At 36.2% G+C, this 72,089-nt stretch overlaps 1 pseudogene; it reads left to right on the forward strand.

Annotated features, from left to right (window-relative positions):
• Positions 1-9,254: 9,254 nt before the first annotated feature.
• LOC114207464 (peptidyl-prolyl cis-trans isomerase D pseudogene) lies at positions 9,255-27,961 on the forward strand (annotated as a pseudogene).
• Positions 27,962-72,089: the final 44,128 nt, after the last annotated feature.

Genomic DNA, 72,089 nt, shown 5'->3' on the forward strand with positions numbered 1-72,089 from the left:
GCATTATAGATGTTTCTCCATCTCCTCACTTTCAATATGCTAGTGTCTTTAGGTCTAAAATGAAACTTTTGTAGGCAGTATATACATGGGTGTTGCTTTTGTTGTTTTAATTCTGTCTGTCACCCTATGTCTTTTGATTGGAATGTTTAGTCCATTTATATTCAAAGTAATTATTGACAGATATGTTTTTATTGTCATTTTATTTTATTTTTTTGTCATTGTTCTGAAGATTTTCTCTAATCTTTTCTTGCCTTTCATGTTTTGCTGAATTTCTTTAGTGATATTTTTATATTTCTTTCTCTTTATCTTTTAGTATTTGTGTTTTTTGATATATGGTTACCATTGGGTTTGTATATAACCTGTTCTTCATTTAGCAGTCTATATTACATTGATGGTTAAGTTTTAACCCATTCTTTTTTCCTCTCTTCCCTACATTTTAGGTTTATGTTGTTATATTTTATCCTTTTATTTTGTGAGTTTCTTGACTGATTTGTTACAGAAATATTCATTTTTACTGCTTTTGTGTTTCCTACCTTTGTATTGTTACTTTTGGTCTCTCCTTTCCACTCAAAGTGTCCCTTTAAATACTTCTTGCCGGGCTGGTTTAACTATCACAAACTCCTTTTGTTTTTGTTTGTCTGGGGAACTCTTATCTCTCCTATTCTAAATTTAGCCTTGCTAGATAGAGCACTGTTGGCTGCAGATTTTTCTCATTCACCACTTTGAATACATCATGCCACCCCCTTCTGGCTTGAAGTTTTCTGGTGAAAAATCCTCTGCTATTCTTATGGGGTTTCCCTTGTATGTTACTGTCTTCTTTGCCTTGCCGTTTTTAAACTTTTTTCTTTATCACTATATTTTGCCAGGTTAATTGGTGTGTATCTCCTTTGTTGATTTTGTTGGAGGTGATTTGTGTCTCCTGGATCTGGATATCTGCTTCCTTCCCCACGTTAGAGAAATTTTCAGCTATTATTTCTTCAAATACATTTTCTTCCCACTTTTCTCTCTCTTCTTCTGGGACTCCTCTAATACGAATGTTATTCGTACTGATGGGAGTCACTGAGTTCTCTAAATCTATTCTCATTTTGCATTTTCTCTTTTCTTCATCTTGATTATTTTCCATTACTTTATCTTCTAGGTCATTAATTTGCTCCCCTCTTTCTTCCAGCTTGCTGTTTATTGCATGAAGCATTTTACCAATGTCATTTATTGCATCCTTCATCTCCGATTGGCTCTTTTTTAATCTGTTAAAGGCCTCACTGATGTCTACTGCTCTTTTCTCAACCCAGTGAATAGCCTTATAATGAGTACTTTAAATATTCCATCAGACATGTTACTTATATTTGTTTCACTTAGATCTCTGTCTGTGACCTTGTCCTGTTCTTTCATTTGGGATAAATTTCTCTGTCTTCTAATTTTGTTTCATTTTCCCTGTTTCCTGTTAAGAAAGTCAGCTATGTCTCCTGTTCTTGAGGACAATGGCCTTATGAAGAAGAGATCCTGTAGTTCCCTGGCATGTAGTGCCCTTGTTCTCCAGGGCCTGGCACTTCAACCAGTATCTCCAATGTGTGCTGTTGCACTGCTGTTTTATCCTGGCTGTTTTATCTTTTAGTCCAGTCATCTCCAGAGGCTCTCTTTGCCTGTTTTGGGCAGTGTTTGGTCCCCAGCTTGAGTGTGGTACATTTTAACTAGGTATGCTGTGGTCTGCTTGTGAAATGAGTCTTGTCACCACTAGTGCCAGAACCAAAGCTCTCCCATATTCCTAAATCAGAAGATGTGGTGTGAGCAGATGTTTGTTTCTGGGAAATGGGTCCTGCCATGCAGGATTGAGTCTTGGAAGGGGAGTTCCACCTATGTGCAGAGTGGAAGGTGAAACTTTGTGTAAACAAGTTAGGTAACAAGCGTCAGTGCTTCTCTTGTTCCTACAGGTGGCCCTGTGCTCCATGTTGAGTGGTGAGGAAGGGAAATGGTACCAGCCAGTTTCTTTGTTCCCAGAGGGTTCTCTCCCTGAATGCCACCTCTTTGGGACATACTCTGAGATGAGCAAATAACCTTCTATTGCATGTTCCAGGCACTCTTTTGGTCACTGTATCCACATTGTATGACCATAAGTTGTTTGCCTGCCTTCTTTCCAAGAGCAGTGCAATACCCTCTGGACTCTATCCCAGCCAATACTGCTCACCTTCAAACTCCATGCTTTGAGCCCCATTGATTGCCAGAAGTCACCCAATTTGGCCCCTCTTGCTTTCTAAGCCAATGCTATGGTAATTTGTTTTCCCTGTGTACTCCTCTGTGTGTTACTCTGTCTCTTGCCCTTCTCTGGACTGGACTGGTTCCCTCCCTCCCCACTGCAGCAGACACAGTTTGTTTCTCTTCCAAACCATATCTCCACACTTCCTACCTTCTTTGATGTAGCCTCTTGTCTATCTTTAATCTCAGAGTTTGTTCTGCCAGTCTTCAGATCAATTGCTGGGGTATTTGTGATGTTTTGATAGTTATCTAGTTGTATTTGTGGGACAAAGTGAGCCTAGGGTCTGCCTACTTTACGACCATCTTCCAAGTCCTAAGATCATCACTTACTTTTATTTACTTGTTAGTCTTATGTGTTGTATTAACTTCCTAAAGTCTTATCTCCTGCTATCTAGAGAGATGGTCCTGTGATCTTATTCCTTGCAGTCATCCATCTAACCCTGCCAGCTCTTCTTTGCTTCATACTTTTACTAACTACCTTCTTAACATCAACCTTACCTATCCAGTACTTATTCCACTCAGAATCCTACTGAGTGCTAGAATGATAAATAAATCTATGATTTGACATTAATGATTGAAACAGGTTATTATGTTATCCTTTTTGGTAATTCATATTGTGTCTCATCTTAAATTTCAGGCTCCATGTCTGCGTTAGCTGGGAAGACAGATATGTTTGTCTAGTGTTCCTAACATGGCACCATGTAGGTAACTTACAATACTCTGCTGCTCTTATGCCATTTATCCTTTGGTTTGTTATAAAGTTATAATTATCTTTTTCCCGGCCTGTCATTGCTGTGGCTCATCCTCTGTTAGCCTCACAGATTTTGTGAAGCCTTTGTTCAAAATGAGTCATCTCAAATTGCAGCACACCAGTAGGTCTCCTGTGTTATTTTTTAGTGGTCCATAGTTCTTATGGTCTTAGAATGATTATTTTTGAAAACAAAACAAAACGATACTATATGGCCCTCTGTTCTAAATTCTTTACATACACTTTCCTTATTAATCTAACAGATAGAAAGGTAAACAAATTAGCAATAATATAAAATGTTCTTGATTACCTTATCAGACAGCATTGAATGGATGACGGACGTTTCTCTTTGACATTTGTTCAATAGATAAAAATGACATCCAAAAACTTTTTTTTAATTAAAATGCAAAAACAATTCATCCCTTAATGAAATATGTTCTTGGTCTTAAAAATTTATAGATGATATTGGCAAAGATAGAAAATTCTTGTTTAGTTATTTTTTTTTCTATGCCTTTTTCTATTCAATTATCTGGAAATCATCTTTTTTCCTGAACTTTGGTGACATTAATATGCTCATTCTGTAAGGGTCATTATAGTGAAAGATATTTCTTTTTTTAAAGATTTTATTTGTTTATTTGACGAGAGAGAGAGAGCACAAGCAGGGGGAGCAGCAGGTAAAGGGAGAAGGAGAAGCAGGCTTCCTGCTTGGGGGCTCAATCCCAGGGTTTCTGGATCACAACTTGAGCCAAAGGCAGACACTTAACTGACTGAGCCACCCAGGCACTCTGTGAAAGTTATTTCTAATCCTTTATTTCCTAATTTGAATATGTTCTGCTCTTTTAGAAGCATAATTGTGTACAATCCAAGACAGAAAGTGTACTTCTCCATGTTGTTTATTATTGGTTTTATTTTTACTATATTCTGACTCTTAACATTAGAGGGTTTGTCTTCCAATAATATTTATACTTTTCTGGGATTCTTGTCTGTTATTATTATTTATTTAGATAATTATGGTAGTATCATCTTGCAAACTTTAAGGTTCTTTTGCAAATTAATTTTCATTTTAATTAAAGACTTTCTATCCTCAATTAAAAGTAGTATGTAAGGATCTCAGACTCTGTGATAGAGCATTTTGTGGCCCAGATTACTATTGGCCTCCAATATGTATGACCCACTGTATCCAGATTAAGCATTGTTTCCAGGAATCTCTTGCAGTTATGTATGGTTAAGTGACTAACATTTGATCAATTAGATTTATGTACAAATTTTGTGTGAGTGTTTTGGAAAGTCTCTTTAAATAAGAGGGTGAGGCTTAGTTGGTTAAGCATCTGCCTTTGGTTCAGGTTGTGATCCCAGGGTCCTGGGATCAAGTCCCACATCGGGTTTCTTGCTCAACGGGGAGCCTGCTTCTCCCTCTGCTTGCTGCTCCCCCTGCTTATGCTAGCTCTCACTCTCTTTGACAAATAAATAAATAAAATCTTTAAAATAAATAAATAAATAAATAAACAAGAGGGTGAGACTTGTACTTCTTTTTATCATTCTTGATGCAAATGTAATTTAGGGCTGCTAAAAACTTTCACATCATTTTATAGAAGCATACACCTACTCTAACCTGGATAGGGTTTGTTTATTGTGACAGATTTAAAAAATGAATTCTTATTATAGTTCACTTTGTCATGGAGCAGGCTACCAGTATTTTTCTCTTCTAGTTAGGCATTTTACTCCACCATAAAATGATGACAAGTCACTTGCTATTTTTGAGACAACAGATCCATAATAAAATATCTGGGACCCAAGTTATCAAATTAATCCCTTTTTTATATCCAGTGGGGTTCCAATTAGGGTATGTACTTAGCATTACTGCATAATACACATAAACATATCACTAAGAACCATGTTAGGCAAACATTGATGTTGTCTAGGCTAGTGCCCAATATCTATATGCCAACCCTTGGCTTGTTGGGACACTTTGCAATTAGTTTTCTGCCCTTTACCCTTCATGTCAAACTTCCCCTTTCTTCTATTCTCTCAGGTGCCTGATAGCTAATTTGATAAACTGAATCAATGTGAGATTTTAATGGTTAATAATGGCTTAATGAGCAACTCTTCTCAGACAATATTTCTCTTTTAATAAAGCACTCAGTGTTTTTACTTAAAAGAACAAATAATATGAGGACTTTAGCAGGACTAGAGAGGAAGATATAATCATAGAATATTACACCTGGAATGAACCTTAAAGATCTTCTTATGAAAATGTCTTATTTCAAAACTGAGTAAACTAAGGAGAAACTAAGAGAAAAGTAAGGAGAAAAAATAACTTGTCCATGGCATAAGTGCTCGTTAGTGGAAAAACAAAGACTAAATGCCAGATCTACTAATTTTCAGTACAGAGCTCTTTCCACCTCACCACATTGGAGAAGGAAAGTGTTTTGGTAAATCACCATCTAGAAGGGCGTTAATTCTATAAGCCTGCTTGCTTTAACAATTTTCAAAGTATTTTGCAGTCATTTCTACTATCTAATCATAGAAAAATTTATAAAACAATGATTCAAAAATTTTAAACACAAATCCCATTTACTAAAAACAAATCTCATATATTCCTTTAATGCTATTTGAAATTAAAAATAAATTAAGATTACCTCTAAAAGAAAATCAAAGTAATTTTAATTTTAGAATATACTTTTTTCTAAGAATACATGTTCTCTTGTTCAAGTTAATGGCATGAACACCTAAGGGATTTAGACTTCCTAATAAAAAGTCTTCTTTTCTACAGTATGCATTTACAATGCGGTCATGATATTATGTATGAGGAAACTAGGCATATTATCTGACCCTTATGTGTTCTCAAAACCTACACCTATTTAATGACACATGTGACTTTTTAATTTAATAGTCTTATTTCTCCAAAGATAAACTCTCTCATTTTCAGAAATAGTATGATAAGGCTGATATTGAGGTAATTTTTTTTTTCACAGATACTACTTTTATCTCTGATCTTTCCTGAGAACTTTTTGGCTAGTTTATAAATGTAAATAATGAATTTCCCAATAGACACAAGTAGATATCTTTATTTAGCAGTCTTTTGCCATTTGGCATGAAAAAAAAAGATTATATATGACTGGTAAAGGTAATTTAAGCCATAGGCGTGATGTTACTTCACCTGTATAACCATGAATAATTACAGATTTGTCATTTTAACATCAATGTCTACTTTTAAGGTTTTTCTATGACTATTTTAGGCCATGTATATCTCATTTACAAAATATTTGTCCCCAAGACAGCTACTGTTGTCCAACACTGGGGCACTGAAGTTCCTTTGTTTCCACAAAAACTACTGATTTGAATATATTTTTAGTTTTAAAAGTTCAAAATCCTAAGACAGTAAACCTTAAAAAATAAATATCATTAAATTATTGTTTGAGTTTATGGAGATAACAGTGAAGTAAAATGTTGTGTATATATTATATTTATTTTACCATAGTTATCCATGTCTGTGTAACAACTACTCCTAAATTTAGTGGCTTAAAACAACACATCTTTTATTATATCTAAAATTTTCGTGTGTCAAAAATTCAGACAAGGTATAATTGTTTAAATAATTTTGTTTTACCCCTTGGCTTAAATAAGATCATTCATTAATACTCATCTAGTGGCTCAACTCATCTGGAAGGTCCAAGGGAGCTTTGATCACAGGTCTGGCACACTGATGGGGCAGGTGAGCTTAGCTGGGCTTTTCTCTCTCTCAGTGTAGTATTTTGGTCCCTTCCTGGTCTCTAACATTGTAGTAAGAATATTGCATAACTCAGGGCTCCAAGTGTGAGTGTTCTAAGAAATAGAAATGGAAACTATTAGTGTCAAGGTGATACTAATTTCATTACCAGTAGCCTTTTCTGCAGTATCTCAGTGCACACATGGAAACTTATCTTTTAATGAAAGCTATTGAATAGTTTAGTCATGTCCCCTTTGTCCTTCAATCACAAAGATTTGGTTGTCACTCAACCATTGATCTTTTTTTTATTTCATTTTTTCCTATGTAGGATAACTTTGATACATCATAAAGATAACAAGTATTTCTTTGTTTGGCATAATTATGAAGTAGAAACTGCTAAGATTTTATTTAAAATATTAGACTCAAAACTTGATTAAGACAGTCATAATAGATGCTGTGCTGTCTTAAATATAAATATATTTATTTGTATTTTTTCTGACATTTAGGTGGTCAGTTGTGGAGTTAATATACAATGAGGCAGAGAAGGAGAATTTATACCCTAGAAGCCACCAACTGGTTGAGAGACAGAGTGAATGTTTTATAACAAAATTAGGCTTGTAGTTTATCCTAATATTGCCTTTAGCAAATGAAATTCAGTCTAATACATAGTTTATGTGTGCTCTTAAAACACTGTCTAAATAAATAAAATATTTAAAGAAAAAGGGGGGGCATGGGTGGCTCAGTCAGTCAGAGGTCTGCCTTTGGCTCAAGTCATAACCCCAGGATCCTGAGATGAGCCCAGCCTCAGGCTTCCTGCTCAGTGGGGAGGCTGCTTCTCCCTCTCCTTCTGCCCCTCCTCCACTGCTCTTTCACTCCTTCTCTCTCAAATAAACAAATATAATCTTAAAAAAAAAAACACTGACTGTTATTTGGGGATTTTCTTTTTTTTTATATTCACCTTATTTTATAATAATAACCTTAACCTGTGGGATCTGATACTTACTGCAGGTAAACACGGTCAGAACGGAGTTCAAGTGCAGGATACCCAGCGAGCATCTGAGTCAGTTTATGGAAGAAAGCCCCACACATCAGGTGTCAGAGTGTTCTGGACGTAGTTTGAGGGAAAAGAAAAATGGGAGTTCTTCCTTTTCAACACCCTTAAGTACAACCCCTTTTTCCCACCCATGTTTTCAACCAACAAAGGCAAAGAAGTAGGTCTAAGAGAGGTCCAAATAACTTTGTTACTATAAAGGTAAAATTGGAGAATTCTGGTCTCCTATTTACAGGAAGGCAAACATCCTCATCTGAACCCCAGATTTGGGCAAGCTAACAACAAGCTAGCAACAGTCCCAGACAACACTGGAGATGTAAATGTACAATGACATACCATTTTGCACCCATCAGACTGGTAAAAATTGCACAGTCTGGCGCCAAGCGTTGCCAAGGACACAGAGCCACCAGAACACCTCCACATTGACGGTGGGGGCATAAACCTGTACAACCACTTTGGAAAAGAGTTTGGCACCACCTAGTCAAGTTGAAGATGCACTGAACTCAGCAATTCTAGACACAGAGCCAAGAGAAGGTACGCACGTGTGCATCAGGATACACCCACAAAAATGTTCAGAGCAGCATTGTTCATCAGAGCAAAAAGCAAGAGACAATCCAAATGTCTGCCAGCAGAAAAATGGACAAATTGTGATACGTTACTGCAGTGGACTAGTATACAGCCATAGACATGGAGGGATTGCCACCACACACAGCAACACGGCTCAGTCTCCCAAGTGCAAGTCTTAGTGTGAAAGAGAAGTGACACGAAGGAGGCTTACAAAGATAGCAGACATATAATCTCTCATCCAAACCCGAACATGCTTTTGAGAGTGAAGAGGAATATAATTAAGGATTTTGCTAAGACAAGAAAAAGCTGGGACTGTCTGGGGATGTCAAGACATATTGTCATCCTTTGCATGTCACGCATTTACCCTATGTGGTAGGTACATGTGTGTCCATTGTATGGTTATATTTCTTAAAATTATTTTATATGTGTTCAAGTGCATTAAGAAATACACACACACATGTACACACAAACTGGCATCAAGAACACCTTCCCAAATATTCTATGGCAGAAAGCATCTCCTGATGAAGTCGTTAGTGACCCTTCTGACCCTCAGCATCTGGCTGCATTTGAGCTAAGAGTGACATTCAAATGCAAACAGATGAGCCACACTCTGTTCAGAACACTCTGGAAATAGAAATGCCAACATCTGTAGCAGGGACGGGTAATGACCCGCCAGGCAAGGCCATGACGTTAAATTAATCCTTAATGTGTTTGAGGGCTTTTTACCTTTCATTGGGTCATTTAATAATGCGGGGAATGACTTCTTCCCTCAGCCTTCAGCTCCCCCCATCGCCATGGAGACGATTGTGAATCAGCCATCATAAATAAAAATAATCCAACTGCACACACCCCCGCCACAAGCCGCTGGGATGTGGTACCAGCTCGATTTTATTTTTTTCATGCCCAGAACTCACGGGAGCTCAAGTAACATGGGACGCTTCCAGAGGAACGGGGATGCTATTTGGTGCCTGTTTAAAGACAGGTGTAGGTCCACTGGGCAGGCTTCCTCTCACCAACCACTGGACCAAAGGGGGAACTATTTGCCTGAATGGGAATATCCAACTGGGGAGCAGCGAAGCCTGATTCATCAATAAGTGTGCTTTGAAATAAACTGCTCCCGTGCCCCCACACAAGCCCCCCAAAGTATCCAGGAAGACTGCCCGCCAACACACCACTCCCTTCTGGCTTGGCATCCAACGTCCTCCCAAGCCTGCCTTCACCAGCCCTTACCAAGGCCGCTCCACTGGTGTAGAGGGCTGTTTACCAAATGTTTTCAGCAACAGGGAATCCCACAATTAGAAAGCTACTCCCTTCCTAATTCTGCAATCCTTCTCCTAAGGAAAACCTCAGTTTTGTGCCAATGAATCTCTAACACTTGGCTTATCCACCCTTGTTAACCAAGAGACAGCATGCTTCTGTCTGAAAGCTTTTGGCAAGCAACAGTATCTAGCTGGAATTTAAGACCATTGTTTTGTTTTCATTGTCTTTATTTTGAAGGTTTTCATCTATTTCCGGCAAGTGATGCTCCTCTTGGCTTGTGACAGTGATAGACACTGCTTTTAAGATACACATATTTAAGTAAAATTGAGTCCATTTTAAAATTACATATTAAATAAAAAAAATAGCACAGGAACACCCCAGATGTGACAACAACAAATCACAAAGGTCATACATCAAAGATCCAAGTCTGGGAAACATGGCCTCATCAGTGCACCCTCTGTCCTTCTCCCCGTCCCCGTGCTGGCTGCGTGCATTGTGGCTCTACAGTTCAAGACCGCTGACAACACAGAGCAGGGCCAGAGACATTAGGAAACAGAAGCACAGCTCGGGAGAAGCGGAGTCCAACTCCAGAAGGGTCTCTTACCACTTCACTCTGACCCATTTTTTTAAACTTCCTTCACTCACAGCTGATGAGTTGTGAGTGGCTGCCCAGGGCTAGGGGTCAGGGATAGCAGCCTCTCAACACCAATCCTTCCCACACAGCCACACCTGTGGCAGACATCGCCAATCAGTCATTGAGTGCCTGCCCGCCTCAATCACCCCCCCACAGCAATATGTATGTGAATATTTCTAACACTTGCAAATGTTCTAATAAAATGTGAAGTGAAAACTTGAAAAACAATAATTATTATTATTACTCTTACTTGATTTTGTTATATTTGGGGTAAGTTAGTCTTCATTGATACAACTCTTCATATTTAACAGGTTGATGATGTGTGTATGGAGGAGTATGGGTGGGAATTTGACAAAAGTACTTAAAAGTTTCACAGCAATGTAAGAGCATTTTTTCTATTCTTTTGCATTTTATAATTTGTAACACTTGAACATGGTTCTTTAGTTCTTTACAACTTCAGGATATGGAGAAATTGAGAGAAGAAATCAATGAATTGTCTTTTATCAAGATGCTGTACACACTCAAATTTATTCTTAATGAAATCTATAAAACACCACTATTTTTCCCTCTCCCTATATGTAGATGAGAAAATTCAGGTATATTAACAGAGAAACACTGTTTTTAATTCTCCATCCCAGGATCCTAAATTTACTATCTGACTGATGAGAGCCAGACAAATTTAACAATGCAATTCAGAGCCAAAACTTTTGTGGGAGACAGCAAGATGTAGTAACAAGAACAAGATTTTGGACTCATAAAACTCGAATTCAAATTCTAATTCTTTGCTACATATTAGTTGACCTTTAAGAAGTCATTTGCATTGTGCTATGTCTTAGTTTCCTTATTTTCAAATGGGTAGAAAACTGATGCCTACATCAACAATGCGTCTGTAATGTCACATAAAATGGTGGGCATAAAAACACTTTTTAAAATTGTGACTGACCACTCCTAAGCTACGCTGCCAGATTTGAGTGTTCAAAGATCAAAGAACTAGAACAATTACCTCCAATCTTTTCATCAAGACCTATTAATTTGTTGCAAAATTCTTTTGCTTGAAAAAGAAAATCTATCAAAATATTTTGGTCAGGAACTTAAAGCCAAAATGCTATATATCATTTAGAACATGAGAAAGCTAAGCAGAGTTTACTAATGAGATGATTAGTCAACAGTAACTTTTTCAAAAAGCATTTTGAGATGAATTTTTGTAGAAATACCTCTTTATGAAGCATTAAAAAAACCTACAAAGATCAGAAGAAAGATTAAATAATAATAAAGAAATAGCTGGATTTCCCACCTTCTTCTTGACCAGAACAAAATCATTGTTGTCTGCTATATAGCCTAATGAATCAGCCATACTGGCTGGACATTGTAAGACTGAAGTGCTGACAATATAACAGAGGTCCTTGCATCCCCAGCAAGTATGTTTTCCACAAGTAAATTACGAGCAAGGGAGTAATTATAGGAAAAACGATTATACTAAAAAGACAGTATTTGGAATAAATGGGCAAGTATAAAAGGGTAGTTTAGTTAAAAGTAACTTGTTTGTATCCACAGTGACCAATTAAGTAACAAAATATCAACACAACCAAAACAAGAATAAAATCCCTCAAACATCACATTTACCAATATATCCTAAATGAAGACAAAAGTAACACATCTAATTACCACAAATTTTTATCTCAAAGCTGGCTCTATATTTTGTTCTTTTTCCTATTTTGAAAAATATAATGTGAAGAAGGCATTAAAAAAGGAATGGATTCATTTATTTGTAGGGGGAATGCCTGGGTGGCTCAGTTGATTAAGCGTCTGCCTTTGGCTCAGGTCATAATACCAGGGTCCGGGGACCGAGTCTCACATTGGGGTCCTTGTTCAGCTGGGAGCCTGCTTCTCCCTTTGCCTGCCACTCCTCCTGCTTGTGCCCTTTCTCTCTCTCTCTCTCTCTCTCTCTCTCACACACACACACACACAAACACACACAAATAAATAAAATCTTTAAATAAAATAAATTATTTTATTTTATTTTTAAAAGAAAGCCTCTCAGGTTGAGCTGCAGGGTGTCCATGAGGTTCTCTGAGTCTGCTCCCAAGCACATCTGCAATTTAAATGTCACACCTGTCCTCCAGACTAAGTCCTCTGACCACAGTCCTCTGAGTCTTATTTGACATGGACATCAGAAGGGAGTGAGTTGGTTGAATTGCCTTAGAATTATTTGCAGATATTGTATCCAAAACTGCAGAAAATTTTCATGCCTAGAGTACAGGAGAAAAAGGCATTGGACCCACCACTGGTAAACCTCTCCATTTCAAAGAATGCCCTTTCCAATGAATTATTAAGAAATTTATGGTTCAGGGTGGAGACTTCTCAAATCAAAATGGGACTGGTGGAGAAAGTATTTATGGTCAAAAATTTGAAGATAAAAATTTCTATTATAAGCTTGATCAAGAAGGTTTATTGAGCATGACAAATGCAAGTTGCAATACAAATGCTTCTCAGTACTTTATCAACAGTTCCAACTCCTCATTTGGATGGGAAACATATGGTATTTGGCCAAGTAATTAAAGGAATGGGTGTGGCAAAGATATTGGAAAATGTAGAAGTGAAAGGTGAAAAACCTGCCAAAATATGTGTTATTGCAGAATGCAGAGAATTGAAAGAGGGAGATCATTGGGGCATATTCCTAAAAGATGGTTCTGGTGAGTCACTCAGATCTCCCTGAAGATGCAGATATAGATTTAAAATATGTAGATAAAATTTTACTAATAAGAGAAGACTTTAAAAAAATGGAAATTTTTTTTTTCAAATCCCAGAACTGGGAGATAGCCATTAAGAAAATATACAAAATTTTAAGATATGTGGGAAGTTGAAAGGCTGTTACTGAGAAAGCAGATAGACTGAAACTACAACCTATAGCTTTAAGGTGTGTGCTGAATATTGGTGCTTATTAACAGGAGATGTCAAATTGGCAGGCAGCAATTGACAGTTGTAGGAGGCTCTTGAAATAGATCCACCAAATAACCAAAACGTTGTACCATACAGCTCAAAGATGGCAAGGATTAAAATAGGATCATGATTTTTTAAAATTATTCTTTAATTTCCTGGTTGGTCCATTCATTCTTTAGTAGGATGCTCTTTAGCCTCCATGTATTTGAGTGCTTTCCAACTTTCCTCTTGTGATTGAGTTCCAGTTTCAAAGCATTGTGGTCCAAAAATATGCAGAGAATGATCCCAATCTTTTGGTATGGGTTTAGACCTGATTTGTGACCCAAGATGTGATCTATTCTGGAGAATGTTCCATGTGCACTCGAGAAGAATGTGTATTCTATTGTTTTGGGATGGAATGTTCTGAAAATATCTGTGAAGTCCATCTGGTCCAGTGTGTCATTCAAAGCCCTTATTTCCTTGTTGGTCTTCTGTTTAGATGATCTTTCCACTGCAGTGAGGAGGGTGTTAAAGTTATCGATGTGTTTCTTTGATTTTGTTATTAATTGGCTTGTATAATTGGATGCTCCCATGTTAGGGGCATTAATATTTACAATTGTTAGATCTTCTTGTTGGATAGGCCCTTTAATTAATTATGATATAGTGTCTTTCCTCATCTCTTATTACAGTCTTTGGTTTAAAATCTAATTTGTCTGATATAAGGATTGCCATCCCAGCTTTCTTTTGATGTCCATTATCATGATAAATGGTTTTCCATCCCCTCATTTTAAATCTGGGGGTGTCTTTGTGTCTAAAATGAGCCTCTTACAGGCAGAATATGGATTGGTCTTGCTTTTTTATCCAAACTGATACCCTGTGTCTTTTGATTGGGGCATTTAGCCCATTTACATTCAGGGTAACTTTTGAAAGATATGAATTTAGTATCATTGTATTGCCTGTAAGGTGACTGTTACTGTATATTGTCTCTGTTCCTTTCTGATCTATGTTACTTTTGGGTTCTCTCTTTGTTTAGAAGACCCCTTTCAATATTTCTTGTAGGGCTGGTTCTGTGATCACAATTTATTTTAGTTCCTGTTTGTCCTGGAAGCTTTTTATCACTCCTATTTTGAATGACATCCTAGCTGGATAAAGTATTCTTGGCTGCATATTTTTCTCCTTTAGTGCCCTGAATATATCATGCCAGTCTTTTCTGGCCTGCCAGGTCTCTGTGGATAGGTCTGCTGCCAGTCTAACATTTCTACCTTTGTAGGTTACAGACCTCTTGTCCTGAGCTGTTTTCAGGATTTTCTGTCTATGAGATTTGTAAGTTTCACTATTAGATGTCGGTATATTGACCTGTTTTTATTGATTTTGAGGGAATTCTCTGTGCCTCCTGGATTCTGATACCTGTTTGCTTCCCCAGATTAGGGAAGTTCTCTGCTATAATTTGCTCCATTATACCTTCTATCCCCTTCTCTCTTTCCTCTTCTTCTGGGACCCTAATTATTCTTATATTGTTTTACTTTATAGAATCACTTATCTCTCAAATTCTCCCCTCATGATTCAGTATTTCTTTATCTCTCTTTTTCTCAGCTTCTTTGTTCTCTACTATTTGGTCTTCTGTACCCCTAATTCTCTCTTCTGCTTCATTTCTCTTAGCAGTTAGAGCCTCCATTTTTTTATTGCATCTCATTAATAACCTTTTTTATTTCGAGTTAGTTAGATTTTAGTTCCTTTATTTCTCCAAAAAGGGATTCTCTAGTGTCTTCTATGCTTTTATCAACCCCAGCTAGTATCTTTATAATTGTTATTCTGAACTCTAGTTCCGACATCTTACTAATATCCATATTGATTAAGTCCCTGGCAGTCAGTACTGCCTCTTGTTCTTTTTTTTTTTTTTTGAGGTGAGTTTTTCCATCTTGTCATTCTGTACAGAGAAAGATAGATTAACAAGAGAACAAAATACTAAAGGGGCAACAACGACCCCAGAGAAATATACACTAAAAATCAGAAGAGACCCGAAACTGGGGGGGGGGGTAATATAATCAGACAGGTGACCAGAATAGAGCAATACACTAGGTTCTGTGTGCATTTTGGTCTGTTTTTTAGAAAACTAGATCCCAAAACTGTAAAGAAGGAAAAACTAGTATATGTACAAAAATAAAATTCAATACAAAGAAATGATAGAATGTAACTGTAAAAATTGAAATTAAAAACAAAAACAACAACAACAACAACAAAAAGGAAGGGAAATAAACAGGTGAACAGAACAGAGCAATACACTATCTCCTGAGTGTATTTTGGTCAGTTTGTTAGAGGGAAATACATCTCAAAATTGTAAAGAAAGAAGAACTTATATATACAAAAATAAAATTAAATACATTGAGAGGCTAGAATGTTACTGTAAAGGTGAAAATTAAAAAAGACTTTAACAAAAAAAAAAAGAAGAAAAGGAGAAAAAAATAAAGAATATGATCAGGCGGGTGAATAGGACAGAACCATATACTAGATTTTGAATGTATTCTGGTCTGTTAGAAGAAACTAAATCCCAACATTTTAAAGAAAGAAAAACAAATATATGTACAAAAGTAAGGTTAAATACAATGAAGAGAAATAATATGACTCTAAAAATGAAAATGAAAGATTTTAAAAAAGGAATTCATAAGATAAGAAGATGGTTGAAAAAGGAAAGAAGAAAAATTTTTTTAAAAATTAAAAGAAAATTTAAAAAATTAAAAGAAAGTAAAATTTAAAAATTAAAGTTGAAAGACTAAAGAATCATGGGAAGAAAGCCATGAATTCTATGTGCTGTATTCCCTTAATGCTAGAGTTTTGCAGTTCTTATTGATTGGTAAACTTGGTCTTGGCTGGATATTCTTCCTGATCTTCTGGGGGAGAGGCCTGTTGCATTGATTCTTAAATGTCTTTGTCCTAGATGGAATTGCACTGCCCTTGCCGGGGACCAGGCTATTAATATGTTCTGGTTTACTCTGTAGCTTTTGTTCCCTGAAGGTTTTCCACACAGCTTTAGAGAATGAGAATGAAAGTGGCGGCCTCCCAATGTCTGGCCCCAAAGGCAAAAGCTCAGGGCCCCACTTTTCAATGAGCCCTCACAGAAAAGCAGTCTATCACTGCTGTCTCCCTAGTCTCAAGCTGCACTCTGTGCTCACCAGCCTGTGACCAAGTGTTTCTATCTCAGGCACACGACCTCATTTGGAGCCATCAAACCCAGAAGACTCCTGCAGTGCGTTCCCATGCTGCTCCTCCCCGAGGAAGGAAGGGGACTCTCCCTAGTTCTGCCACTTGTTGGGCCACTGCTCAAAGATCAGAGTCCCAAATGTGCTGCGGATCATGGTTTATGGCAACCGCAAGCTGAGAGCCCACTCCTGGGCTCACTTTTTGCAGACAGCTTCCCTGCTCTAATACCTGGGAGCTCTGCTACACTCAAACACCCCCAGTCTTCCTGTGACCCTGAGGATCTTGAGACCACATTGCCCCTGCTTAGCCACCTGAGTGATATCCCTCACCAGAGCAGACTTCTAAAACTTCCAATTTTGTGCTCTGCTTCTCTATCACTTTCCGGTAGCTGGCTGATGGTGGCTCCCTACCCCATGCAGTCTGTATTCCTATTTATCACCTCAGATTCACTTCTCCACACCTCCTACCTTGCAGAAAGTGGTTGCTTTTTTATTTGAAAAGTTGCAGCTATTATTTTCCTTGATCTCTGGTTGAGTTTGCAGGTATGCAGAATGGTTTGATAGCTATCTAGCTGAAATCATTGGACGACACAAAATTAAGGTCTCCTAATACTCCGCTATCTTGGACTGCCCAAACAGTTCTCTTCAATTCATGGAAACAAATGAAAATGAAAACACAACTGTTCAAAATCTTTGAGATGCAGCAAAGGCGGTCCTAAGAGGGATGGACGTATATAGCAACACAAGCCTTTCTCAAGAAACAAGAAAGATGTCAAATACAAAACCTAAGCCTACACCTAACCCTGGAGAAAGAACAGCAAATAAAGCCTAAACCCAGCAAGAGAAGAGAAATAATAAAGATTAGAGCAGAAATCAGTGAAATAGAAACCAAAAGAACAGTAGAACAGATCAACAAAACTAGAAGCTGGTTCTTTGAAAGAATTAATAAGATCGATAAACCCCTGGCCAAATTCATCAAAAAGAAAAGAGAAAGGACTCAAATAAATAAGATCATGAATGAAAGAGGAGAGATAACAACCAACACCAAAGAAATACAAACAATTAAAAGAACATACTATGAGGGGGCAGAGCAAGATGGTGGAGGAGTAGGAGACCTAGATTTCATCTGGTCTCAGGAATTCAGCTGAATAGGGATCAAACCATTCTGAACACCTACGAACTCAACAGGAGATCGAAGAGGAGAGTAGCAACAACTCTCTGAACAGAGAAGCGACCACTTACTGGAAGGTAGGACGTGTGGAGAAGTGAATCCGAGGCGATATTCGGGAGGATAGATGGCGGGGGAGGGGGCCTCCGTTGGCTGCTTCTGGCAAGTGATAGAGCCGCAGAGCACAAAATTGGACCTTTTAGAAGTTGGCTCAGGGACGTTGCTGCAGTGGCTAAGTGAGGGGTGGAATCCTCCCGGGACAGTGTGGTCTCAGGACCTTTGGGGTCACAGAAAGACCAGGGGTGCCTGAGTGCGGCAGAGCTCCCAGGTATCGGAGCAGGGAAGCTGGCTGCAGAGACAGAGCCGAGGCGCGGGCTCTCAGCTCGGGATTGCCATAAACTGTGATCCGCGGCCCAGTCGGGCCACTGCACCTCCAGCAGGGACCCAACAAATGGCAGAGCCGGGGAGACTCCCCTTTCTCCCCTGGGAGGAGTGGTGCAGGAATGCACCGCAGGGATCTGCTGGGTTTGGAGACTCCACATGGGGTCGGGTGCCAGAGGTACAAATGCTCCGTCACAGACCGGGTGAGCATGGAGTGCGGCCAGAGACCAGGGAGACGGGAGTGACTGCTTTTCTCTGCGGGTGCACTGAGGAGCGGGGCCCCGAGTTCTCAGCTTCTTCCGGTGGAGATTGGGAGGTCAGCATTTTCGCCCTGGTCCTCCAAAGCTGTACCGAGAGCTTGCAGGGAACAAAAGCTCCTGAGAGCAAACCCGAGCAGCTTGCTTAGCCCAGACAGACAAGGGCGGGGCAACTCAGCCTCCGGCAAAGACGTTTGGAAACCACAGCCACAGGCCCCTCCCCCAGAAGATTAGCACGAACAGCCAGCAAGCCAAGACCAAGTTTACTGATCAAGGAGAACGGGAGAACTCCAGCGCTAGGGGAATACTGCACATAGAATTCATGGCTTTTTTTTACCATGATTCATTAGTTCATCAAAGTTAATATTTTTTACTGTTTTTTTTTAATTTATTTTTTTCCCTTTTTCAACCAACATCTTATCAATCCCTTGTTTAAGAAAACATTTTTTATTTTTCATTTTTAGAGTCATATTTTATCCCTTCATAGTAGTTACCCTTATTTTTGGCATATATATATATAAGTTGTTTTCTCTTTAAAATTTTGAGATACAGTTTCTTCTAACAGATCAAAATATACCCTAAATCACTAGTATATGGCTTTGTTCTAGTCTCCTGCCTGATCACATTCTCTCCCTTTTCTCTTTTTTTTTAATCTTCTTTCTTTTTTCAAACAACTTATCTATCAATTCCTTTTATAAAATCTTTTATAATTTTCTTCGTTACAGTGATCTTCCCTCCCTTCATTGCATCAACCCTTATTTTGTACATATATGTCTTTCTTCCTTTAAAATTTCAGGAGGCACTTTTTTCTAACAGACCAAAATATGCCCAAAATCTAGTGTGTGGCACTGATCTATGCACTAACATGATCATATTTGATCATATTCTGCTTTTTTTGTATTGTTCTGTTTTTGTTTTTATCTTTTTTCTTTTTTTTCTCTTTCTTTTTTCTTTCTTTCCCTTTCTTTTTCCCTGGTTTCAGGTCTTTTCTGATTTTTATACAGTATATTTGCTGGGGACGTTGTTAACCTGTTAGCATTTTGTTCTCTCATTCATCTATTCTCCTCTGGACAAAATGACAGAACGAAAAAAATCACTTCAGCAAAAAGAACAAGTGGTAGTACCATCAGCCAGGGACCTACTCAATAAGGACATTAGTACGATGTTGGACCTAGAGTTCAGAATCATGACCTTAAAGATATTACCTGGGCTTGAAAAAAGCGTGGAAGTTATTAGAGAAACGCTTTCTGGAGAAATAAAAGAACTAAAATCTAGCCAAGTCGAAATCAAAAAGGCTATTGATGAGGTGCAATCAAAAATGGGGGCACTAAGTGCTAAGATAAATGAGGCAGAAGAGAGAATCAGTGATATAGAATACCAAATGATGGAAAATAAAGAGGCTGAGAAAAAGAGAGAGAAACAACTACAGGATCACGAAGGCAGAATTCGAGAGAAAAGTGATACGATAAGACGAAACAACATTAGAATAATTGGGATCCCAGAAGAAGAAAGAGAAAGAGGGGCAGAAGGTATATTGGAGGAAATAATAGCAGAGAACTTCCCTAATGTGAGGAAGGAAACAGGCATCAAAATCCAGGAGGCAAAGAGAACCCCTCTCAAAATCAGTAAAAAATAGATCAACACCCCAACATCTAATAGTAAAACTTACGAGTCTCAGAGACAAGGAGAAAATCCTGAAAGCAGTTCGGGAGAAGAGATATGTAACCTACAATGGTAGAAATATTAGATTGGCAACAGACCTATCCACAGAGACCTAGCAGGCCAGAAAGGACTGGCAAGATATCTTCAAAACAATAAATGAGAAAAATATGCAGCCAAGAATACTATATCCAGCTAGGCTGTCATTGAAAATAGAAGGAGAGATAAAAAGCTTCTAGGACAAACAAAAACTAAAGGAATTTGCAAACACGAAACCAGCCCTCCAAGAAATATTGAAAGGGGTCCTCTAAGCAAAGAGAGAGCCTAAAAGCAGCATAGATCAGAAAGGAACACAGACAATATACAGCCACAGTCACCTTACAGGCAATACACTGGCACTAAATTCATACCTTTCAATAGTTACCCTGAATGTAAACAGGCTAAATGCCCCAATCAAAAGACACAAGCTATCAGACTGGATTAAGAAACAAGACCCATCAATATGCTGTCTGCAAGAGACTCATTTTAGACCCAAACACACCCCCAGATTGAAAGTGAGGGGGTGGAAAACCATTTACCATGCTAATGGACACCAAAAGAAAGCTGGGGTGGCAATCCTTCTATCAGACAAATTAGATTTTAAACCAAAGACTGTAATAAGAGATGAGGAAGGACACTATATCCTACTTAAAGGGTCTATCCAACAAGAAGATCTACCAATTGTAAATATCTATGCCCCTAACATGGGAGCAGCCATTTATATAAGGCAATTAATACCAAAAGTGATGAAACACATTGACAACAATATAATAATAGTGGGGGAATTTAACACCCCGCTGACTGAAATGGACAGATCATCTAAGCAAAAGATCAACAAGGAAATAAAGACTTTAAATGACACAGTGGACCAAATGCTTTTACAGACATATTCAGAACATTCCATCCCAAAGCAACGGAATACACATTCTTCTATTGTGCACATGGAACATTCTCCAGAACTGATCACATCCTAGGTCACAAATCAGGTCTCCACCGTTACCAAAAGATTGGGATTATTCCCTGCATATTTTCAGACCACAATGCTTTGAAACTAGGACTCAATCACAAGAGGAAAGTCAGAAAGAACTCAAATACATGGAGGTTAAAGAGCATCCTACTAAAGAATGAATGGGTCAACCAGGATATTAAGGAAGAATCAAAAAAATTCATGGAAACCAATGGAAATGAAAACACAACTGTTCAAAATCTTTGGGATACAGCCAAGGCAGTCCTGAGAGGAAAGTAAATAGCAATACAAGCCTTTCTCAAGAAACAAGAAAGGTCTCAAATACACAACCTAACCCTACACCTAATGTAGTTGGAGAAAGAACAGCAAATAAAGCCTAAACCCAGCAGGAGAAGAGAAATAATAAAGATCAGAGCAGAAATCAATGAACTAGAAACCAAAAGAACAATAGAACAGATCAAAGAAACTAGGAGCTGGTTCTTTGAAAGAATTAACAAGATTGATAAACCCCTGGCCAGACTGATCAAAAAGAAAAGAGAAATGACCCAAATCAATAAAATCATGAATGAAACAGGAGAGATCACAACCAACACCAAAGAAATACAAACAATTATAACATATTAGGAGCAACTCTAAGGCAGCAAATTAGATAACCTGGAAGAAATGGGTGCATTCCTAGAGATGTATCAACTACCAAAATTGAACCAGGAAGAAATAGAAAACCTGAACAGACCTATAACCACTAAGGAAATTGAAGCAGTCATCAAAAATCTCCCAAGAAACAAAAGCCCGGGGCCAGATGGCTTCCCAGGGGAATTCTATCAGACATTTAAAGAAGAATTAATACCTATTCACCTGAAACTGTTCCAAAAATTAGAAATGGAAGGAAAACTTCCAAACTCATTTTATGAGGCCAGCATTACCTTGACCCCAAATCCAGACAAAGACCCCATCAAAAAGGAGAATTACAGACCAATATCCTTGATGAACATTGATGCAACAATTCTCACCAAAATACTAGCCAATAGGATCCAACAGTACATTAAAAGGATTATTCAGCACGACCAAGTGGGATTTATCCCTGAGCTGCAAGGTTGGTTCAACATCCGCAAATCAATCAACATGGTACAATACATTAACAAAAGAAAGAACAAGAATCATATGATCCTCTCAATAGATGCAGAAAAAACACTTGACAATGTACAGCATTCTTTCTTGAACAAAACTCTTCAGAGTATAGGGATAGAGGGTACATACCTCAATATCATAAAAGCCATCTATGAAAAACCTACAGCGAATATCATTCTCAGCTTTTCCAATAAGTTCAGGAACACGGCAGGGATATCCACTATCACCACTGCTATTCAACATAGTATTAGAAGTCCTAGCCCCAGCAATCAGACAACAAAAAGAAATCAAAGGCATCCAAATCGGCAAAGAGGAAGTCAAACTCTCGCTCTTTGCAGATGATATGATACTGTATGTGAAAAACCCAAAAGACTCCACCCCAAAACTGCTAGAACTCATACAGGAATTCAGTAAAGTAGCAGCATATAAAATCAAAGCACAGAAATCAGTGGCATTCCTATACACCAACAACAAGACAGAAGAGAGACAAATCAAGGAGTCAATCCCATTTACAACTGCACCCAAAACCATAAGATACCTAGATATAAATTTAACTAAAGAGGCAAAGGATCTGTACTCAGAAAACTATAAAATACTCATGAAGGAAATTGAGGAAGACACAAAGAAATGGAAAAATGTTCCATGCTCATGGATTGGGAGAATCAACATTGTGAAGATGTCAATGCTACCTAGAGCAATCTACACATTCAATGCAATCCCCATCAAAATACCATCCACTTTTTTCAAAGAAATGGAACAAAGAATCCTAAAATTTGTATGGAACCAGAAGAGACCCCGAATAGCCAGAGGAATATTGAAAAAGAAAAGCAAAGCTGGCGGCATCCCAATTCCGGACTTCCAGCTCTTTTACAAAGCTGTCATTATCAAGACAGTATGGTACTGGCACAAAAACAGACACATAGGTCAATGGAACAGAATCGAGAGCCCAGAAATGGACTCTCAACTCTATGGTCAACTTATCTTTGACAAAGCAGGAAAGAATGTCCAATGGCAAAAAGACAGTCTCTTCAACAAATGGTGTTGGGAAAATTGGACAGCCACATGCAGAAGAATGAAACTGGACCATTTCCTTACACCACACACAAAAATAGACTCCAAATGGTTGAAAGACCTAAACGTGAGACAGGAGTCCATCAAAATCCTAAAGGAGAACACAGGTAGCAACCTCTTCGACCTCAGCAGCAGCAACTTCTTCCTAGAAACATCACCAAAGGCAAGGGAAGAAAGAGCAAAAAGGAACTATTGGGATTTCATCAACATAAAAAGCTTTTGCACAGCAAAAGAAACAGTCCACAAAACTGAAAGACAACCGACAGAATGGGAGAAAATATTTGCAAATGACATATCAGATAAAGGGCTAGTATCCAAAATCTATAAAGAACTTATTAAACTCAGCACCCAAAGAACAAATAATCCAATCAAGAAATGGGCAGAAGACATGAACAAACATTTTTCCAAAGAAGACTTCCAAATGGCCAACAGACACATGAAAATATGCTCAACATCGCTCGGCATCAGGGAAATCCAAATCAAAACCTCAATGAGATACCACCTCACACCAGTCAGAATGGCTAAAATTAACAAGTCAGGAAATGACAGATGTTGGCACGGGTGTGGAGAAAGGGGAACCCTCCTACACTGTTGGTGGGAATGCAAGCTGGTGCAACCCCTCTGGAAAACAGTATGGGGGTTCCTCAAACAGTTGAAAATAGAGGTACCATACGATTCAGCAATTGCACTACTGGGTATTTACCCCAAAGATACAAATGTAGAGATCCGAAGTGGTACGTGCACCCCAATGTTTATAGCAGTAATATCCGCAATAGCCAAACTGCGGAAATAGCCAAGATGTCCATCGACAGATGAATGGATAAAGAAGAAGTGGTATATGTACACAATGGAATATTATGCAGCCATCAAAAGGAATGAGATCTTGCCATTTGCAATGACGTGGATGGAACTGGAGGGTGTTATTGAGTGAAATAATTCAATCAGAGAAAGACATGTATCATATGACCTCACTGATATGAGGAATTCTTAGTCTCAGGAAACAAACTGAGGGTTGCTGGAGTGGTGGAGATTGGGAGGGATGGGGTGGCTGGGTGATAGACATTGGGTAGGTTATGTGCTATGGTGAGCGCTGTGAACTATGCAAGACTGTTGAATCACAGATCTGTACTTCTGAAACAAATAATGCAACATGTGTTAAGAAAAAAGAAAAAGAAGAAGATAGCAGGAGGGGAAGAATGAAGGGGAGTAAGTCAGAAGGGGAGATGAACTATGAAAGACGATGGACTCTGAAAAACAAACTGAGGGTTGTATAGGGGAGGAGGGTAGGGGGATGGGTTAGCCTGGTGATGGGTATTAAAGAGGGCACCTTCTGCATGGAGCACTGGGTGTTATGCACAAACAATGAATCATGGAACACTACATCAAAAACTAATGATGTAATATATGGTGATTAACATAACAATAAAAAATAAAATAAATAAAATATTGGGTAAAATTTGAAAAAAAGAAAGAGAACATATTATGAGCAACTATATGCCAACAAATTTGAGAATCTGGAAGAAATGGATGAATTCCTAGAGATGTATAAACTACCCAAACTGAACCAGGATGAAATAGAAAACCAGACCAGACCATAACCATCAAGGAAATTGAAGCAGTCATCAAAAATATCTCAACAAACAAGAGCCCGGGGCCAGATGGCTTCCCAGGGGAATTCTACCGAACATTTAAAGAAGAACTAATACTTACTCTTCTGAAGCTATTTCAAAAAATAGAAATTGATGAAAAACTTCCAAACTCTTTCTATGAGGCCAGCATTACCTTGATCCCAAAACCGGACAAAGACCCCACCAAAAAGGAGAATTACAGACCAATACCATACATGCAAAAATTCTCACCAAAATACTAGCCAGTAAGGTCCAACAGTACAATTATTATTCACCATGACCAAGTGTGATTTATTCCTGGGCTGCAAGGTTGGTTCAACATCAGCAAATCAATCAATGTGATACACTACATAAATAAAAGAAAGGACAAGAACCATATGATCCTCTCAATAAATACAGAAAAAAGCATTTGACAAAGTACAGCAACCTTTTTTTTAAAGATTTTATTTATTATTTATCTGACAGAGAGAGACACAGCGAGAGAGGGAACACAAGCAGAGGGGAGTGGGAAAGGGAGAAGCAGACCTCACACAGAGCACGGAACCCAATGTGGGGCTCGATCCCAGGACCCTGGGATCATGACCTGAGCTGAAGGCAGACGCTTAATGACTGAGCCACCCAGGCACCCCAGCAACCTTTCTTAATTAAAACTTTTCACATTGTAGGAATAGAGGGTCCATACCTCAATATCATAAAAGCCATCTATGAAAAACCCACAGTGAATATCATTTTCAATCGGGAAAACTGAGAACTTTCCTGCTAAAGTCAGGAACACAGCAGGGATGTCCTCTATCACCTCTGCTGTTCAACATAATAGTAGAAGTCCTAGCTTCAGCAATCAGACAACAAAAAGAAATAAAAGACATCTGAATTGGCAAGGAAGAAGTCAAACTCTCACTTTTTGCAGATGACATGATACTTTATGTGGAAAACCCAAAAGACTCCACCCCAAAATTGCTAAGATTCACACAGGAGTTCAGTAAAGTGGCAGGATATAAAATCAATGCACAGAAATCAGTTGCATTTCTACACACCAACAATGAGACAGAAGAGAAATTAAGGAGTCAATCCTATTTACAATTGCACCTCAAACCATAAGACACCTAGGAATAAATCTAACTAAAGAGGTAAAGGATCTATAGTCAGAAAACTATAGAATACTCATGAAAGAAAGTGAAGAAGACACAAAGAAATGAAAAAACAGTCCATGCTCATGGATTGGAAGAATTAATATTGTTAAAATATCTATGCTACTTAGAGCAATCTACACATTCATTGGAATCCCTATCAAAATACCATCAATTTTTTTCCCCAGAACTGTAACAAATACTCCTAAAATTTGTATGGAACCAGAAAAGACCGTGAATAGCCAAAGGAATGTTGAAAAAGCAAACCAAAGCTGGTGGCATCACAATTCCATACTTTAAGCTCTATTACAGAGCTGTCATCATCAAGACAGTATGATACTGGCAGAAAAACAGACACACAGATCAATGGAACAGAATAGAGAACCCAGAAATGGACCCTCAACTTGATGGTCAACTAATCTTAGACAAAGAAAGAACGAATATCCAATGGAAAAAAAGACAGTCTCTTCAACAAATGGTGTTGGGAATATTGAACAACAACATGCAGAAAAATGAAACTGGACCATTTCCTTACACCATACACAAAAATAGACTCAAAATGGATGAATGACCTAAATGTGAGGCAGAAATCCTTCAAAAACCTTGAGGAGAACATAGGCAGCAACCTCTTCAACCTTGGACACATCAACTTCTTGCTAGACACGTCACCATAGGCAAGGGAAACAAAGACAAAAGTGAACTATTGGGACTTCATCAAGATAAAAAGCTTTTGCACAGCAAAGGAAACAGTCAACAAAATTGACAGAATGGGAGAAGATATTTGCAATGACATAGCAGATAAAGGGTTAGTATCTAAAACCTTTAAAGAACTTATCAAACTCAACAGCCAAAGAACAAATAATCCAATCAAGAAATGGGCAGAAGACGTGAACAGACATTTCTGCTAAGAAGACATCCAAATGGCCAACAGACACATGATAAAGTGCTCAACACCACTTGGTATCAGGGAAATCCAAATCAAAACCACAATGAGATACCACCTCACACTAGTCAGAATGGCTAAAATTAACATATCAGGAAACTATAGATGTTGGCGAGGATGTAGAGAAAGGGGAACCCTCCTACACTGTTGGTGGGAATGCAAGCAGTGCAGCCACTCTGGAGAGCCGTATGGAAGTTCCTCAAAAAGTTGAAAATAGAGCTACCCTATGACCCAGCAATTGTACTACTGGGTATTTACCCCAAAGATACAAGTGTAGTGATCCGAAGGGGTATGTGCACCCCAATGTTTATAGCAGCAATGTCCACAATAGCCAAAATATGGAAAAAGCTCAGATGTCCATTGACAGATGAATGGATAAAGATGCAGCAGATATATAAAATGGAATATTACACAGCCATCAAAAAGATGAAATCTTGCCATTTGCAGTGATGTGGATGGAACTAGAGAGTATTATGCTAAGAGAAATAAGTCAATCAGAGAAAGACAATTATCATATGATCTCACTGATTCATGGATTTTAAGAAACAAGGCAGAGGGGGCACCTGGGTGGCTCAGTTGGTTGAGCGGCTGCCTTCGGCTCAGGTCATGATCCTGGAGTCCTGGGATCGAGTCCCGCATCGGGCTCCCTGCTCGGCAGGGAGTCTGTTTCTCCCTCTGACCCTCCCCCCTTTCATGTGCTCTTTCTCTCTCTCTCTCTCTCATTCTCTCTCTCTCAAATAAATGAATAAAATCTTAAAAAAATAAAAAAAAGAAACAAGGCAGACGATCATAGGGGAAGAGAGGAAAAAACAAGATGAAACCAGAGAGGGAGACAGACCATAAGAGACTCTTAATCTTAGGAAACAAACTGAGGGTTGCTGGAGTGAATGGGAGTTGGAGGAATGGGGTGGCTGGGTGATGGTCATTGGTGAGGGTATGTGTTGTGGTGAGTGCTGGGTGTTGTTTAAGACTATTGAATCACAAACCTGTAACCCTGAAACAAATACCTTATATATTCATTAAAAAATAATAGTAAAATAAAAAAAAGAATAGGATCAAGCATTGGCTGATCTTAAAGAAAGCTCTGGAGATAGCACCAGAAGATAAAGCTATCCAAGCAGAATTGCTGAAAGCCAAACAAAAGACAAAGGCACAGAAAGATAAAGCAAAGAGCATAAGCAAAAATGTTTCCCTAATAAAGAATTCAGTTTTATTTAAACGTTATGCATTGATTGTATATTGGCAAAAAGAAAATTAAAAGACTTTTCACTGTGATATGTGATCCATGATGTATTTCCTTTGATATTTTGGTTTCACATTGTTTACAGTTCAGGAATAGTGAAAATTTTCAATCTTAATAGAAGAGTGTTACAGGGCGCCTGGGTGGCTCAGTTGGTTAAGCAACTGCCTTCGGCTCAAGTCATGATCCTGGAGTCCCTGGATCGAGTCCCGCATCAGGCTCCCTGCTTGGCAGGGAGTCTGCTTCTCCCTCTGACCCTCCCCCCCTCATGTGCTCTCTCTCTCTCATTCTCTCTCTCTCAAATAAATAAATAAATAAAATCTTTAAAAAAAAAGAGTGTTACAAAAAATAAAATGTTTAATTATTTAAAAAATTTTACATTCAATTATCTTTTCCAGTTTTATTGGGATACAATTAACATATAAAATTATGTTTCTTTTTTAAGTTTTTATTAAATTCCAATTAACATACAGTGTAATATTAATTTCAGGTGTAGAATTTAGTGATTCATCACTTACATGCAACACCCAGTGCTCATGATTAAATGTGCCATCCACAACCAATCACCCATTTTACCCATCTCCCCACCCACCTCCCCTTCAGCAACCCTCAGTTTGTTCTATAGAGTTAAGAGTCTGTGTCTTGGCTTGACTTTTTTTCTCATATGTTCATCTGTTTTGTTTCTTAAATTCCACATATGAGTGTAATTATATGATATTTGTCTTTCTCTGACTGATTTATTTTGCTTAGCATAATAATCTCTAGCTACATCCATATAGTTGCAAATGGCATTATTTCATTCATATTTATGGCTGTGAAATACTCCATTGTGTGTATGGTTTTGTGTATATATATGCCATATCTTCTTTATCCATTCATCTGTTGATGGACATTTGGGCTCTTTCCATAATTTGGATATTGTTGATAATGTTACTATAAACACTGGAGTATCCCTTCGAATTAGTATTTTTGTATCCTTTGGGTACAAGGATAGTAGTGCAATTGCTGGGTCATTGGGTAGTTTTATTTTTAACTTTTCTAGGAACCTCTATACTGTTTTCCACAGTAGCTGCATCAGTTTGCATTCCCACCATCAGTGTAAGAAGGTTCCCCTTTCTCTGCATCCTCACCAACACCTGCTGTTTTCTGTGTTGTTAATTTTAGCCATTCTGACTGGTGTGAGGTGATAGCTCATTGTAGTTTTGATTTGGATTTCCCCGATGAAAGCATGTTGAGCATGTTTTCATGTGTCTGTTGGCCATTTGAATGTCTTTTTTTTTTTTTTTTTGGATAAATGTCTGTTTATGTCTTCTGCCCATCTTTTAACTGGATTATTTGTGTTTTTTGGTGTTAAGTGTAATAAGTTTTTATATATTTTGGATGCTAACACTACCAGATATGTCATTTGAAAACATATTTTCCCATTCCATAGGTTGCCTTTTAGTTTTGTTGATGGTTTCCTTTGCTATGCAGAAGCTTTTTATTTTGATGAAGTCCCAATAGTTTATTTTTGCTTTTGTTTCTCTTGCCTCAGAAGACATATCTAGTAAGAAGTTGTAAGGGCCAATGTCAAAGAGATTACTGCTTATGTTCTTCTCTAAGATTTTGATGATTTTCTGTCTCACATTTAGGTCTTTCATCCATTTTGAATTTATTTTGTGTGTATGGTTTAAGAGTGGTGGTCCAGTTTCATTCTTCTGCATGTGGCTGTCCAGTTTTCCCAACACCATTTGTTTAAGAGACTGTCTTTTTTCCATTGGATATTCTCTCCTACTTTGTCAAAGATTAGTTGACCATATAGTTATGGGTTCATTTCTGGGTGTTCTATTCTGTTCCATTGATCTATGTGTCTATTTTTGTCCAAGAACCGTACTGTCTTGATCACTACAGCTTTGTAATATCATTTGGAGTCTGGAATTGTGATGTCTCCAGCTTTGCTTTTCTTTTTCAAGATTACTTTGAGTTCCCTGAAGTTTGGAGTTTTAAGTCAGCAGTCTTGGCTGGGATACTTTGAGTTCCCTGAAGTTTGGAGTTTTAAGTCAGCAGGCTTGGCTGGGATAGAACCCAAGGTGCACTGTGCTGCTCCAGGCAGGTAAGCAAACTGGAGGCAGACAGATTGAAAATAGTGATCTGAAAAGTGCTTGCAATGCACACTGGGAAATTATTCCCCTTCTGAGAGTGTTTCCCTGAGACTAGCAAGCACTGACTTCCTTCTCCAGGGAAAAGGAGATGGCTGGTGCCACTTCCCTCCCCTGTCCCTCAGCATAAACCAACTTCAGTAAACAGCACAGCACCAACACTGGCTGGGTAACCTGCTTATACCAAGTCCCACCCTCCCTGTGCCCTGCTGGTACTGCTTTTCTCTGGCAAGTGTGTCTAAAGACCAGCACAACAGGCCCCTTCCCTAGAAGATCAGCAGAAACCTCCACACACATGCCTATCAACTATAGTGTTCTGCAAGTCTGCCATTCTAGCAGAAGTAACTTCAGGTCTCATTTAACAAACAGACCAGAGCATACCTAGTTAAAACTTGCCACACTCTGGCCAAGGTCCAGATATTGTATTAGTTAATGGTGTACAGCATAATGATCTGGTAGATAGATAGGTAGGTAGATAGTAAAATGATTGCAAAAGTAAGTTTAGTTAACATCCATCACCACGCATAGTTAAAATGTTTTTTTCATATAATGAAAACTTTTGAGATTTACTCTTTTAGGAGCTTTTGAATATGCAATATAGTATTGTTAACTACAGTCAGCATGCTGTACATTACTTTCCAAAAACTTATTTACCTTATAACTGAAAGTTTGTACCTTTTGACAACCTTCATCCATTTCACCCACCTCACACACTTTTTTCTTAATTTTGCATATGCAAACTTCAGCAATTTAAAAGTAATACTTGGTAAAAATACAACTTACCAGTTTGGAAGGATAGTCTCTTCAATAAATGGTGTTGGGAAAATGGCACAGCCAGATAAATAGATAAATAGATAGATAGATAGATAGATAGATAGATAGATAGATAGATGATAGATTTTAGAGAGAGAGAAAGAGAATGAGCTGGAAGAGCAGAGGGAGAGTGAGATTCTCAAACAGACTCTGTGCTGAGCACAGTGCCTGATGTGGGGCTCGATCTTGTGACCCTGAGATCATGACCTGAGCCAAAACCAAAAGTTTGATGCTTAACCAACTGTGCCACCAAGGTGCCTATATATATGTATATGTGTATGTACATATGAGTGTGTGCATGTATATATATATATATATATATGGAATTATGGAATATTACATAGCTTTAGAAAAGGATGAGATAGTGCCATTTGTGACAACATAGATGGACATAAAAGGTATTATGCTAAGTAAAATAAGTCAGACTGAGAAAGAAAAATACCATACACTTTTTCTCATATGTGGAAGCTGAAAAAACCCAAATGAATAAACACACCAAAGCAAAATCAGAACTATAAGTACAGAGCCCAAATTGATGATTGCCAGAGGGAAGAGGGCTGGGGGAATGGGCAAAATATGTGAGGGAGAGTGGAAGATACAGACTTCCATTATGGAATTAATAAGTCAAAGAAAAAAAAGGCACAGAATAAAGAATATAGTCAATGATGTTGTAATAGTGTTTTATGGCGACAGATGTTAACTACACTTGGGGTGAGCATAGCATAACATATAAAGAAGTTGGATCAGTATGTGTTACACCTAAAACTAATGTAATATTATATGTCAGCTATACCCAAATAAAAAAAATTAAAAAGGAAATATGACATATATCATACATGATATCTATCACATATAATACATATATTTTATTGTAAGATACATGTATCATACATAATATACAATGGAATATTGTTCAACCATTAAAAAGAAGGAAATCTTGCCATTTGCCACAACATAGATGGACTTTGAGGGCACTATGCTGAGTGAAATAAGTCAGACAGAAAGACAAATACTGTATGATTTAACTTACATATCGAATCTAAAACAAGAACAAAAATCCAAACACATGGACACAGAGAACAAACTGGTGTTTTCCAGGGGGAGGGCAGAGGGATATGGGTGAAGGTGGTCAAAAAATACAAACTTCCATTTATAAGATAAATAAGTTCTGGGGATTTAATGAGACTATAGTTAACAATACTATATTGTATATATGAGAGTTCCCAAGAGAATAAATCTTGAAAGTTCTCGTCACAACAAAGTAACTATATGTGGTGATGGATATTAATTAAAATTATTGTAGTTGTTATTTTATAATACATACCTATATCAAATCATTATATTGCACACCTACAGCTAATGCAATGTTATATGTCAATTATATCTCAATTTTAAAAAAAAGTGAATCAGAGAGGAAAACATTTCTTTAACACTTCTTTCATATATTCACTAGTTTTCATAGTGTTAAGAGCATCTAATAATATTTTAAGACAGGGAGAAACCCAGGATTTGTAGGATTTTAAGTTTATACAATTTGAGTTGGGTCCTTTTTAAGGAAAATAATCCAAAATTATAAATCTAAATTTGCTAGGCTCTCTCCTAGGATTTGTAAAAGACCCATGCAAACAAAGCACCTTAAAGTTTATGTTTCATTAGCTATACAATAAGCCACTTCTCCAAAGGTATTAGGGTTATCATAAAAATAAACTAGTACTTGGTAAAAGTGCAATTTATCAGTTTGGAAGGACAGACTAAGAGGAAGTTATGTTGTGTCTGTTAGAAGAAATATGATTTATTATACAGTGCAAATAGACAACTGACAGCCAGGGCTGAGAAAATCCCATAGAGGATTTGAATGGAAGACAATTCATAGACTCTCTTTCCATAAAGCATACTTATTAATGTCAAGTATTCTGCAGAGATTTGATATTTTATGATACAGAAATGACCTATGGGTTCAATTTTACTCATAGATAAAAATAAAAGTGTTCCTACTAATTTTAATGGTTATTATCAACAGTCACACATTTGTGGCTATCTTATAACTTGGAAGTGTAAAGTTTGAATTAAGACATTTTGGGAGCGCCTGGGTGGCTCAGTTGTTAAGCATCTGCCTTTGGCTCAGGTCATGATCCCAGGGTCTGGGTATCGAGTCCCGCGTCGGGCTCCTTGTTCAGCGGGGAGCCTGCTTCTCCCTCTCCCTCTGCCTGCCGCTCTGCTTATCTGTGCTCTCTCTCTATGTCTCTGTCAAATAAATAAATAAAATCTTTAAAAAAAAAGAATTAAGACATTTTGACTATTTTAATAAAGAAGTAGAAAACTTAAAAGACACAGCATAGGAAATAGAATCAATGGTATTGTAGTAACATTCTATGGTGACAGATGGTAGCTACACTTGTAGTGAGCATAGAAAGAAGTAAGCTATGATGTATATCTGAAATTAATATAACAATGTGTGTCAAATATACTCAAATAAAAATTTTCAAAAAAGAATTTGCAAAGCTAAAAAAATAGAAAACTTAAAAAATAGAATTTCCATTTTTCCCTTTCTTCTTTTATCTTGGAATGTATGTATTTTATTTTTTCATTGTTATTTTATTTGACAGAACCATTTTTGCTTTAATAAAATAGTAATAATAATACCGAATATATATATATAATGTATGTAATTATTTACATGTGTCAGTCATTCTGCTCAGCATTTTACATGGATTAGCTTGTATAATTTTCACACTAATCCTATCAGATAGGTACTATCTGCATTTTTTTTTGATGACAAAAGTAAGGCACAAAGAGTTTCAAAAACTTTCCTAAGATCACATAAACAACCTGCAAGTAGACATAGCCATAATTTGAACTCATATCTTCTAAGGACAAGGTCTATGTACCTTGACACTGCAATATTATCTTATAGAGAAAACATTTTAATACTTTTAGCATATCAATAGTTTTATGAACACAACATCCTTATTACAAATTTCCACCTTGCAAAGTTCGTAATTTATACACATTTCTTTTATCAGAGATCTTCTTTCCTGCACTATTAGAAAAATTTATTTTTTTAAAGATTTTATTTATTTATTTGAGAGAGAGAGAATGAGAGATAGAGAGCACGAGAGGGAAGAGGGTTAGAGGGAGAAGCAGACTCCCTGCTGAGCAGGGAGCCCAATGTGGGACTTGATCCTGAAACTCCAGGATCATGACCTGAGCCGAAGGCAGTCACTTAACCAACTGAGCCACCCAGGCACCCTGCAATATTAGAAAAATTTAAAGCCAGCATGCCATTCCAGATTTTCCAGATTTAAATTACATAATAATTTGGTTTAAGCATCTGAACTCTAACCAGCTTATAACTTACTATACTGTAGGTCAAGTATTACTGCATGAAACAAGAAAGATAGATATAGAGCTTATGATGGAGCAAAAGACATAGACTGTATACTTTTTATCTAGATTAAGTAAATTATTCTTTATGGCAAATATGAAAAAATTTAATCCGTTGCTATTGGTATGTACAAGACCTTTTAATCTTGGGTTAGAAAATGATTCCAGCTAGTAATAAGTTATTTCTTCCTGTTTACATCCCATTGTGAAATATTTATCATTAGTTTTATAGACATGACACATTTCTCCCAAGTGATCAATAGAACATACAGGCACCTTGAATACCTCCACATATGGAAAAGCACTGAAAAATGTTTTGCTATGCCAAGTTATTTCAAGAATTTGTCAGATGATGAGAATATAGACAAAAAGCTTAGATGTCAAAGTGGATTATTATCAAGTATACATATCATCATTAAAAAAACGAGAAAAAAAACAATGGAAAACAGAATAGTATGTTCTCCAATGTCTATCATTTTAAAGCAGCTTGTGGAACTACATATAAAATAAGTACAGTAAATACAACTGTAGGTGACTTTGTGTCCACATCACAAATTGTACTAATTGGTAATTCAGATTATCCAAAAACAGATTAGCCATAGAAATGAAGCTTTTCTTTCATTTTTTTGAAATGGTTTCTTCAAATGAGGGTTGAGATTTATGAAAGAAGCTGTTTTCTATACTATAGAAAAATAGAGAACTGAACCCACAGGAATAATGGTGTTAATCTGAATAGCAATCTTAATCACTTTTTTCTGCTTACTTTCTTTACTATTTATTTTTTTTCTCTCTGTCTTACTCTTCCTTCCATCAAATTTTCTAAAAAATAATTAAAATTTCTAAAATATATCTAATAATAAAAAAACTGAATGAACTATGTAAGGATTTAATATATTACTGATGAATTAATATTTTATTGTGTTGAACTAGTATTTATTGTATTATAAATACTATTTCCCTTTTCCTATATATTTAAGAAGGGATAATTTTTTAAAGTAGGAATTCAAGATATTTGGCTTTGACATTCATATTGCCATTGTTATATAGGAAACAGTAGGGTGAAATGTGTGTCAAAACAAACAAAAATGTTATCAAGGAAACCGTGAGGGGGGAATTAACAGTGTGGTGGATAGGAAGTCAGGAAAACCACATCATGACAGTTTTTTTTTTTCCTAATAACCATTGTATTTAACTTCTTTAGAATCAAGTTGTATTATATGGGACAATACAATACCATTTGTCCTATAGAGGTAAATGCAAATGAAGTAAACTCCTTTAGTAGAACCTAGAAGCAATCTTGAAGGCCAGATGACTCATGGGAGATTGATGAATCACAAATTTCCTAGGTGGAATTGAGTCTCTGAAATGAATTTTTTAAAACTCTGTGTGCTACTTTTCATAACCTTCAGCAAAAATAATGTAAATTAATAAAATATTTTCAACATCTGTGTTTTAATAAAAGGTACAGCTCTTATAGTTATCATAATGTGTGGTTAGGTGTAGGTATAGGCACAAGTAACCAAAACTATTTCTTTTTTGTTAATATATTTAAAATATTTAAATGGAAAAATATAAATTTTTAATTTAGAGATCAACATCACTTCTTTTTTAATTTTTTTATTTAAATTTTATTTAGTTAACATATACTGTACTGTTGGTTTCATGGTAGAATTTAGTGATTCATCAGTTGCATGTAACACCCAGTGCTCATTATATCAAGTGCCCTCCTTAATGCCCATCACCCAATTACCTCATTGCAAATGACTTTTGAGATAAAGGGCTAGTATCCAAAATCTATAAAGAAATTATCAAACTCACTTCTTTCAATTAAAATGTTCAAAACGTAATTTTTAGCTGTCTTTATTACACTACTTACTACACTATTTGGATTTTGTCATATAGAATTGATTGTAGTAAGATATTCTGGTCAAGTGCTGAAGGGAGTCTGCATTGTTTGGATTGCATAGTTTTCTTTTAGGTACCTAAGCTAATTCATACAGATATTGGGAGTCAGAAATGCAGGGGCATTTTATTAACTTCTTGTGTTTTAGGGAGTGCTTAATTAAAATTGTAAGATTAGTGGGAGGCACAGGCTTCCAGTTATGGAATGAGTAAGTCATGGGGATAAAAGGTGCAGTATAGGGAATATAGTCAATGGTATTATAATAGAATTGTACGATAACAGATGGCAGCTACACTTGTGGTGAGCATAGCATAACATATATAGTTGTTACATCACTATGCTGTACATCCAAAACTAATGTAACATTGTGTGTCAGCTATACTTTAATAAAAAAAAAAGTAAGATCAGTCTTCAAAATGAATGCAAGAAGAGTTCATGAAGGAAGGAGATAGAGATTAGAAAATAGATTAACACTGGCAATGAGTCTGAGAAGAGCTTGGATAATACTAGTTATTGAATGGAATGAAGTTGGATAACACCAGAAGAAGTATCACCTGTAGGATAATTGGGATGAGTTCCTACATGAAACATTAAGAATTTCTAATACCTAGATTTCTGAGAGGCTTGTCCAGGGAAGGGCAGAAGAAAACTGGCTCAGTGCTTTTTAAACTTGAATATGGCAGACAGGTATGAATGTCCAAGATAATCTAATGTGGTGAGAGGGATATGTTATCAAAATTACAAGAAGCAGACATTACTTGAATGAGTAATCATTATATTTTTAGCACAATTCCAGGGGAGACAGACAGTGCAATTGATCTTCATATCCCTTCCCCAGTATATTTTAGAAAGCATTGCAAATGATCCAGTAGACTAGGGATTGGTTCCTGTGGAATATTAGAGCACAAGTCGGACTGAAATGAGACAGAGTCCTGGTGTGTGGTCTAAGAATAGAGGAATATCTTAGTCCATTCAGGCTGCTATAACAACAACAACAAAACAAACAAAACAAAACAAAACATGGACTGGGTAACGTATAAACAACAGAAATTTATTTCTCACAGTTCTGGAGGCTGAAAATTCCAAGATAAAGATGTGGCCAAATCCAGTGTCTGGTGAGGTCCTCCTTCCTGGTTCATAAATGGCACTTTCTTGCTGTATCTTTACATGGTGGAAGGGAGGAAAGAGTTCTCTTGGGTCTATTTCATAAAGGCACTAATCTCATTCATGAGGGTTCCATTCTCATGACTTAATCATCTCCCAAAGGCCACATCTCCTAATACCATCATTTTTAAGGGTTAGAACTTTAACATGAAGATTTTGGGGTGATACAAATATTCAGGTTAGGGATGCCTGGGAGGCTCAGTCAGTTAAGCATCTGCCGTCAGCTCAGGTCATGATGCCAGGGTCCTGGAATCAAGTCCCACATTGGGCTCCTTGCTCAGCGGGGAGCTGCTTCTCCCTCTGCCTGCTGCTTTCCCTACTTGTGTGCTCTCTCTCTCTCTTTCTCTTACAAATAAATAAATAAAATATTAAAAAATATAAAAACCACATATTCAGATTATAGCAAGGAAGGTGTGAAGTGGTTATGTCAGAGACACAAGAGCTTAGGTCTCTGGTAGCAAATCAAGTTCCACTACAAATTACAGATTTCCTCCATTATCTGGAAGTTTATTTTATGCCACTTTGCTTTTACAAAAGACCTACATTAGTCCCTCTTTTTGATAAATGAAAGAAACCCAAAGAGGAATTTTGCTTTTACAAAAATGTAATTGCTTCTTCACTTTACCCCATTTTGGCTTACAAAGATTTCATAGGAATGCTCTACATTTGGATAGTAGGGGAAACTTGCACTTTGGTTTTTCAGACAAGTGGGAGAAATTTCTGGGCTATGTGGTAACCAAGGAACTGACAGCACAGTGGAGTATATCTCAACAGCCAATGCACAGTTGTGATGCTATATTGTGAAACAAAGTTCACTAAAGCCAAAAGAATCTTGTCTAAAAGAAAAAGCAAGTTCAATCAATCAGTGAGTCTAATAGTAAAGTGATCCATCTGGAAAGCAATTCCTGTAGTTTAAAATCAAAGGAAAATCCAAATAAGTACTAGCCCAAAAGTCAATACAGTAAAAGGTGGCAGACCTGGATGGTGGGCATACATATTTTCTCACCTTGTGAGTTTTGAATTTTTATGCTGTCATTCTGATGTTCAGAGGTCAGGGTTATAGGACAATTAAATTCATCAGGTTTTGGTTATTTTGGATTTTTCATTAGACTTGCATGTCATAAACATCAGTGACTCAAGCTGGGAAGGGCTGAACTATGTTTTTTGGAAATTGAGAAGAAACTAACAGGTTTGTTTCCATTCGACTTAGCACAGACTTCTCAACTCTTTGTATAAACACCCTGAAAAAATAAAGTAGAAGAAAACAGTTCAGTTTGCATCTTGTTTTATTTAAATTCTTTTAGTATCTTATGTCTTATATATTTTATAATATTTGATCACTTAAATAATGGAAGAATGATGTACAGCATTAATTTCTTGTGAGTGTTCAAAATGTTAAATAAGTATTGCATAGAAGAATATCAGTTTCAGATATACATCACTATTGGAGTTCTTCCACAGTTCAGTTAAGTAACAATCAGATTTGATTTCTCTAGGCCATAACTAAATATGCTGTATTAATCAAGGAGAAGATAAAATAAAAGTAGGATTGGATTTGGTGAATTGTTTCACTTATTTAAATTAACTAAAGACAATATACAAATATGTCAGCTGGAGAGTGGGAAAGTTTTAAAAGTCAAAAACAGAGGACACTTGACCACAGAGCTTTATTAAAAGGCACTATGAAAAAGGAGATATATTGTCCCATGTTCTATATGCATTTATGAATAAGATACTCCTGAGGGCATTTAGCATAATTTTATTTGGGATTAAACCAGATTTAAAAGGAAAGTTTAAATCAAACATCTAGTTTACACTATGATATGGTTCACAGTAAAATATTCTATCTAAGTTAAAGCTTGGTTAGAGCTATAATTTTTAATTTTACAACTGGTAAAACTGAGTGGAATTAATTATTTTGAAATCTCAGGAATTCAAACTTTTGTCATCATCATGCAGACAGAAGTGTTTGAGGGAATCTGAAACCAGAATCTTCTTAGGAATATAAGATGAAGATAATCATTTTGTTAAGTTGAAACTTAAACTTCCAAGGTAACAACTAATACTATACATTTAATTGTACATTCTCCTAATTCAAATATTCTTAGAGAGGAAGTTTCTCAATGCATATAATTATGTATGTTAAATATGCTTTGGGAACATAAATTAATCCTCGGAACCACAGCATATTTGTTTATCTTCTTTGGTTGTGTTTAATTCAAGCAAATGGTTGGGCATTTTCAGCTTGTTTGCAAAAGACTTATCACTCAAAAGATATGCTGTTCAAAGAGTTAATCAAATTATGGAGTTTCAATTGTGGGATTATACAAGTGTTTTTACTTATTTATTGCACCATTGTGAAAATCTACTTTCTCAGAGTAGTTTGTCCAAAGGAAACAATTATAAGTTATTTTCCTTTAAACTTAAATGTTTCATTTCCATATTTGGCCTTGGGAGCAGCAGTTCTTAATCTAAGACCATGGACCTAAGAGAACACAGGAAGCATTTATATATGCATTCAAAATTTCATGAATATATGTAAGTATGTATTATTTAGAGAAAAAATTCATAATTTTCATCAGACTTTCAAAGATGTCTGTAAACCCAAAATTGATAAGAACACTATTTACAGTGAGAAAATGACCAATTTTCATCTCAAGGACTGCTTCAAACTGAAATTTAAGTAACACTATTCAAAATATGAGTGAGCTAAAGAAAAAATTTCCCCCCTAATCTGAAGTGACATTTGGCATTCTTTGGAGTCTGATCATGACTCATACTGCAAATCTTATCTTGCTTTTTGACTGAAAAATACTATTGACTTTTCATAATAAATGTCTAAATAAATATATATGTTGAAAATAAGACTGCTTGGAGAGAGTTTCACTCATTTAAAAGTTTGCAGTAACCCTAATTAAGTATAATTCCAAAACAGACATGATTCTGAGAGATAAAAAGGAACATTACATGCCCATGACAGCCTTGATTCATGTTCTCTCAATTGAAGGTCCTAGTATATCCCTTGCCATGGAAATTCACCATCTCAGAATATTCCTAGGTTTACAGCTGCTATTGAATTCCATGTGGCAGCTATAGAGAGCTGTCATCCAATTTTGTTGACATGAAGGTTACAGCTACTTGTGTCTTTCATAGCAGTCTACACCATTCTGTCAAGCAGACAGGATATCAGCAGAATGACTTTTATCCTTGAAGGCCACTTGATAGATCCACCTGAGACAGCCTAAGTAGGTATAATTATGCTGTTTCTTCCCAGCATACACTTGCTTATTTATTCTTTGAAAATATAGTATGTGGATTTGAAGATATTTCCCAAGTATCCCTTCATAGCAGCATAGTAATTAGGATCAGCTGAGATGACCCTGCTTCTGCTTCTGCTTCTCTGATTTTAATTGGAGGCAAACATAGGTACATGTATTCCTGGGAGAGTTTTGCTTTCAGGAGAGTCCTTGCTGTTTCAACTGACAGAAAAGTAAGGCTGCATCTTTCAGATTCTTTTATTCCCATGACTAGAGTCTTTCTTGAGAGTTCACTGTTATAATGTGCTTGATTTGTATATTTTGAACTGCATCTTATACATGTCCCTTTAATTTCTGCATTAAAGGAACAGAGAAATCTTCATGGGATTTAATGAATTTTAGTTTTGGGAAGCTATTTTGGTTCAGCATTGAAAAGCAGGAGGGATGCTTATTTCTCATTTCTTAAAACAAGATTTTTACCACTAGGACTGGTAGTGAGTGAATTGAGTAAGATATCCTTTTGCCTCATGAAGAAGAAACAGAGAAAAAGGGGATTATATAATGCTTGCACTATGTAAAAGAGGTTGGGTCTTTGGGGACATGACCTTTATCTGATATTTTCTATTTATGGCTCTGTTTATATAAGATCATGACAATCCAATGGAAATAAGTTATTCATCAATATTGTGATTAATTTGCATACATCACATCAAAATGTAAAGTATCAGAGACATCTCACTGATTTTCTTTGGATTATATTTACATATAGAAAAATATGTGCATGTATTAAGGAGGCAGTTCAAGTTGGTCAAAACAGATCTGAATCTGGTACTTTGGGATTACTACAGTTTTTCTTAGCAGTTGAGGGACTCTTCCTGCTATTTTGGCCACATGGCAACCTATATAGTTACATAATCTGAGATTTTTGATCACTGGTTTTTTAGGGGGTAGTGAAATGTGGAGAAGAGTTATTTGTATTATACTTTGAGTCTTTCATATTCTCAACAAGAAATATGAGTTTTTCTGAAAGTGGAACAAATATCCAAAAACATTTTCCATGCATGAGAATGAAAAAAAAATGACTAAAGAAGATGAGTTAATGTGGAAAATTAAATCTATAAATATTTGTCCCTCTGTTTCTAGGATTTGTCTGGTGAGTCAGCAAATAATTACACACCTCTCCATTTGTTATAATTCCAATAAACAGTAAAGACTGGATTTGAAATAAAGCAATGACAAGACAAAACAAAGCAAAAAAAGAAAATGATAAAGAAAAAAACAAATTAACAAAAACTTGAGTCCAACTAGAAATAAAAAACAAAGTAACTTAGAAAGTAAGTACACAGAAGGAAAGGGAAGACACCATCAGGTACCCATGGAAAGGCTCCCCACTTTGTACCTATCCTCTGTCCTTGAAAAAGTCAGTCCATTGTCTTTAAATGTATATCCATTTTTTATTTCTTTCCTTGAGCAATAAATGTGCAGTGAAATAAATCATCTCCAACAATTGCACAAAAATACACTGAAGTAATTAATCCCATTGAAGCTATTTTTGACAAGGTTAGGTTGAAGAAAATTTTATGTTGATGGTTGAAATCCAGAAGGAATAAATAAGTAATGATGTAAGATATTTATTTTCAATCATGACTCAGTATTTGAGCCTGAGAAACTATTCAGCATTCATATACAGCAATGTAGAGGGGGTAGGTAGTTGAAGCACATGAAAAGGATATGAAGAATAACAGAAGGTAAAGATTGGAACTGTTAATTTTATTTTTTAAAGATTTTATTTATTTATTTATTTATTTGAGAGAGAGAATGAGATAGAGAGAGAGCATGAGAGGAGGGAGGGTCAGAGGGAGAAGCAGACTCCCCGCTGAGCAGGGAGCCGGATGTGGGACTCGATCCCGGGACTCCAGGATCATGACCTGAGCCGAAGGCAGTCGCTTAACCAACTGAGCCACCCAGGCGCCCGGAACTGTTAATTTTAATCCTAAACTTGGTTTTCATATTAATTAAATGAAAGTTGTGAAATTTAGGTTTTGTGTGATTTGCAATTGCAGATTGCATTGGAAAGTCATGTTTTGGGTCAACATTGGTAGATAATGTAGTTACCCTTTATATTGACATAATTTAACAGATTTTTAGTGCATGGTGTGATTAAGTGTGCTACATATCAAAATCTTTTCTATCTATTCTCTTAATAATAATAAAGTAAATCATATATAAAAGTCTCTCTATTGAATAGCTAAGTATTTTCTTCCCTATTATGTTACACATTTACAAAGCACTGTAGAATTTAATATTTTTAATCAAACACTATAAAAATACATGTAGCACAGACTGCTATAATTCTAATTCTGTGTGTGCGTGCGTGTGTGTGTGTGTGTATGTATGATTATAGGTGTGTGCTTCCTTTGAAGAACTGTTCTGGGATGACGCAATCCCTGAGGTTTTAAGGGGAACCCAGGAAATGGGCATACACATCAATGTGCAACATCCTGTAAATTGTATTGCATGTTGTAAAAAGCCATACATTTTCAATCATCTTATCAGTTATTACTATTAAAGATTTTTGTATCTAACTGCAAATGTGAGTTTCTATAGTTCTGTTACATATTCTCTTATTAATAATTTCAGAATCTGCTGAATGGAGAACTGTAGATGTAGTGGCTGATTAGGTAGCACAATTGACTTAAAGCTGCAAAGTCAGGGGTTAAATTACTTTACAGTAAAAATATAATAAACTACCAACCAACAACTTTGTCAGTGGACATTTCTAAGTAACAATTAAACCAAGTTTCCTTTTTCATTTATCTTGTTTACATTTGCAAAATGAAAATCAATATAAATTAATCTAAACACAATATTATTTCAATTAGTAAGACAGTCTTGGGGGAAAGCTTATAATTTCTTCATAGGCACTCATGTTCAAAATCTGTATATGATTCTTAAACACATAAATGTTTTTCTTGATTTAGCCTTTGAACTATGATAGAAATCTTTATTCAAAACCTTTCAAACCCTTTTATTTACTTATTTTTAAAGATTTTACTTATTTATTTGACACACACACACACACACACACACACACACACAGAAAGCATAAGCAGGGGGAGTGGCAGGTAAAGGGGAAGGGAAAAGAGGCTCCCTTCCAAGCAGAGGGCCTGCTGTAGGGTTCAATCCCAAAACCCTGGGGTGGTGACCTGAGCCGAAGGCAGACGCTTAAGCCACTGAGCCAGACAGGCACCTTTCAAACCCTTTTAAAGCCTTTGTATTAGTATAACAGAATCTAATTTAAAAATCAGCCAAATTCCTGGCCATTGGTGGTGAATAATTTTCAAAGATTTATCTGATTATATTTGCATCTAATAATATTTTAAAAAATGAAAACAAAGCAAAATGAAACATGTCTATCTTACCTTAAAATTCTACAGAAAACTAGTTTCTGTTATATACAATTCACACTTAACTTGAAGCTAAACTTTAACATATTTTCCCCTTTTAAACCTATTACCAACTTTCTGTATTTCTGACAATCAAATATCACTAATATGACAATTATAACAAGCATTACAGAAATTAAATTCAAACAAGACAAAGAATTTTCTTTCTAGTTTTCTTTCTGTTCTCTGTGTAGGATCAATCTTTCCCCTGAAGAGAATAAATTTAAATCCACATTGCTAAATTTATCTAGGATTTGAAAGCTTTCTTGGTATTGCCACAACTTTTATATTATGCCATATATTGGAGATTATCTTCTTTTGCTTTCTCAAATTTAGTATTTTAGAGCTACTCCTCCAAATATCTTGTTAAACTCTTTATCTTAAGCATGATAGAATGATGATTATGATAAAAATTAATGTTAACATCTTGCTAGCCGTTTTTGTTGCATTATAACAAAAAAGCTTTCTATATTGTTTTAAAATGACTTCTCTATTTATGACTAAAGGTTGCCATCTACTGGAAATGCTGAAGAAAATAGTAGAAAATTTTGCTAGTTTTTCTGAAACCAAGTTTTTTTTTTTTTAAAGATTTTATTTATTTATTCATGAGAGACAGAGGAGGAGAGAGAGAGAGGGAGAGAGAAGCAGAGGGAGAAGCAGGTTCCCAAGGAGCAGGGAGCCCGATGCGGGACTCGATCCCAGGACCCTGGGATCATGACCCGAGCCGAAGGCAGACGCTTAACCATCTGAGCCACCCAGGCGCCCCTGAAACCAAGTTTTAAAGGCTATATCTAGTTTCATTGGTTTTACTGGATTTATCAGTCTATTTTAATAGCATTTTCATAGATAAATCAGCTATCAAACTTAGTCACAGTGGCTACATCAATATGCCAGCATAGAAAGAGCATGAATGAATTTATTAATTTTTAAATACATTTGAAAACACTGAATTTAACTTGAAAACAGCATATTTCAAATATGAAAATTGATTTTTATCTTGTCTATTATAGGAATTTGATAAGCTTTCAAGGTAATTTCTCACAGGAAGGTCTTTATCACTTCCTTCTTCAGCAGATAGTTTTAATGAGAGTATATGCAAGACACTGTTTTCCTGTATATACATTTACACAGTAAAAATCAACTGATCAGAAAAAATAAAATGGGATTATAATTTTTTTTTTAAAGAAATAGATTATTTAGTATGTGAGAAAGTGGTAGGAACTACGGAAAGAAGGAACACAGAGCTTTGTTGTTTTTTTTTTTTTAAGATTTTATTTATTTATTTGAGAGGGAGAGAATGAGAGACAGAGAGCACAAGAGGGAAGAGGGTCAGAGGGAGAAGCAGACTCCCTGCCGAGCAGGGAGCCCGATGTGGGACTCGATCCCGGGACTCCAGGATCATGACCTGAGCCGAAGGCAGTCGCTTAACCAACTGAGCCACCCAGGCGCCCGGGATTATAATTTTTAATGGTGTAGTCTAAAGTACACGCCATTTCTTTTTGCACAATTGTGTTTTTTAGAAATTGTGCTTTACAAAGAAATCTAGTCCATCATTTCAAAAGATGACTTTCCTTCAGGTCATTTGATTAAATGTAATGTGTTTATTAAGAAAGGCAGAGTTGTCTTGTTTCTAGGACTTTAACTCCAGTTCTGCAGTAGTACTGTGAATTCACACTTGGAGGCTACTTAAGAGACGACAATAGTGATGGTGAATCTTAAAATATTTTCTGGGGTCTATGGCCTGATTGAGGAGGTAAAATAGATGACAGTAAGTAGAAAAGTGTCTATAATAGTAATTTGAGTACAGGGCCACTAAGAAGTTAAATTGACAGGCAATTTTATGGAGGTCTCAAGAAAAGATGACAAAGCACAAGAATGTAGAGTGGAAAGCTAGCTATTCATTCACTAGCAAAAGCAAAAGCAAGGTAGTATATCCACATTTTATTCATTCACACATTAGAGGGTGGAGGTGGGTTGAATAAGACATTTAGTCTTTCCCTACAGTGCAAATATTAGTGATACCATTTGGGATAGAAAGATCAGAGTGCTTTTATAAAAATTAAGACTTTAATTTTTTAGAGCAGCTTGAGGTTCACAGCAAAATTGAGGAGAAGGTGTAGAGATTTCCCTATACCCTCTGCCTCCACATATGCCTCCTCCATTACCAACATCTTCCACCAGAGTGGGCTGGAGCTATGCATTTCCCTTCTCCCACACAGAAGGACAGAAGTAGATGGAGCTGTGTTTCCTTTTCCCTATTCAGTTAGTCTCTGATAGTCCCCCAGCAGGATAGGCTTTTGTTAGTCTTTTCCCCTTGAGAGCAGGCCTTGTTAGTAAGAATGGAGTTATCTTGGTGTTATTTCGAAATGATTCTTTTCCTCCTCCCCCTGCTGGAAGCAAAGGGAAATTTTTCTACAATATTTACTATGGGGACCTGGTTAAACTCCTGGAATTAAATCACAATATTGTGGGTGACCACTTATGACTGAGCCCCTTTGGAATTTTTAGCTCTCTGAATTATGAACACTGAGTCTCCAGGGATTTGTCCCACCCCAACATGGATTTCTATGGTGGTTTTAGCTCTTAAGTCTGCTTTGGTAAGCTGTGACACCCTGTATTCATTTGTAAGTTTCTCCAGTCTTGGAAGCTATGGTGGGCCCTCCGTCCTCCCCTGTTTAAGGGATCCAAGAACAATTGTTGATTTTTCAGTCTGTTTATGTTTTTAATTGTTGTTAGGATGAAGTGGAAACTTCTAAACTGTTTACATGTGGGACCAGAAACCAGGCCATTGTGCTCTTAACAACCATTGTCTCTTCCATGAAAAGACAGTAGCATCTCATTTTGTTTTTCCAAACTCCATATATTTGCTTCTAAACTGTAAGCATGTTTTGTGAAGATATATATATGTGTATGCTTGTACATTTCTTATTGCCTTTGAATAATAATGTCTGATTCTGACCACTTTCTTATTTTTTTTTAAAGATTTTATTAATTTATTTGAGAGAGAGAGATCATGAGAGGGAGAGGGTCAGAGGGAGAAACAGACTCCCTGCCAAGCAGGGAGCCCGATGTGGGACTCGAACCTGGGACTCCAGGATCATGACCTGAGCCGAAGGCAGTCGCTTAACCAACTGAGCCACCCAGGTGCCCCTTTCTTATGTTTTTATGGGAATGCTGCCTTTGGGTTTCCCTTAGTGTTTCCAAAGAAATACCACTATCCAAGGAGGGAAAAAAAAAAAAAACGTTAGGAGAAGGGAGGGAAAAATGAAGGGGGGGAATCGGAGGGAGAGATGAACCATGAGAGACTATGGACTCTGAGAAACAAACTGAGGGTTTCGGGGGGGGGGATGGGTTAGCCTAGTGATGGGTATTAAGGAGGGCACAGACTGCACGGAGCACTGGGTGTTATACGAAAACAGTGAATCATGGATCACTACATCAAAAACTAATGATGTATTGTATGGTGACTAACATAACATAATAAAATTAAATTAAATTAAAAAAAGAAGCAAAATAAATTTTTAAAAAAGCCATTTAGGTCTTTTGATGTTAGTCAAATAGAATAACATGTTTATGCTCCCAACCATAGTCAAAGTTATTTAAATAAAATTAAAAGCTCTAACTCTCATATTGTTGATGTTGAATTACTGAATGCAACTGTTTCTAGGGAGCAAATATTTTAAGGCGACAAGTGAAAGATACATGAAATGATTAGATATTTTTGATTGATTCCTAAGTGCATACTATTTTTAAAAGTCTTTTTCCCAGAAACTAGGCTGTAATATAGATATTGGATATCTTTACTCAGAGTGAGAATATATAATATGAAAGTTGTTTATTTGTTTAAGAATGCTTTTATTGACCATTCCTGTTGGCAATAGATAAATAGGTTGATGATAGATAATGTGCATCATAAAATGACACATTATTACTATACACAAAATTATGTCTTTCCTCTCTTTCTTTTCTCTCTCTCTCCCTCCCCAACACACATATGCACTCACACACACTACTTGCCCTTTAGTTATAAGACAGGTAGCTTGATCCTATAAGAAGAGGAAAGATTGGTTTGTCATTTTTAATTTTTTTTCTCTTTGCAGAGCATTAGGTTACTAATGGCTGCTTCTCTAAATTTTTATTAAAATTTGATTACAAAGCCAAAGCCCTTTTCTGAAAAGCCCAGTCATTTAATGAATTCAAAAGCAAGTATTTTTAAATTACACCTAGTTGTGGTATTAATCATCTGGCAAGTCAAACTGAGTTCTCAACACAACACTTACTCTGAATGATCTTCCAGTTTTTCTCCTATATGAAGTGCTTGGGCTTGTGCCCTTCAAGGTGTGGAATCTGGTAGATAACTATTAGGATCTAAAAGACTTGGTTTTAAATATGGTGTTTTGATTTACTGTGTGATATCAGACAAGCCACATAATCTTTTTGAGATGTCTCATCAGCTGCAAAATATAGTAATTTACAAGACTGTTACAAAGATAAAGAGAGATAAGAATGTGGAAGTAGCTATGCAAATAATGAAGTATTTGTCTTTGTCTGTTACATTGAGATATGATATTAGTCTCTAAAGTCATATTTTTTGAAATCTTATTAAAAATTTGAGCACTTTTTCAATTTTTCTTTATTGTTGTTAATTCATTTGTTTTACTGCGGACCAGCCTGCTTTATTTCTCAACAGTCTCATTTCTTCAGTACATGAATGTAGGTATTTGTATTCTGAAAGAAAGCTCTTACACATAATGAGAAGGTAGAGATCTTATTTACATGCAAAAATCTACTATTATTGCTGCCACTCCCTTTTTCTTTGCGGATTCAGAAACATCTACTGAAACTCAGCTAGGATTATACTGATATGATTTAATGTCATTTTTCTTTATGCTTTTTTAAATGATGCTGAGGTCAGGTTCAAAGAAGAGAATTAGGCTTTAAAAGAATAGGATGTTATTTCACTAAGGTGATTAGAAAAAATGGCACAAGAGTTATGAATTTGCATTATGCAGAACATCACCATTAACATATTAATAAGACAAGTTGCACATGCAAACTCTTTATAATTATTTATAAAACCATTTAATCATTACGGAAGTAGAGAAATGCTGCCAAACCTATTTTCTTAGTAGTAACTTGCATCACAGGTAAAGTCTAAAGCAGTGTCAACAACAGAAATCCAAAATTTTGCTTTTGCTGATTTTTTTTAAGTTGTAATCCCTGATCATTTTCCATTTAGTGAAAAAAAATCTCAGTGTTTCAGAGAGAAAAGCAAAACTGAAACTAATACCAGTGACTAAAGGACATAGAAGTTCTGAACTTAAGTGTAGTAAATATTTTTGTTAGCAGAATATTGAGGTCACTACTTCCAATTTTGGGATGTATGAGTTGTGTTTACTAGGTTCTGAGGCATAGTGTTTCCTTAATTAATTACAAAACATTTTCTTCTTACTTAAGCAATGCTGGGTAATATTAGAAGTCAGACATATGGCCCTTGTCTACCCAGTGAGGAAATAATCTCCCTCAACTTTTCTCCCCATCTCTTTCTTTTGAAATACATTACACATGTGTGAATCAAACACATACAGAAAGATTAAGAATAAGAAAAAGCAAACATTTGCCTACCTACCACACATAGGTTTAGAAACAATATCTTATTAGTCCCTTGAAAACATTATGTGTCCTATTCACATTGCACTCTTTTCTCCATAGTTAACCACCCCCTGAACTTTTCTTATCGATCTTTATCTTGGTTTCCTTATAGTTTGACCAATGATGCATGTATCTCCAAATAAAACATTATTTATTATTGCCTATTCTTAAACTTTCAATACGTTGAAGCATAATGTATACCTGTATGCATTTTTCTGTGACTTGTTTCTCCAATTTTTTTGTTTGTTTGTTTTAGTATTTGGCACATTGTTATCTGATGGTTTAATTTTTTGTGTGTGGTAAAAGATACACATAAAATTTATCATTTTAAGTGTAAAAGTCAGTAGCATTATTAAGTACATTCTCATTGTGCAATCATCACCATTATCCTTCTCTAGAAAAAGTTCATTATCCTAAATTGAAACTCTGTGCTGATTAAAAATAACACCTTATTACTCCCTTCCTCCGACTCTTAATACCAATTAGTCTATTTTCTGTCCCTATGAATTTACCTGTTTTTGGTACCTCATATAAGTGGAATCATACTACATTTGTCCTTTTGTGCTTGCCTTGTTTTACTTAGCATAATGTCTTCAAAGTTCATCCTTGTTGTAACATGTATCATAATTTTGTTCTTTTTAAAGACTGAATAATATTCTATGTATAGATCATATCTTGTTTACCCATTAATCCATCCATGGATATTTAGATTGTTTCCACCTTTTGTCTATTATGAATAATGCTGCCATAAACACTAATGTACAAATATTTTTTCAAGTCTGCTTTCAATTCTCGTGGGTATATACCTAGAAATGGAATTGCTGAATCATATGGTAGTTCTGTTTACTTCTCTGAGATGTTATACTGTTTTTCAAAGCAGTTTTGTCATTTTAAACTCCCACCAGCACTACATGAAGGTAACAGTTTCTCCACAAACTTGCCAACACTTGTTATTTTCCTTTTTAACAGCCATTCTAGTGGGTATACATAAATGTTTGTAAAAGTGTTAATTTCCCAGAATCTTACCCCAGCTTTCTCTCCTCTTAGATGTTCTATTGTATGTCTCCACCCATAATGTCTTGTCCTAGGCATCTATAGGTCTGTAGTCTCCCTGAAGCTTTCTTAAACAATGAGGCCCCTTTCCCACCTGATATCCAAGATAAGACAGAGACCAGTACTTCAGGCAGTCCCTCCAAAACAGATTAGAATGTCACAAATAAGCTCCGTCTCTCTGGATTGAGGATTCAGGAACTGGGAGACTAACCCCTCCAGATCAAGACCATTCCACACCACCAGGAAGAGTGTGGAACAAAGGTGAATAAATATGTCATGAAATTTCCTACTGTTTGAATATGTTTTTTTTTCTTGATTGGACTTTTGTTTATTTCCTGTATAACATTAAATATGTTCCAGACACTTTGTAAAATATTTTTCAGTCAGCTTATGGTTTTTTTGTTTTGTTTGTTTGTTTGTTTACTTGTTTGTTTGTTTTTGATGGGAGAATGAAGGCTTGGAGCCTCCTAGTCTGTCATTTTGTTGATTTTGTCACTCTCTGAATTTTATTTCAAAAGAGTCATTCTTATTGATATATACAGTTATTCACTAATTTTCTCTCCAGTATAGTAGTTGAATCTGTAGATCAATATAAGAAATAGACATCATAACAATATTGAGTCTTCTGACCTAAGAACAAGGTATATCTCTTTATTTACTTATGCCTTTAAAAAATCTTTCTTTGATATTTTGAATTTTCAATGTACAATTGCTTTGCAGTTTTTCTGATTTAGCTTAAATATTTCATGTTTCGTGCTATTTTAATGGTAATGTTTTTATTTCAATTTCTTATGGTTTGTTGCTACTATAAATATAATTGAATTATTGAATTTGTATACTGCTCTATCATCTTGCAACCTGTGTTAAACTCACTTACTAGTTCCAATCTCTTTTGTGTGTGTGTAAGTTATATCAAAGTTTCTAATAGATGATATTTTCTGCAAATAAAAACATCTTTGTTTTATCCTTTCCAATCTAAATGCCTTTTATTTATTTTTTTTCTTCCAAGATTGAACTGGGTAGGATTTTTCAGTGCAATGTCAAATAGGAGTAGTGAGAGTGGTCTTAAAGGGAAAGTAATCAGTCTTTCACTATTAAAATTGATGATAGCTATAGATAAATGCCCTTTAATAAGTTGAGGAATTTCCTTCTACTTTTGAGATTTCTTATGACATATACATACTAGATTTTGTAAAGTGATTTTCTCCATACTTATTGAGATGATCCTTTTTTTTTTAATTTATTCATATAGGGCCCAAGATGGCAACATAAGAAGACCCTGAACTCACCACTGTCACAGAACACACCAAATTAACACCTATTTATAGAACAGTTCCTTCTGAAGAAAAACAGGACCAACTGAACAGCTTCTACACAACCATAGGATGGCAAAAGGCAACAGCAAGAGAAACAGAGACATGGAAACAAATGGAACCCTCATCCCTGAACAGCAGTGGGGATGGACAGTACTGAAGGACCAGGAAGAGATTCCTCTGTCCTTGGGCACACACAAAATGCCATGGTTTAACAGAGCAACTAGCACATAAAAGAGACAGTGCTAGAACACTGCCAAACAGTGGAGGAGTTGTAGGAACATTCTCCAGGTCAGAGGGACTGGTGAATGATACAGTTTATATTTCCACTCCACCTAAACAGGCCAGACAGGAGCAGAGTCCAGGCACCATAACTGCTTGGTCCAGTTGACAGAGTGAGCTTGCTGCCTGCATGAGCTCAAGGTCTGCAAACCCACACCAGCCCTGGTTATGCTGGGGCACAGAAAATTAGCTGTGAGTTTTGTTTTAGTTTTTGTTCTTTTTGGTTTTCTTTTTTTCATTTTTCTTTCTTCTTTTTTAAATTTTTTATCTTTCAAAAATTATTTGTATATTTGTTTTTTCTTTAAAAGCCATCACTTAAAAGAGCAACTAGCATATAAAAGATTAAGCCTTAGAGCTCTGCTAAATGATGGGAAGAGCTGCTGGAACACTTTCCAGGTGAGAGAGACTAATTGACATGGTTTACACTCCTCCTCCACATTGAAAGAATAAGAAAGAAGAGCAGAGAAAGAACTAAATGAAACAGAAATAAGCAAAAGGACTAACAAAAAATTTAAAGTAATGATTGTAAAGATATTTACTTGGCTGGAGAGAATATTGGATGAACTCAGTGAGACCAACATTAAAGATATAGAGAATGTAAGAAAGAACAAATCTAAATTGAAGAATAATAAAACTGAAATTAAAAAAAAACACACTAGAGGGACTTAACAGTGGATTAGAGGATGCAGAAGAATGTATCAAGGATCTGAAAGACAGAAAAAAAAGCACCCAAACTGAGATCAAAAAGAGAAAAAAAAATTAAAAATAAGCATAGCTAAAGGATCTCTTGGACAATATCAATAGAACAAAAATTTCTATTATAGGGATCCCAAAAAAAGGAGAGAGAAAGGGGTTAAAAAAAAAACTTTAAGGAAATATCACTGAAAACATCCTTACATAGAGAATAAAATAAGACATCTAGGTCCAAGAATCACAGAGAGTTCCAAATAAGATGAACCCAAGGAGGTCCACACCATGACACATAATAATTAAAATGTCAGATGTGAAAGATAAAGAGATAATCTTTTAAAAGCAGTAGGAGAGTAACAAAAAGACACCTACAAGGAAAATCTTATAAGGTTATCAGCTGATTTTTTAAGCAGAAACTGTGGGCCAGAAGGAAGTAGCATGATTAGTAAAAAAAAAAAAAATTTAACCTATAACAACAACCAAAATTCTACCCAGAAAGATTATCATTCAGATTTGAACAAGAGCTAAATGGTTTCCAGAAACAGACAAAAGATAAAGGAGTTTACCACCATTAAACCAGCATTACAAGAAATATTAAAGGGAATTTTTTAAAGATTTTATTTATTTATTTGACAGAGAGAGACACACAGTGAGAGAGGGAACACAAGCAGGGGGAGTGGGAGAGGGAGAAGCAGGCTTCCTGGTGATCAGGGAGCCCTATGCAGTGCCCCAGGATCATTACCTAAGCCGAAGGCAGATGCTTAATGACTCAGCCACCCAGATGCCCCTAAATGGACTTTTATAAGTGGAAAAGAAATGTCCATAATAAGACATGAGAAAATTATGACTAAAAAGATGTAAAATAAGACCACATATACATAAATAGCGGAGTAAAAAAAAAGAATGAGAAGAGGAAAAAAGAAAAGAAGTTTTTTGTTTTTTTTTAGAATGAGTTTGAACTTAAATTATCATCAAATTAATACAGACTGCTATTTAATTAGTATGTTATTTTTGAATCTCATGGTAACCACAAACCAAACACCTATGACATATAAACAAAAAATAAAGAGAAAGAAAGCCAAACATAACACTATAGAAACTCATCAACCACAAAGAAAGAGAAAAGAAAAAAGAAACATAGAAGTACTACAAAAACAGGCATAAAACAAACAACAAAATGGAAGTAAGTACCTACCTATCAATAAGGAGGACATGTGGTGTGATGAGCACTGGGTGTTAAATGGAACTTTTGAATTACTGAACTCTACTTCTGAAATGAATGATGTACTATATGTTGACTAATTGAATTTAAATTTAAAAAAGTAATTACTTTAAATTTAAATGTCTTAAATGCTCCAGTCAAAAGATATAGAGTAGCAGAATGGATTTAAAAACAAGATGCATCAATATGCTGCCTACAAGAGACCCACCTCAGACCTAAAGATACATACAGACTGAAAGTGGAAGGATGGGAAAACATTTACCATACAAATGGAATAAAAAAGTAATCCAGGGAGGCAATGTTTATGTTGGACAATATAAACTTTTAAACGAAGACTAACAAGAGTCAAAGAAGGGCTTTACATAATGATAAAGGGATCAAGCCAACAAGAAGATATACCAATTATAAATATCTATGTACCAAACACTGGAACACCTAAGTACATAAAACAGATATTAACAGATGTAAACAGAGAAATTGATGGTAATACAATAATAGTAGGGGATTTTAACATGCCATTTACATCAATGGATAGATGATCCAGACAGAAAATCAACAAGAAAACCTTAGCTTTGAATAACACATGGGGTCACATGGATCTAACAGATATATTCAGAACATTCCATCCCAAAACAGTGGAATGCACATTCTCTTCAAGTGCACATGGAACTTTCACCAGAATAGATCACGTTAGGCCACAAAGTCTCAATAAATTCAAAAAGATTGAAATCATATCATGCAACTTTCTAACTGCAACAATATGAAATTGGAAATCAAATTACAGGGAATAAAATTCTAAATCAAAATATATATATAGCATCTAAATAACATGTTACTAAACAAAGAATGGGTCAACCAAGAAATCAAAGAATCAAAGAAATAAAAAAATACATGGAAACAAATGAAAATGAAAACATAATAATCCAGAATGTTTGGGATGCAGTAAAAGATGTTCTAAGAGGGAGATTATAGCAATACAGACCTACCTCAAGAAACAAGGGGAATCTTGGGTGCCTGGGTGGCTCAGTGATTAAGCATCTGCCTTCGGCTCAGGTCATGATCCCAGGGTCCTGGGACTGAGTCCCACATCAGGCTCTCTGCTCAGTGGGACGACTGCTTCTCCCTTTCCCACTCCCCCTGCTTGTGTCCCTCTCTCGCTGTCTCTCTCTCTGTCAAATAAATTTAAAAAATCTTTAAAAAAAGAAAAAAAAGAAACAAGGAAAATCTTAAATAAAAAAACTCAACCTTAAATCTACAGGAGCTTGAAAAATAAGAAAAAAAAAAGTAAAAGCCAGTAGGAGAAAAGAAATAATAAAGATTGAAGAAGAAATAAATGAAATAGAGACAAACAAAATAAAACAAAACAAAACAACAACAACAACAAAAAAACAAGGAAAGCAGGAACTGGTTCTTTGTAAAAATCACCAAAATTAATGTCTTTTTTTCTTTCAAAATGAATAAGCCTTCAGCAAGAATCATTAAGTAAACAAACAAACAAACAAACAAACAAACCAGAAAGGACTCATATAAATAAAATCAGAAATGAAGAAGGAAAAAAATGAAATGAAAGAAAGATAACAACAGACACCACAAAAATGCAAAAGATTATAGAATACTATGAAAAATCATATGACAACAAATTGGACAACCTAGAAGAAATTAATATATTCTTAGAAACATATATTTTCCAAAACTGAATCAGAAGAAATAGATGATTACTAGTGATGAAATTGAACCAGAAAAAAAAAAAACTCCCAACAAACAAAAGTTGAAGACCAGATGGCTTCACAGCTGAATTCTAACTAACGTTAAGAAAAATTAATATCTATTCTTCTCAAACTATTCTAAAACATAGAAGAGGAATAAACACCTCCAAATTCATTGTTTAAGACCAGCATCATCTTGATACCAATACCAACAAAGACACCAAACACATGCACACAATATAGCACAAAATTCCTGGTGAGCATAGATGCAAAAATCACTAACAAAATAATAGCAAACCACATAAAATACATTAAAAAATATCATTCACCAAAATCCAGTGAGATTTATTCCTGGGATGCAAGGATGGGTCAATATTTGCAAATCAATCAATGGATTGCACCATACCAACAAAAGGAAAGATAAAAATCATGCAATCATCTTAATAGATGCAGAAAAAGCAACTGATAAAACGCAACATCCACTCATAATAAAAATTCAATAAAGTGGGATTAGAGGGAACATACCTCAACATAATAAAGGTCATATATGAAAGTCCCACAGTTAAAATCATACTCAATGGTGAAAAACTGAGAGCTTTTACTCTGAGATCAGAAATAAGAAAAAGATGTCCTCTTTTGCCACATTTATTCAACACAGTAGTGGAAGTCCTAGTGACAGCAATCAGATAAGAAAAAGAAATGAGGGATGTCCATGTTGGTAAATAAGTTAAACTGTCATTATTTGCAGATAACATGATACTATAAATAGAAAACCCTAAAGACTACACCAAAAAACTACTAGAAGTAATAAGTTAATTCAGTTAAGTTGAAGGATACAAAATTAATGCCCAGATATCAGTAGCATTTCTATACACCAATAACGAAGTAGCAAAAAGAGAAATACAGATAATGATATCACATACAATTGCATGAAAAGAATAAAATAACTAGGAATAAACTTAACCAAAGAGGTGAAAAACCCGTACTCTGAAAACTATAAAACACTGCTGAAATAAATTGAAGATTACACAAACAAATGGGAAAATATTGCATGCTCATGGGTTGGGAAAAACAATATTATTAAAACATCCATATTAGCCAAAACAATTTATAGATTTAGTGCAATTCCTATCAAAATACCAATAGCATTTTTCACAGAACTAATACAAATAATCTTAAAATTTGTATGGAACCACAGAGGACACAAAATAGCAAAAGCAATCTTGAAAAAGAAGAACAAAGCTGGAGGGATGACAATTCCAAATTTCAGGATATACTACAAAACTATAGTAATCAAAACAGTATGGTACTTACACAAAAATAGGCACATAAGAACAATGGAACAGCATAGGCAGCCCAGAAATAAACCAACACTGCACCATCTTTTAACACCATACACAAACATAAACTCAAAATGCATTAAAGACCTAAATGTGAGACCTGAAATGATAAAAACCAAAGAAGAGAGTACAAGCAGTAATTTCTCTGATATCAGCTATAGCAACATTTTTTTCTAGATGTGTCTCCCAAAGCAAGGAACATAATTACACAAATAAAGTACTGGAATTATACCAACCAACCAACCAACAAACAAACAAAAACTGTTGCACAGCAAAGGAAACCAACAAGAATATAAAAAGACAAGCTACTGAACAAGAGAAGATATTTGCAAATGATATATTGAAAAGGGGTTTTTATCCAAAGTATACAACTCGACAGCAAAAAAATAATCTGATTCAAATGGACTGAAGACCTGAATAGACATTTTTCCAGAGAAGACATACAGATGGCCAACAGACACATGAAAAGATGTTCAATGTCACTAATCATTAGGGAAATGCAAATCAAAACTATAATTAGAGAGGAGTTAAAATGGCAGAGTAGTAGGAAGACCCTATGCTTGCCTCATCCCTTGAACATAGCTAGATAAATATCGAATCATTCTTTTTTAAAGAATTTATTTGTTTATTTAAGAGAGAGAGAGCACGAGCAGGGTTAGTAATGGAGAGGGAGAAGCAGACTCCCACTGAGCAGAAAGCCCAATGCAGGGTTCAATCCCAGGACCCTGAGATCATTTCCCAAGCTGAAGGAAGCCACTTAACCAACTGAGCCACCCAGGTGCCCCTCAAATCATTCTGAACACCCAAGAAATTGAGCTGAGGACTGAGAGAACAAACTGCACAACTAGAGGGAGAAAAAAGGCAACATCATGGAAGGTAGAAGGTGCAGAGACATGATTGGCAGGGGGAGAATCATGGGTGCTGTGGAGGGGAGGGAGCCCTGATCAGAAAGAGAGGAAAAAAGGAGAGAGAGATTGAGAGAGAGCTAGAACAGAGTGCATAACATTGCACAAGAAAACCACTTCCCCAAAACCATTGATGGGGAAAATGACAGGGGCTGATTATTGTAAGTTTTTACAAGCAGCGGATCTCAAAGTCTGAAATTTTAGAATTCTGCACCATCACTAGAGTGAAGCTGGATAGGCACAGAAGTACTCTAGTGGAGAAGGAGGGAAGAGGCCCAGGAATGGACAGCGTGGTCTGAAGATACCCTCAGTTGCAATGGGAGAGAGAGTTCCCGTTCTTGGAGTGCATTTGGGAGAGGGGACACTCCCTCTCTGGGAACAAAAGAGCCAGCGAGCACCACTGAGCTGCCCAGTACACTAACATACAGGCAGAGATATCTACTGAGGACAGCTAACCTGAATGCTGGCTTTTTGTTACACTTTACCATAAACTCCAAGTCCCTGCATGTTCATGAGACTGCCCTTCTGGGACAAACTAGTGCCAGCCCCAGCATGGCAAGACATACCCCCAATGGATCAGCAAAGGTCTGTGCCTTGCTGGGTCCCTAAAATTTGGAGTTTTGGAACCCAGCCAACATGCCTGAGATAAAACACAGAAGCACTGTGCTATTAGGTGGGCAGATGACCCAGGTACAGACAGGGTGAAGGCAGGGATCTGATGGATGCCTGGGACACCTGAGAGGAGATTGTTTACTCTTCTGTGAGGGTTTCCTGAACAACAGCAGGTACTAACTCCCGTCTTTAGGAATAAGAGAGCCTGCTGACACAATTTTTACCCCCACCCAACAACACAGATGGACTTCAGTGAGCAGCACAAGTGCCCACAGTGGAGGTTTCAGCCACATACACCAAGCCTTGCCCCATTGTACTGTAGAGGTGCTTCTGAACTAAGACAAGTGTGCTTGAGAGTCAGAGCAGCAGTTGGCCCTACCTTCAGAAGACCAGTACAACCTTCCCTACCACCAACTCTACTAAACATAAAGTGCTGCAGAGTTTCAGCTCTAGGGGAAATAAGATAAAGCATCTTTTAACAAGCAGACCAAAACACACTTAGTTAAAACAACAATCATAAAAATACTATCTGGGCTTGAGAAAAGCACTGAAGACACCAGGAAGTCCCTTACCAGACATAAAAGACAAAAAAACTAGTCAAGCTGAAATGAAAAATGCTGTAACTGAGATGCAAAACCAATATGGATGTAATGACTATAAGGATAGAAGAAGGAGAGGAACAAATAAGTGATATAGCAGATAAAATTATGGAAAATATGAAGCTGAAAAGAACAGGTAAGAAGAACATAGGATCATGATGTAGACTTAAGGAACTCAGTGATTCCATAAAACATAATAACATTTGTATCAGAGGAGTCCCAGAAGAAAAGAGGGGTAAAGAGGCTGAAGGTATATTTGAGCAAATTATAACTGAAAGCTTACCTAATCTGGGGAAGAAAAAATATATCCTAACTCAGAAAGGGCAGAAAACTCCCATCAAAATTAACAAAAGACTGCCAACACCAAGAAATATCATAGTAAGATTTGCAAAATACAGAGGTAAAGAAAGAATCCTGAAAGCAGTAAGGAAAAAAGAAATCTCTAAATTATAAGGGAAGACAAATAAGGTTAGAGCAGATCTCCCAAAAGAAACATGGTAGGCCAGAAGAGTGTCATGATATATTCAATGTGTTGAAGGGGAAAAATATTCAGCCAAGAATACTTTATCCAGAAAGGCTGTCATTGAGAATAGAAGGAGACATAAAGAATTTCCCAGAAAAACAAAAATTAAAGGAGGTTGTGAGTACAAAACCAGCCTTACAAGAAATATTAAATGGGACTCTCTGAGTGGGAAAGAAAGACCAAAGGCAATTAAAAAAACAATGGAAAGGAACAGAGAAAATCTCCAGAAATGCCAACTTTACAGGTAATACAATGGCTCTAAAGTCATACCTATCAATAATCATTGTGAACATAAATAGACTAAATACTCCAATCAAAAGACATTGGGTATCAGAATGGATAAAAGGCAAGACCCGTTTATATGCAGCCTAAAAGAAATTAATTTTAGGCCTAAAGACACTTGCAGATTGACAGTGAGTGGATGGAGATCCATCTATTATGCTAATGGATATCAAAAGAAAGCCAGAGTAGCCATACTTACAACAGCAAAGTAGATTTTAAACTAAAGACTGTAACAAGAGGTGAAGAAGGGTACAACATCATAAAAAGGGGTCTATGCAATAAGAAGTTCTAAGAATTGTAAATATTTATGCCACCAACATGGAGCACCCAAATATATAAAACAATTAATAACAAATAGAACAAAACACATTGATAACAATATAGTAATAATAGGGGATTTTACCACCACACTTAGAGTAATAGACAGATCATCTAAGCAGAAAATCAACAAGGAAACAATGGCTTGAGTCACATATCGAACCAGATGGATGTCACAGACATATTCAGAACATTTCAACGTAGAGCAGCAAAATACACATTCTTTTTGAGTGCACATGAAATATTCTCCAGAATAAACTACATACTGGGTCAAAAATCAGGCCTCAAAAATTACAAAAAGATTGAGATCATACCATGCATATATCCAGACCAGAATTCTATGAAACTTGAAGTCAACCATAAGGAAAATTTGGAAAGACCAAAAATACATGGAGGTTAAAGAACATCCTACTGAAGACTGAATGGGTTAACCAGGAAATTAAAGAAGAAATCAAAACATACATGGAAGCACATGAAAATGAAAACACAAAAATTTTGCTGGGATACAGCAAAAAACGCTCATAGAAAGGAAGTGCATAGCAATATAGGCCTACCTCAAGAAGGAAGAAAATCTCAAATACACAACCTAACCTTAGACTTCAAGGAGCTAGAAAAGAAATGGCAAAAAGCTTAAATCCAGCAGAAAAAAAGGAAATGATAAAGATTAGAGCAGAAATAAATGATATAGAAACAAACAAACAATAAAACAGTAGAACAGATGAGTGAAACCAGGAGTTGATTCTTTGAAAGAATAAATGAAATTGATAGACCCCTAACTAAACATATCAAAAGAAGAGAAAGACATGAATGAAAAAATAAATAAAATAAATAAAATAAAATAAATAAATTTCTGAATGAAATAAAAACATAAATGAAAGAGGAGAGATCACAACCAACACTACAGAACTACAAACAATTATAAAGGAATATTTTTTTTGAAATTTAAACAGTGTATTTTTCTAAAATAAACATAATTAATCTACTTGCCAGGGGAATATTATGAAAAAAAGGTATGCCAACAAATTGGGCAATTGGGAAGAAATGGATAAATTCCTAGAACTATACAAACTACCAACACTGAGCATGAAGAAATAGAAAATTTGAACAGACCACCAGCAAGGAAATTGAATTAGTAATCAAAAATTTCTCAAGAAACAAAGTCCAGAGCCAGATGACTTCCCAGGGGATTTCTACCAGACATTTAAAGAAGAGTTAATACCTATTCTTCTCCAACTGTTAAAAGAAAGAAGAAAGAAAGAAAGAAAGAAAGAAAGAAAGAAAGAAAGAAAGAAAGAAAGAAAGAAAGAAAGAAGAAAGAAAGAAAGAAAGAAAGGAAGAAAGGAAGAAAGAAAGAAAGAAAGAAAGAAAGAAAGGAAGAAAGGAAGAAAGGAAGAAAGAAAGAAAGAAAGAAAGAAAGAAAGAAAGAAAGAAAGAAAGAAAGAAAGAAAGAAAGAAAGAAGAAAGAAAGAAAGGAAGAAAGGAAGAAAGGAAGAAAGAAAGAAAGAAAGAAAGAAAGGAAGAAAGGAAGAAAGGAAGAAAGAAAGAAAGAAAGAAAGAAAGAAAGAAAGAAAGAAAGAAAGAAAGAAAGAAAGAAAGAAAGAAAGAAATGGAAGGAAAATGTCCAAACTCATTCTGCGAGGCCAGCATTACCTTGATTCCAAAACTGAAGACACCACTGAAATGGAGAATTCCAGGCCAATATCCCTGATGAACGTGGATGCAGAAATTCTCAACAAGATACTAGCAATTCAAAACCAACAGTACATTGAAAGAATTATTCACCACAGTCAACTGGTATTTATTCCTGGGCTGCAGGGGTGGTTCAATATTCACAAATCAATCAATGTGATACACCACATTAATAAAACAAAGAACAAGAAACATATGATCCTCTCAATAGATGGAGAAAAATCATTTGACAAAATACAGCATCGATTCTTGACAAAAACCCTCAACAAAGTAGGGATAGAGGGAACATTCCTCAACATCGTAAAGACCAAATAACAAAGACCCATAGATAATAAAATCCTCACTGGACCACTTTCTTACACCATACACAAATATAAATTCAAAATGGATTAAAGACCTACATGTGAGACAGGAAACCATCCTAGAGAACACAGGAAACAACCTCTTTGACATTGCCTGGAACAACTACCTACTAGACATATCTCCAGAGGCAAGGGAAACAAAAGGAAAAATGAACTATTGGGACTTCATGATGATAAAATGTTTCTGCACGGTGAAGGGAACAGTAAACAAAACTAAAAGTGAACCGTGAAATGTGAGAAGATATTTGCAAATGATATATCTGATAAAGGGTTTGTATCCAAAATCTATAAAGAACTTATTAAATTCAACACCCAAAAAAACAAATAATCCAGGGAGAATTTAAGATTTCGGGACATTAGGGGACCCTAGGCTTGCCTTGTTCCTTGAACACAGCTATGATAAATATAAAATCATTCTGAACTCCCAAGAAATTCATCTGAATGCTTAGAGAACAAATTAGAGAGGGCATCTCATAAGAGAAAAACATTTCCCCAAAGCCATTGACTGGGGAAACTAGGGTGCTGATTATCATTGATTATTATAAGGTTTTACAAGCAGGGGAGCTGAAAGTCTGAAGTTTTTGAAGACCATGCCACTGCCAGATGGACCCTGGTGGGTATAGTGCTACTTCTGTGGGGAAGGAGGGCAGAGGCCCAGGAGTCGACATCATGCTCTGAGGATCCCCTGGGTCACACACAGAGGGACAGTTCCCATTTGTGGAGTGCATTTGGGAGAGGTGACATGGCCTCTCCAGGGACAAAAGAGACAGCAAGTGCTAACATGCTGCCCTGTTCATTAGCATAGGAACAGAGACACCTGCTGATGGCAGCAAACCTTTGTGCCAGCTTTCTGCTGTGCTTTACCATAATCTCTAAACCACTGAATGTTAATGCCACTACTTTTCTGGAATAAACCTGCACCAGCCACAGTGTGGCAAGACCCTCCCCCAGAGGATCAGTACCAGCCTGCACTGGGCTGGGTGCCTAAAATTTGGAGTTTTGAAACCTAGTTTCATGCCTGAGATAAAATGCAAGAGTACTGAGCTTCCAGGCAGGCAGATAGATCAGATACAGACAGGGTGAAGGCAGGGATCTGATGGAAGCTGGGGACACAAGAGGGGAGATTGTTTGCTCTTATGTGATGGCTTCTTCGAGAGTGGTAGGCACAAAATTCTGGCTCCAGGGTTCTAAGATTTTTCCTCTGTGCATCAGCACTGACTGACTTTAGTAAGCAACACAGAGACCCCAGTGGAGGTTAGAGCCTCTTACACCATCCTTACCTCCTTGCACCCTCAGTTGTTTCCTTCCTAGGCATGTCTGCCTGAGAACCAGAAGACCAGCACAAACCCCTCATACACACCAAGTCTACTGACCATAGAGTGCTGCAAAGCTTCAGCTCTAGGGGAAATAAGATCTAGCCTCTTTTTTTTTAAGAATTTATTTATTTATTTGACAGAGATAGACACAGTGAGAGAGGGAACACAAGCAGGGGGAGTGAGAGAGGGAGAAGCAGGCTTCCTGCGGAGCAGGGAGCCTGATGTGGGGCTCGATCCCAGGACCCTGGGATCATGACCTGAACTGAAGGCAGACGCTTAACAACTGAGGCACCCAGGCACCCCAAGGATCTAACCTCTTTTAACAAGCAGACCAAAATACACCCAGGTAAAACTTGTCACAGAATGGACAAGATCCAAACACTCCCACGGCAAGCAAGGAGAAACTGCAGAGAACTGACCTAAGGGAAAGATCAGCCAAAACAAAACAGCAGAGTGCACATTCTGAAACACTTCCTGATGCACCAGGCCCAAGACAGTATAGGACCTCTTCTTAATATAGCCATTACTTTCAGGAGCAGAAATATAACAGGCATTCGCAATACACACGCAAAATAACAGTGACCTAGACAAAATGACAAGATGGAGGAATTCACCCCAAAACAAAGAACAGGAAAAGGTCACAGCCAGGGGTTTAATCAAAACAGATATAAGAAAGATGCATGAACCAAATTGAAAACAACAATCATAAGGGTAAAATCTGGGCTTGGTAAAAGCACAGAACACTAGAGAATCCATTACTCAGGAGATAAAAGAACTAAAAACTAGTCAGACTGAAAAAAAAATGCTATAACCAAGGTACAAAACTGACTGGATGCAATGACAAGGAGGATGGACAAATCAGAGGAACAAATCAGTGATATAGAAGATAAAATTATAGAAAATAATGAAGATGAAAAAAGAGGGAAAGAAAAGTATTGGATCACGAATGTAGACTTAGGAAACTCAGAGACTCCATAAAGCATAATAACGTTCTTATCATAGGAGTCCCAGAAGAAGAGAGGGAAAGGGTGCAGAAGGTTTACTTGAGCAAATTATAGCTGAAAACGTCCCTGATCTGGGGAAGAAAACATTTATCCAAATCCAGGAGACATAGACAACTCACATCAATTAAAAAAAAAAAAAAGCCAGCCATCACCAAGACATATTGTAGTAAAAATTGCAAAATACAGAGATAAGGAAAGAATACTGAAAGATGGGAGGGAAGAGAAATCCCTAATCTATAAGGGAAGACAAGGTTAGTAGCAGATCCCACCACAGAAACATGACAGGCCAGAAGGCAGTGGCATGATATATTCAATGTGCTGAAAAGGAAACACATGCGTCCAAGAATACTTTATCCAGAAAAGCTCTCATTGAGAATAGGAGACACAAAGAGTTTCCCAAACAAAAAATAAAGGATTTTGGGACCACTAAACTGACCCTTCAAGAAATATTAAAGAGCACCCTTTGATTAGGAAAGAAAGACCAAAAGACAATGACTAGAAAGGAAAAGAGAAAATCTCCAGAAACAGGTAATAATACAATTACAGGTAATACAATGGCACTAATGCTTATTTGTCAATGATTACTCTGAAGGTAAATGAATTAAATAATCTAATCAAAAGAAAAAAGGTATCAGAATGAAAAAAAAAGACTCATTGATATGCAGCCTACAAGAGACTCATTTTATACCTAAAGACACCTCCAGAGAAAATAAAGAGGTGGATAACCATCTATCATGCTAACAGACATCAAAAGACAACAAAAGTAGCCATACTTATATTGGACACACTAGATTTTATTTTTTTTTTTCACACTAGATTTTAAACCAAAGATTGTAACAAGAGATGAAGAAGGGCACTATATCATAATTAAGGGGTCTACACAACAAGATCTAGCAACTATAAATATCTTTGTTCCCAACTTGGGAGAAACCAAATATATAAATCTATTAATAATAAACATAGAGAAACTCATGATAATAATACAATCAGAGTAGGGGGCTTTAACACTCCACTTACATCAATGGACAGATCATCTAAGCAGAAAATCAACAAAGAAATAATGGCTTTGAGAGACACTGGACCAGTTGGACTTAATAGATGTATTCAGAACATTTATTCCTAAAGCAGCAGAATACATATTCTTTTTGAGTACACATAGAACTTTCTCCAGAATAGACCACATACTGTGTCACAAATCAGGACTCAACAAGTACAAAATGATTGAGATCATACCATGCATATTTCCAGATCAGAACACTATGAAAAAGACAGAGAACTCCACTCAAACTCAACAAAATAGGTCAACACCTTGATATATTATAGTGAAACTTGCAGATTACAAAGGTAAAGAGAAAATCCTAACAGCAGCTTGGGACAAGAGGTCCTTAACCTATAAGGGTACACACATAGGGCTGGCAGCAGACCTGTCCACAGAGACCTGGAGGCCAGAAAAAACATGTATGATATATATTCAAGGTGCTAAATGGGAAAATTATAGAGCCAAGAATACTTTATCCAGCAAAGCTGTCATTCAGAATAGAAAGAGAGATAAAGAGTTTCCAAGAAAAAAAAAAAAAAAACTAAAAGAATTTGTGAATACTAAACTAGCTCTGCAAGAAATATTAAAGGGGACCCTTTGACAAAGACCAGAAAAGAACAGAGACAATTAACAGGAACAGTGACTTTACAGGTAATACAATGGCACTACATTCATATCTTTCAATAATTACACTGAATGTAAATGGACTAAATGTTCCAATCAAAAGATATAGGATAACAGAATGGAAAAAAAAACACATTAATATGCTGCTTTATGAGAGACTCATTTTAGACCCAAAGACACCTCCAGATTGAAAGTGATGGGGTGAACAAAAATAAATTGAGGGGGTGTAGAACCATTTATCATGCTAATGGACACCAAAAGAAAGCTAGAGTATCCATATTTATATTAGACAAACTAGGTTTTAAAACAACGATTGTAATAAGAGATGAAGAAAGACACTATATCATAATAAAGGGGTATATCCAACAAGAAGATTTAACAATTATAAATAATTATGCCCCTAAATTGGTAGGAGATAAATAAATAAATCTATTAATAACAAAATTAAAGAAAATCATTGATAATAATACAATAATAGTAAGGGACTTAAACACCCCACTTGTGAGGGTGGACAGATCATCTAAGCTGAAGATCAATAAGGAAACAAGGGCTTTGAATGACACACTGACCAGATGGACTTAATACACACACACACACACACACACACACACACACACACACACACACACACACACACACACACATATATATATATATAGAGAGAGAGAGAGAGCATTTCATCCTAAAGCAGCAGAATACATATTCTTTTTGAGTACACATGGAACATTCTACAGATTAGAACACATACTGTGTCACAAATCAGCACTCAACAAGTACAAAAAGATGGAGACCATACCATGTGTATTTCCAGACCAGAACACTATGAAATTTGAAGTTGACAACAAGAAAAAATTTGGAAGGATCACAAATACATGGAGGTTAAAAACATCCTACTAAGGAATGAGAAAATCAAAGAATAATTTAAAAAAATATATGCAAGTAAATGAAAATGAAAGCACATTTCAAAACATTTGGGATGCAGTAAAAGTTTTTTATGAAAGAAATATATACCAATACAGACCATCCTCAAGAGGCAAGACATGTCTTAAATACAGGCACCAATCCTACACCTAAAGGAGCTGGAAAAAGAACAGCAAATAAAGCCTAAATCCAGCAGGAGAAGAGAAATAATAGACTAGAGCAGAATGAATGATACAGAAATTAAAAAAAACAACAACAGAATAACAGATCAACAAAACTAGGAGCTGTTCTTTTTATGAAAGAATTAAGATTGATAAAACCCTAGCCAGACTTATCAAAAAAAAGAGAAAAAGCACCCAAATAAATAAAATCAGGAATGAAAGAGGAGAGATCACAACTAATACTGAAAAAATATAAATAATTATGAGAATATTATGAACAATTATAAAACAGTAATTAGGAAATCTGGAAGAAATGGATAAATTCCTAGAAATATTGAACTACCAAAACTGAAACAGGAATAGAAAACCTAAACAGATCCATAACTAGCAACAAAATTGAATCAGGAATCAAAACTCTCCCAACAACCAGGAGTCCAGGACTGAATGGCTTCCCAGGGGAATTCTACCAAACATTTAAAGAAGAATTAATACCTATTCTTCTGACACTGTTCCCAAAAAGTAGAATGGAAGGGAAACTTCCAAACTCATTCTATGAGGCCAACATTACCTTGCTACTGATACCAAAGACCCCATCAAAAAGGAGAATTACAGACCAATATCCTTGATGAACACAGATGCAAAATTTCTCAACAAACTAATATTATCCAATAGTACATTAAAAGGATTATTCATCACTACCAAGTGGGATTTATTCCTGGGCTGCAGGAGTGATTCCACATCCACAAATCAATCAATATAATACACTTCATTAATATAAGAAAGGATAAGAATCATATAGTCCTCTCAATAGATGCAGAAAAAAGAATTTAACAAAATACAGCATCTTTTCTTGATAAAAACCCTCTGCCATGTACAGATAGAGGGAACATACCTCAGTATCATAAAGGCCATATACAAAAGACCCACAGCAAATTTTATCCTCAAGGGGGAAAAACTGAGAGCTTTTCTTCTTTGGTCAGGAATATGACAGGGATATCCATCTCACCACTGTTGTTCAAAATAGTACTGAAAGTCCTAGTCTCAGCAATCAGAGAACAAAAAAGAAATAAAAGGCATCCAAATCAGCAAAAAAGAATTCAAACTTTCACTCTTCACAGACAACATGATACTCTGTGTAAAAACTCAAAAGATTCCACCAATAAATTGCTAGAACTGATATAGGAATTCACCAGATTTGCAGGATATAAAATCAATGCACAGAAGACTTGCATTTCTATACAGTAACCATGAAGCAGCAGAAAGTGAAATCAAGGAATCAATCCCATCCACAATTGTACCAAAAAACATCATATACCTAGGAATACACCTAACCAAAGAGGTTAAATAACTGTACTCTGAAAACTACAGGACACTTATGAAAGTAATTGAGGAAAACACAAAGAAATGGAGAAACATTCCATGCTCATGGATTGGAAGAACAAATATTGTTAAAATGTCTATGTTACCCAAAACAATCTACATATTCAATGCAATTCCAATGAAAGTACCATCAGCATTTTTCACAGAGCTGGAACAAACAATTTTAAAATTTGTATAGAACTAGAAAAGACCCCTAGTAGCTAAAGCAATGTTGAAAAAGAAAACCAAAGTGGGAGGCATCACAATTCCAGACTTCAAGCTGTATTACAAAGCTCTAATCACCAAGGCCATATGGTACTGGCACAAAAACAGACAAATAGATCAATGCAACAGAATAGAGAACCCAGAAATGGACCCTCAACTCTATGGTCAACTAATCTTCAATAAAGCAGGAAAAAATATCCAGTGGAAAAAAAGCATCCTCAACAAATGACATTGGGAGAATTGGACAGCCACATGCAGAAGAATAAATCTGGACCACTTTCTTATAAGACACACAAAAATAAACTCAAAATGGATGAAAGACCTAAATGTGAGACAGGAATCCATCAAAATCCTAGAGGAGAACACAGGCAGCAACGTCTTTGACCTTGGCTGCAGCAATTTCTTCCTAGACACGTCTACAAAGGCAGGAGAAATAAAAGCAAAAATGAACTACTGGGACTTCATCAGGATAAAAAGCTTTTCCACAACAATGGAAACAATCAAGTAAATAAAACACAAGCTATGTAATGGGAGGAGGTATTTGCAAATGACATATCTGAGAAAGGGCTAGTATAAAAAAATCTATGAAGAACTTAAAAACTCAACCTCTAAAAACAAACATCCAGTCAGGAAATGGGCAGAAGACATCAACAGACATTTCTCCAAAGAAGACATACACATGGCTAACAGACACATGAAAAAATGCTCGACATCACTTGGCATCAGGGTAATACAAAGCAAACCAACAATGAGATACCACCTCAAAACTGCCTCAAAACAACATGGATGGAACTAGAGGTATTATGCTAAGCGAAATAAGTCAGGGGTGCCTGGGTGGCTCATGGGTTAAGCTTCTGTCTTTGGCTCAGATCACGATCTCAGGGTCCTGGGATCAAGCCCCGGGTGTTTTTCCTGTTCAGCTGGGAGTCTGCTTCTCCCTCTTCCTCTGCCCTTCTACCCTGGCTCTTGTGCTCTCTCTCTCTCAAATAAATAAATAGAATCTTTTAAAAAAAAAGTCAGAGAAATCAAATGCTATATGATTTCACTCATATGTGGAATTTAAGAAACAAAACAGATGAACATAGGGGAAAGAAGAGAAAATAAAATAAGATAAAAACAGAGGGAGAGAAATCATAAGAGACTCAACTATAGGAAAGAAACAAGGTTTGCTGGAGGGGAGGTGGGTGGACGTTGGGATAATTGGGTGATGGGCATTAAGGAGGGCACATGATGTAATGAGCACTGGGTGTTATATGCAATGGATGAATCGCTAAATATTACTCCTGAAATTAATAATACACTACATATTAACTAAATTGAATTTAAATAAAAATTAAAATAAAGAAAGAAGATTTAATACCTATTCTTTCCAAACTTCCAAAAAATATAAATGGAAGGAAAATTTTCAAACTCATTCTAGAAGGCCAGCATTACCTTGATTCCAAAACCAGTTTTATTGATCATTTCCCTCACTGTGTAGCTTCTTATTTTGATGAAATCCAAGTAGTTTATTTTTGCTTTTGTTTCCCTTTCCTCAGGAGACACATCTCAGGAAATAATTTTCCCCAGCCTCCATCGAAGAACTTACTGCCTGTGTTCTCTTCTAAGACTTTTATCTTTTCAGACCTCACATTTAAGCCTTTAATATATTTTTAATTTATTTTTGTGTATGGTGTAAGAAAGTGGTCCAGTTTCATTCTTTTGCATATTGCTGTCCAGATTTTTCAACACCATTTTTTAAAGAGATGGTCTTTTTCCCATTGGACGTTCTTTCTTGCTTTGTCAAATATTATTTTACCATATAGTTCCTCATTCATTTTTGGATTTTCTATTCTTTCCCATTGATCCATGTGTGTATTTATGTGCTTCTTCTACAGGTTTTATTATTATTATTATTATTATTATTATTAATTATTAGTTCAGGTTTTTAATATAAGTTGAAGTCCAGAATGTGATGCCTCCAGCTTTGCTTTTCTTTTTCAAGGTTGCTTTGTCTGCTTGGGATCTTTTGTGGTTCCATATAAATTTTATATTTGTTTGTTCCTGCTCTGTGAGAAATATTGGTGCCTTGATAGGAATTGCATTAAATGTGTAGTTCACTTTAGACAGTATAGATATTTTAACAATATTTTTCCTTATAAAACATGAGCATGGAATTCCTTTCCATTTCTTTTTGTTCTCTTCAATTTCTTTCATCAGTGTTTTATAGTTTCCAGTGTATAGGTCTTTCACCTCTTTGGTTAGGTTTATTCCTAGGTATCTTAGTTGTTTTGGTGAAATTGCAAATGGTATTGATTCCTTAATTTCTCTTTCAGCTGCTTCATTATTGGTGTATAGAAAATGCAGCAGATTTCTGTATGTTGATTTTGTATCCTGTGACTTCACTTAATTCCTTTATCAATTCTAGCAGGTTTTGGATAGAATCTTTCAGTTTTCCTATATATAATATCATGTCATCTGCAGATAGTGAAAATTTTACTCCTTCCTTACCAATTTGCATACTTTTTCTTTTCTTTTGTTTTCTGAATGTTGTGGCTAAGACTCAGTACTCTTGAATAACAGTGGTGAGAGTGGATTTCACTGTCTTCCTGACTGTGGAGGAAAATCTCTCATTTTTCCCAATTGAGGATGATATTAGTTGTGGGTTTTTCATGTATGGCCTTTATTATGTTGAGGTATGCTATGTTCCCTCTACACCTACTTTGTTGAGGGTTTTATCATGAATGTATGTTGTACTTTCTCAAATCCTTCTTCTGCATCTATTGAAATAATAATCTGGTTCTCATCCTTTCTTTTATTAATGTGTTACACATTGATTTGTGAATATTGAACCACCCTTGCAAC

This window comes from Eumetopias jubatus, unplaced genomic scaffold (assembly GCF_037043125.1).
Source record: "Eumetopias jubatus isolate StellerSeaLion01/CBP00866 unplaced genomic scaffold, mEumJub1_p1.0 scaffold_11, whole genome shotgun sequence".
NCBI classification, from domain to species: Eukaryota; Metazoa; Chordata; class Mammalia; order Carnivora; family Otariidae; genus Eumetopias; species Eumetopias jubatus.